We start from the raw sequence: 72,089 nt of genomic DNA, 5'->3' as shown, positions 1-72,089 counted from the left end.
ACGGCTTCAGGTTAGAATAATCCAGCCATTAGGTGTCAGTTCAGACTAGGATTATCTGACGCTATTAAGGATGCTTTTGTAAGTTATCCATCACCTGACTCATTAGAACAAGCCATGACATTAGCTTGACAGACATATGAAAGAAAGAAAGATCGAGAGCGGACTTTTAATTCTGTTCCTCACTCTCCTTCCTCCATGTTTCCATCTTTTCCTGTCCCTCATGTCTCTGCCGAGGAATCTATGCAGATAGGGAATTTTCCCCTCAGCAGAGAAAATCCATTCGGAAGAAAAGCACATGTACTTTTGTGGAGACGAAGGACATCGGTTCCAGAATTGCGTCAAACGCCAGCGCCTAAATGACAATCAGGGAGGTCATTTAGGCGCACAGGTACCTCCGAATTTATCTTCAAAAATTGTTACCAGTGCAAATATGTTTTCAAAAGAGAAAAATATTTGGTAAAGCTTTTGCTAATCTTGTGGATCTAAAATTTATTAAGTCTTTAAATTTACCTTTGAGACGGTTGGAGGACCCAATTCCCATTTCTGGAGTGGATTATACACCCTTGTCAGGGGGTTGTGTCAGTTTTTCTACTCCCGAAGTGGGATTATTGGTCGGTTCTATGCATTTTGAAAAATCCACCTTTTTTGTTCTTAAAAATTTGTCTGTAGATGTGATTCTGGGTTTACCCTGGTTAAGAAATCATAACCCTGTATTTGATTGGACCTCAGGGGAACTTATCAAGTGGGGATCTGAGTGTTCTAACAAATGCATTACCGTCTCTCTTGCTACTCTCGGTGTGGGTAAAAGTATTCAACCCAAATTTATTTCTGATTTCTGTGACGTTTTTTATGAGGAGGCCTCCTCTGCTTTGCCCCCACACCGAGATTATGTCTGTGCTATTGAACTTTTACCTGATGCCTTGTCTCGAAGTTTCAGCGCTTCTCAGCCTATAGACTCTAGTCCTGAGACTATTCTTCCAGAAGGTGTGGTTATCTCTGCAGTATCTGCCGATTTAACATCGGAAATTTTGAGTAATCAAGGTTTGGTTCCTCCAGAGATTCCTAGAGGCAAAATCTTTGTACCTAATCAGTTTCGCCTCCGTATAATCGAGGAATCTCATAGTTCGCCGTTAGCAGGTCATCCTGGTATCCATGGTACAAGGAGACTGCTTCAAAAGAGATTTTGGTGGTCAACCCTGAACAGGGATGTGAAAGCTTTTGTTGCTTCTTGTGATGTGTGTGCCCGAGCTAAGACTCCTCGGATTCGTCCTGCAGGGGAGCTGTGTCCATTATCTATTCCTAAAAGACCCTGTACCTATACTGATAGGGATAACCCTGAGGTCAACACCACTATGAGTAAACTGTGCAGTTTGGGCTCAGGTTCAGAAGAACCTGGAAAACGCCCAAGTACTACAAAAGAAATCATCCGACAAGAGACGTACTTGCGGCATAAAATTTAAAGTTGGTGATAGTGTGGTTATCTACGAAAAATCTTCGTCTCAAGCTTCCGTCTAAGAAACTGGCATCTAGGTTCATTGGACCTTATGAGGTAATTGAAGTTATTAATCCTGTGAGTTACTGATTAAAATTACCATCTTCTTTTAAGATTCATAATGTGTTCCATTGCTCCTTGTTAAAACGTTCTGTTCCTACTCAGTCTCCAGTCCCGAGTCTGCCTCCTCCGGCTGAGGTTGACGGAGAGCTTGAGTATGAGGTCGCTAGAATACTGGATAGCAGAAGGGTACAGAATTCTGTCCAGTACTTAGTTCATTGGAAAGGTTATGGTCCAGAGGAGAGATCGTGGGTTCCGGCCTCTTTTGTCCATGCAGCCACTTTAATTAAGAAATTCCACAATTCTCACCCAGACAAACCTGGACCCAGTTTTAAGGGTCCAGTGGCCCCTCTTAAAATGGGGGGTACTGTCAGCACCAGCAGGGTTAACAGGTGCTGACAAGGTGTTGTTACAAGGTTGCCGGGTTACGCCCTGCTGTCTGAGTGGCTAGCTACTGATTGACCAAATGAGCATCTTTCTATATTACCAGGCATCAGACACTGGGAAGATGCCTGTGAAACTGGTCATTACCTGAGTAGCTAGCATTTCCTTATTCCCTTGTATACCCGGCAACTTGACTTCTGGCTTCCTATCTGACTTCTCTTTTGTTATAGCGATTCGGCACCTCTTCCCACTCCTGGCTAGACTCAGTTTGACTGACATTGACTTTATGTGTGTATGTTTAGTTTGTCTTTGTTAGTTGCTTGTTTCCCTGTTGCTCCTGACAACTGACAGGATTGTATTTTATTGTGTTGACATTTGACTCCCCTCACTTATTTAGGAAGGGATTGTCGACCAGTTTCCGGCCTATCATTTAGGATAGGCGGACAAGTAGGCAGGGACAGGGGCGCGGGTGAGCTTAGCGAGCACTCCTTTCCTGCCCATATATGACAGGTATATGCAGAGCTACACCCCCCCTCTTTCCCATAGGTATATGCAGAGCTACACTCCACCCTCTTTCCCATAGGTATATGCAGAGCTACACACCACCCTTCCCCATAAATATATGCAGAGCTACATCCCCTCTCCCTCCCTTCCCTATAGGTATATGCAGAGCACACCCCCTCTCTTACCTATAGGTATATGCAGAGCACCCCCTCCTCTCCCCCCTTCCCTATAGATATATGCAGGTGGTTTCCCTCCACCTCTCATTGATGACCGTAGATCTCACATTACCCCAACCTTCCAATATACATTCACGGATATCCGAATCCTGAAGAACGGATTCCCATTTGGCAAATGGGGTATGTTTAGACACCTTTAGAAGGCGATCATTGAAGCATTTATATAGCGTGGAGATTGAAATGTTTCTGGGTTGCGGGCCTATCAGGTCCTCAAAGGAGGAGGGGGAAACCTCCGGGGCAGGATTGCGCAATCTTGAGGTACAATCTTGAATGACAAAAGTATGGAGACCTGAAGAAAGTGAGTGGGGGGCAGCGAGAAGGATGTAAGAAGTTCATCAGGAGAAAGCCACCTCTGTTCCTCCACCTGCATCAGTTGTTTTGCTACAGTAAGTCCTTTCTGATGCCGCAACCCAAATAAACTGCTTTCCCTGCCCGCAGGAAACTCCGGGTGACCCCAGAGGTTGAGACGTCCGGAGAGGAGAAAAGGAAGATTGTAGGCCTTACGAATAGCTTTCCACGTCAAAACAGTATCTCTGACTTCCGGTTCCGGCGCGGGCATGTAGGCAGCGAGGAGACGGAGCTCCTCACACCCCGGATCCCCTACCCGCACCGAACACCGACCCGGCCACAGTCACCAGCCTGACCCACTCTGAGGTGATCCCGGGAGGTCTTGCGGCAGCTCTGGAGCCCCGACAGATGCGTCGCAGACACGCGCAGCTCCGATACACAGCGCGGCTCCCGCGAGTGAGCACAGTGCGGCCGCCATCTTCGGCACTGCAGAGGGGACGGAGCACGGACCTGCTGGACACTCACGGCACGGTGAGCCACCAACAACTACTTCAGTAGGGGGCTGGAGTTGTCCCCCATTTAAGCAGCAGGTCTGAGGGGCGCAGGGCCCGGAGTTAAGGTCATACAGCGGGCAGCAGTGATCCCCAGACTTCACTAGTGACTGCCCCCATCTTCTATCATAAGGAGGATACGGCTGAGAGGGGAAAGGACAGGGGAGAAGACTGTTCATTTACTTACCAGCACCTTGTTAACTCCTGCAACACAGGGACAGGTTATTATACTTATCCCCCATCAGCTTCATTACCAACACCTGATCGGACGGTGTCTCTTGACCAGGATTGTGTCCATATTACATGTGGTCCCACCTAAACTGTATGGTGCAACCCCTGTGACCGTCTCTCTTCCTCATCCATTACAATGGACAAATTCCTCAATAAGAAAGCCACGAAGCAAAACCAGGCAGCAGGATCCCAGGTCTCTGCTGGGGATCAGACCCATCCTCCGACACAGCACCCACTGACTGATAACACTCTCATGGCAGACATGGAAATATCGGGGAGTCAACATCTGTTCACACAGGATGCTGTTCCTCCTCCTGTGCAGCCAGCGACAACTCCACAGGCGCAGAATCCGGTGGCTGATGTTTCCTTCTCCAATCCTACAGATTTACAGTCACTTACAACGGCCTTGGTTCAACTGATTACCCCTAAAATCCAACAGACTTTGGAAACCACTATACACTCCACGCTCACCCGTATGCAAATCGAACTCAGTTCACATGCTGTAAGGCTGGAGGAGGCTGAGAAACGGATACTAGCCTTAGAGGATGAAAACAGTGATCTGGCGACTAGATTGAGATGGTCGGAGACTGACGCGATCACCGTCAGCGACAAGCTGGATGATCTAGCAAACCGCTCGCGACGCAATAATCTTCGCCTGGTGGGCATCAGTGAACTGATTCCAGTGGCTGATCTACAGGCATTTTGCGAAAGCGACCTGTGGGTGGAAAGGGCACACAGGCTCGGCCGGGTACAAACTACTGATCCCCGCTCCAGTGCTACCTCTGCTAACAGACCGCGTCAAGTAATTTTTAAGCTACTCTACTACAATGACAAGATAGCCATCCTCAAAGCCTTTAGAAAACGCACAACGCCTCTCACATATCGCAATACGAAGATTTTGATATTTGAAGATTTTTCAGCTGAACTTTTGAAAAAAAGGCGAGCTTACGGAAAGATATGTACTGATCTGTTTAAAGAGAAGAGGAAATTTCAGCTGCAATATCCGGCTACCTTAAAGGTTTTTCGGGATGATGGGACTTTCATGACCTACCAGACTCCAGCTGCTGCGGAGGCTGCCCTCAGAGACGCCCTGAAAGAACGTGATTGTTCATCTAGAGTTTGCTCACCGGTGCACAGTGCAGCCTCTCCGCGATCAAGAGGAGAATTGCCCCCGAGACGCAGAGAGGATCTTCAGGATCTGGAATCTGATAAACGGCGTAGAAAGAAGTCGGCTGGAGGCCGCAGCAGAAGCAGGAGCAGCAGATCTTCTTCGCCAGATTGAGTATTATTCCTGACATGCTAATTTCTTTTTTCCTACAGGGGGGACCTGCTTGAGTCCTGCTAGAGACAGTGCTCTGCCTATTAGTAACAGACTTTTTGAGAAAGGAGACTAAAATGGAGCGGAGGTTGTTCAGTTGTTTTTCCTATAGTTAGTTGGGAAATGTTGTAGTTGACCACATGGCAGGGGGGCAGAGCAGAGAATTCTATGGTGGCCGAGGTCTCTCTGATATGGCCGCTATTCTGGGATCCGGGAGGGGGGACCCTGGTTCTGCTATGTGCCCGAAAAAAGAGAAGTCACCAACACAAAAGACGGTCTCCTATCTCCCATCATGGAGGCTGTTATGTTCTGATGTTTTTTTTTTCTTTTTAAATTTTTCTGTTATTGGTTTGGGGAATTTCCTCACATTGTTTTTGATGGCTATGTTTCGGAGAGGCCGTAATGTCACTATGCAATATGCAGGGCTGTTCCCGGAGTGGCATAGACCTCAATATTTGTACAATTTCGTGATTCTCTTAACGATATTGTTTTTACAGCTTACATTCTCCTTCTCCTCTTTCCTACACGCTCTTACCCCTCCCCCCCCCCCCCCAATGGCCCTCTCTATTTCCTAGTATCCTTTTCACTTCCACCCTCCCTTCTATGGGACATATCTACTAGTATGTGTAAAGTTATTACATGGAATGTGAAGGGGTTAAAATCACCACATAAAAGGATGAAAATTTTGCGTTTTTTTTGCAACGTTTGCGGCCTGATGTGATTCTTCTTCAAGAGACTCACCTTGAGGCAGCGGACTTTTCCAGAATGCAAAAGCTGTGGGTGGGGAAAGTATTGGGCTCACCTGCGGTGGACGGTAAAGCAGGAGTGATTACTTTGCTACATAAATCCTTTGCTTGCAAAATTCTTTCTCATGAAGCTGATACGAGTGGTAGGCTGTCTCAATTGCAACTGGAACACCATGGAGATGCTTTTAGTATATACAATGTTTATGCCCCGAATACAGATAATCGCCCTTTTTTTGCTTCCTTGACAGATATAGTACAACAGACGGCGGGATCCCTCACAATCCTGGGTGGTGACCTCAACTCCGTGGGTGACCCGTCAGTTGACCGTAAAGGTTACTCTCACAGGCTCTTATCCACAAGACATATTGACAAAGTGCTTCCATCTTTTCTTACCAATGCGGGACTGACAGATGCTTGGAGACATATGCACCCTGACGATCGGGACTTCACACATTTTTCTCACGTACATAACTCATGGTCCCGTATTGATTATTTCTTGACCAGCCCACTTGTATGTGCCAGACTGAAGTTGACTGATATACTGGACATGGTAATATCTGACCACTCCCCGGTGGTTCTAGAACTCCTGCCGTCATCCCCCAAGGGCACTGACTTTTTATGGCGTTTCCCGTCCTTTTTAACCACGGATGAATCTTTCCTGGGCCTGTTGAGGGGATGGTGGCTGGAGTTTGAGGTGGACAATGCCCAACACAAGGGCGACCCGAAGCTGTATTGGGGGACGGCGAAAGTTGTCTTGCGGGGTAAGATTCTGGCGTACACTAGTTCCTTAAAACGCAAGACTTTAGAGGGCCATGCCAGGGCTAGTGCTACCCTGTCAGAAGCTTATGCTGCTTTTCTTGCTTCTCCAACCCCCGCTCATAAACTAAAATGGCATGTTCCGCCTATGAGTTGTGGTTGGATAGGAGGGAACGCATGTATCGATCGCATTTTGAAGCAGACCTTTTTAGACATGGGAATAAATCGGGGAGACTACTTGCCAGACTAGCGAAGGGAGCGTACACCCCGATGCATGTACTGACTTTGAGGGATGACCAGGGACGCTCCTGTTCGGATCCTCATACTGTTAATGAGGTTCTTGGATCCTATTATACCAAGTTATACTCTGCTGATCCTGACGCGACGAGGGAAGGGACGGTCTTCTTAACGGGTTTGGAACTCCCTAGTCTGACGGACGAGCAACGTCAGGTGCTAAATGCTGATGTGACGGAGGAGGAGGTGCGGGCGACTATTTGCTCCTTAGCTAATGGGAAGGCCCCGGGCCCGGATGGATTTTCTAGTGAATTTTTAAACCCCTGGTTGAACAGAAAGTTCCCACGCTCACATGATACTTTAATGCCATCTTACAGTCAGGCACGCTTCCTTCGGCAGCGAAGATAGCGTACATAAAAGTTCTTCCTAAACCAGGGAAGGATCCAGTGGATCCTGGCTCCTATAGACCAATCTCCCTCATCGATCAAGACGTGAAACTGCTGTCGAAAATTCTGGCAGATAGGCTAGCCAAATTATTACTCATGCTAGTTGGAGATCATCAAGTAGGCTTTGTGAAGTCGCGCTCGGCGGTCACATATATCCGTAAAGTCCTTGTGGTGATGGATAGTGTTGGCTCCCGCCCTTGTTCTGCTTCCTGTCCTGCACTGCTGACACTTGACGCCGAAAAGGCTTTCGACAATGTGAGATGGGAATGGCTGGACCTGGTGCTAACTAAATTTGGAATTACTGGCTGTTTTGCAGCTTATATCAGAGGCATGTATCAGAACCTGATAGCGAGGGTTTACACGCCTGGCATTCTCCCCCGACAGATACCAGTCATGAAAGGTACGAGACAGGGGTGTCCGTTGTCACCCTTATTATTTGACCTTGCGATTGAGCCCTTGACGCGTTTTCTGATCTCATCTAATTTGTATAAAGGCATCATGGTGGGCGGTGAGGAACTTAAATTGTCGTTGTTTGCTGATGATGCCCTCCTTTACCTTAGTAATCCGAGGGAGGAGGTGCCAAGGGTTCTCGATAGCATATCTAGAATAGGCGACTTCACAGGCTACAGAATAAATGCCTCCAAGAGCGTTTTGTTGCCCCTAGGGCCATCACCTATTAGGGATCGGGAGACCCTAGGAGGCGGGAGGGTGACGGTATCTAGCACTCACATCACTTATTTGGGCATTAAAATAGGACGTACCCCTGACACACTTTATTCTCTCAATTACATGCCCCTGTTTCACAAAATTATAACTGAGCTGAAGCGTTGGGAAAATCTGCCCTTATCCTTTCTGGGGCGCTGCCACTTGATAAAAATGATAAGTTTCCCGCGCCTGTTGTACCCCTTGAAAACACTCCCTATCTTGCTCAGGCATGTGGATGTGAAAAGACTGTCTTCGGCCTTTACACGTTTCATATGGCAGGGTAAACGCCCTAGGATTGCTCTACAAAAACTGATGTTAGGTAAAACAGAGGGGGGGGGTGAATTTCCCTAATATTCGGGGATATAATTTGACATGTATTTTTCGGCATGTCATGGATTGGCTGCATGAAACCACTTATTATTCCAATCTTGTTGTTGAAAAGGCTTTAGCTGCAACTTGGTCTCTCCCAGCGCTCCTTCACACTGCTTATGCCAAATTACCTTCTGAAGTGAAAAGCTCGATTATTCTCAGGGATACCATTGTTGCCTGGAAAGAAATGCGGAAGCTGTTTGGTCTTCCCTTCTTACTCTTGAAGCGCATGCCGCTTCTTAATCACCCCGACTTCCCTCAGGGAAGACCTTCTAACTGGTTACGCCACTGGGGAGACAAAGGGATAAAGACGATAGCATCTTTACTAGACGCTGAGGGACGGAGGTGGTTGACGCCTGACGAAATACTTACCAGACATGGTCTCCCCCGCTCTCACGTGCTGTATGCTAACCAAACTTATACCTTTTGTATGTCGAGACTTAGAGATCCGTCCACGGAAGCGTCCTCTCACGCTTTTGACGACATAGTAGGTGCTGATCCGAGGAGGGCATCTATATCCTCCTTATATCTACCTTTTCGTTCCCCCTTCTCAAAAATTCATCCTAATGCAGTGTTCAGTACGTGGGAGCGATGGACTAATGACGCTGACATCGCTGCTAAGATCCTGTCGGGATGGGAGGCGGTGCGCAAAAATGTTATTAACGAACGATGGCGGGAGACCTATTTTAAAATGGCTCATGCGGCCATCTATGGATTTAACATACTCCCCTCGCTGACCTTTCCTGATAGGATCACTCAATGCCCGAAATGCCAGACATCACTTATGAACTTCTACCAAGGGGTATGGGACTGTGCATTTACTGCGACTTATTGACGCACTATTTGCTCCTATGTGCATGATCATTGGAAAGTACGACTTCAATTCACTCCACAAACGTTGCTCTTTCATCAACTACGCCCGCCGGAAGGGGGAGCTGAGGAGGGGGGGAGGGAGGGGAGAACACCCCAATTTATTCACGTTGTGCTTCTGGTTGCATTGAGATGCCTATCACTGACATGGCTCGTATCACATACTCTTGAATTGCCTTTACTCATGACACAGTTGAAACATTTTATGGGTATAGACAGGATTGATGCAGAAAATCATATGGACTCAGGGACCAAGAATTTTTTTTTAAAATGGCGAACTTTTATAATATCTCATCTTACTCCTTCAGAGATAATAGCTGTTGTACACCCATTTAGACACACTTCTTGGTATAACACTGAGATGTTGAAAGGCACGCTTGGAGCCCTGCGTTTGCCAGATCAGAATTGAGGTAATATGTTCTGATACTTACTGTTTATACATTTTCTTAAATACATTCTGTATCTAACTTGGATACGAGGTCTGGCCCAGGGCTAGTTATTCTATAGGTTGGATGAAGTATGTACCCTGTGATGTTACATTTACTGTATCGGAGGAATACGATGTTGCCTCTGTTCTGTTAACTGTATCACTTATGTTTTATATGTATAGTTTGAAATTCTTTAATAAAAACTAGATTTGAAAAAAAAAAAACAGTATCTCTGATCAGTAATGAGCTCTTTATGTGGGCGGGTAGCGCCGAAGTGCGGGTATGTAGACAGGAGTTCAAATTCCATGGAGCAGCAAAATCGGCCTCCAAGGAATAATTAGAATGGAAGCTTGATTCGTAAATCCAATCAAGAACATGTCTGAAAAGACAGAGATTATAACCATGTAGGTTAGGGCAACCCACTCCCCCATCAGCTCGAGACAGCATTAACTTTTGCAAGGCAATGCGCAGTCGCTTGCCCGCCCAGATAAAGCGTGTAAAAACAGAGTTAAGAGAGTTAATGTCTTTATGCTTTAACAATATAGGTAATGTCTGTAGGTGGTACAAAAGCCTTGGGAAACTGATCATTTTGACCAGGTGACACTTCCCCAGGAATGAGATTGGCAAATGTTTCCATCAGTCAAGTTCCTCCCTAATTAGTTTGAGGAGAGGGGGGGTAATTCAGCGTATACAGGGATGAGGGAAGTTTGCCTATTTTAATGCCCAGACAAGTGATGTGAGATTTGATTAGGTTCCTAGGTATCCCCAGGGTCTCCCAAAAGGAGTGTGAGTGCGGCAGTCCCAATGGGAGGATTTCGCTTTTAAGGGGGTTTTGTAACCCGAGAGTCCCAAAGTGGATCAAAGTATCCATCAGGGGTCTATAGTGAGACCCTGGTTCAGCAAGGAAAATGAGGACGTCGTCCGCGAAGTGGGTTAGCTTAATCGTCTTGCGGAGGATATTAATGCCCCTAAATATGTTGGAGTCCTCAAGAGTGCGGGCTAGAGGTTCAAGTGCTATGTTAAACAAAAGAGGGGAGAGGGAGTAGCCCTGCCGAGTACATTTTTAAATAGTGTGAAGGGGGAGGAGAGAATGCCCGAGGTGTGGATTCTAGCCTGGGGGGATGAATATAGGCCACTCAAATGTTCTGAAATATCCTGTAATGCCCATTCTGTCCAGCACCATCCCAAGCCAGTCCCATCTCACATTATCAAAGACCTTCAACGCTAACAATAACGGACGTTCACCAGGCTCGGGACAGTGCTGCACCCTGTCAAGGACAGCAAGAACCTTCCGAACCCACCTGAGAGGGACCAATAAGGGTGGGAAGAGATAAGTTAAGGCGGTCAGCCAAGATCTTAGAAGCTAGTTTAAGGTCCTGGTTGATTAGGGAGATTGGTCTGTATGATTGCGGTAAAAGAGGGTCTTTGCCTGGTTTCAGCAGCAATTTGATGGTGGCCACATTAGATTGTAACGACAGGGAACCCGAGTGGAGAAGATGATTGAAGTAAGATGTAAGAGGAGGCGGGACCTGGTCCACCATCAGGTCCCGGAGCTTTGGCATTGTGCAGGTTTTTAATAGTGCGACGGACTTCATCCTCCGTAAAGTCAGCGTTCAACACTTCCCTGTGATCAGGGGAGATGGTGGGTAACCCGATGGAATTTAGGAACGTCTTACCAGCAATCATGTCCGCTGGGGAGGAGGAGTACAGGGACATGTAATACTGGCGAAAAATATTGTTGATCGACCTGGGGTCAGTATGTACAGTTCCCACGTCATCCCTCAAAGAAGTGAAGTCTACATCCCTTGGCCAGGCGAGCAAGGAGGCGACCCGACTTGTTACCAAAATGGAATAGCTCCGCCCTGAATCTGGAATACGCAGCCAAACATTTACGCTTCGACCACAGGTCGAAGGTAGTCTTCGCCTCCTTCCACACCTGGCAAGCCGCCACAGAAGGACATGTCAGGTAAGTGGTGTATGCCGCGCACAAAGCCTTGCTAGCCTCCTGGAAATGGTGGAGGGATTTCTTCTTTACCGTGGACATATAAGCTAACAACCTTCCTCGCAAGACCGATTTCGCTGACTCCCAATAGAGAGAGGCGTCCGATACATTGGCACTGTTGCCCCAAGAGAAATCCATCCACCATGCCTTTAGAGATTCAGTGAAATTATCATCTTTTGCCATGTAGGCTGGAAAGCGCCATTGGAATTCCGCTCCCTTGGGAAAAGAATCAGTCAGGGAAAGAGATATTGGGGTGTGGTCAGAGATGAACATGTCTTGTATGTCTGTCTCTGCTACCGTGGGCATGAGATCGGAGGATATCAGTAAATAATCAATGCGAGACCAAGAAGAGTGACTATGTGAGTAATGTGTAAAATCTCTGCTGTCCGGATGCGACAAGCGCCAGGGGTCAATCAGGCCAGTGGTGTCAAGAAAAGAAGAAAATATTCTATCACTAGTGCGGGAGACCGTGCGGTCAGCCATTCCCCCCTTACGATCCTCCCCCGTAACTGCAACGGCATTCATGTCTCCACCCACTATTCTACACTGTAAGGGATCTGCCAGAAGCTTTGCCTCCAATGATTGGAAGAACAATTGATGGTCTCCATTAGGTGCATAACAATTGTATATGCTAAAATCACGGCCCTCATAGTGCAAATGAATCCACACCCAACGGCCCTCCTGGTCTACCTCACGGCCATGACCTGAACCGCCAGAGATTTGAAATCAAAAACAGGTGGTTGACCCATTAGGGGCTCAGGTGGGGAATGGGCTGCTGGGCATGAGTCCTGCTGGGACAGGGTCTTCAACAGTCCATCTGGGGAAAGGGCAGAAGAGTACCCCGTGGTGCTAGGCAGCTGAGAGGAGGCAGAGGCATGGGTGCTCCCCTCTGCCATTACAGGCAATGCAGGGCAGGCAGAGTCAGTGAGGAGGGGAGAGGAGGACGCCTCATGGGGCATGTTGCTGACCCTGGGAGCCGCTGCAGGAGAGGCAGAGAGCGGCAAGGAGGCAGATGGGTTCCATCCCTCCTTCTGTCCCGATGCCCGGTATTTGAAGGAGGAGAGCCGGCGCCTGTATGAAGCGGCCGCTCCTCCACGTGGCATTGCGGCGGTACTCCTGGGTGTCGCTGCGGGAGTGCTGGCGCGTGCCGGGGAACGCTGCTGACTGCGGAGCAGGTATCGCTCCATGCAGCGGGGCAGAGGCTGGTGACTGTTTGGCCCGATCACCGGCCGTCCAGGGGTAATGATACCGGCGGTATGTCAGCGGTCGGGGCCGGGAGATGCGGGAGCTCCTCTACTCGCGTCCTTCCATGGCAGCGCCGGAACCGGAAGTCTTTTATTTCTTTCTTGGCCAAAGTTCATTTGTGCAGCCCTCTCGCTCGAATACTGGAAAATTCCAGTTCTTTGCCCTTCTTATACAATCTGCATCTTCCTCAAATGTTTGGACTTGGGCCTTCTAGCATCATTCCAAGGTTTCTTAGTCATGAGCAGCTCTTAGTCAAGCTCAGGAACATGGTGCATAGTTTAAAAAGTAGGTAACAGATATCTTTTTTTTTTTCAGCATTAGAAATGACATACATATCTAAGTATTAATATATATATATATATATATAAATATATATATATATATATATATATATATATATATATATTGGCAGTCAGAATCATTTTAATCAACTTGACAACATCACTGTGTGCATCTCTGTACAGTGACATATTTATGTGTTATTCCTTTACTGTATACGTCACTATTACCCCATTTAGCAGTATATTCCATGGAGCACCAGGGTTTCGGTCACACCCCTGCCATAACTGTTATTACACTGCTTTGTGGGTAAAAGATCAAGAACTTATAATGTTTTTTTGTTTCATACAGATAAATTCTATGTGATTGTTAGAAAAGTAAAGCAAATTCTATTAATGTATATTCAACACTGTAAGTAGATCTAACATGTCTAAAGTTATAAATCCAATGTTGAGGAGTAGATTTCCTTTCATGTATAGTCTGTGAGCAGATCCACAGGAGAGACTGACGCCAGAACTACAGTGTGATATGGAAGCAGGATGGCGTTACACTAGGAAGCTCCTGTCTCAGCCACAATTGATGATAATAGAGGAGCGCACAATTGCATCATGATCTGTGTTAACCTAATTAGGCCTGAGGGGTGTTGTTAGGACCTAAAGTACCATGACGTGTTTACAGTACAATTTGTACTGTATAAATACAGGTGCACGACTAAACAGCGACAAGGTCCTAGACCGTTACATCCACAACTACTGGCTGAATACCACCAATTTTCTCACATAAAAGGATCTGGGCTACAAAATACCTAATTGGATCTTTATGAAAGGACAAAGCTTCCTAAGATAAATAACTAGAACAATGGTGAGGATACTTCAAGAAAATTAGGACATAGTCACTGATGAGAACGATTATTTTCATGTTCACGTTTTTTTTTTTTTTTTTAGAGCACACAAAAGGCAATTGCCTGGATATCTGCCATGTTCCTGATAGGCCTCGTAGCCGACTGTGCCGAAGGGACAAAGGTAAGTAGCTAAGTAGACCTAGACCATGTTGTCTGTGGAAGGTATCATTTCAGTGTATACTCATATCTATCTTCCTATAACCAGGTTTTAACTAGAAATTGGGGTCCCCAATCTACACTGTATCTCAAAGGAAAGCGTAAGTTACCCTTTTTATTTAGGTATAATACTTTAGAAGTTATAATACAATTTCTACAACCGCAAGGTGTAATATTCCTCCTTCAGGGATCAGCTGTTTCCTCAGAAGCAATGACTCAACCTCAACCCTAGTGACCATATAAATTCATATATATGCAGCTACATGTCCGCTCACATCCTAGGCGGTCTGATCTATTATTCAGGGATGTTACTTGATAAATGCCCCCCTTGTGTCTAGATAATATAAATATTCTAGAGAAAAACATATCTACAACACAAAAATCTGTGACAATAGGAAGTTGTTGTGCACTTTTTTTCTTACATGGGCAAATTACACTAATAACAATACGTAGAAGAAAGAAAAATCTTGAGTTGATCTTCAAAGCATATTTCACAGCACTTTACATAGATAAAATCTGACATTGCATGTTAATTAATAATACACACAAGAGGAGTGAGGGCCCTGCTTACAATATATGAGGAAATAGGGGGGCACAAAAGGAGAAAGGACCCTGCTCACAAGAGCTTACAATATATGAGTAAATGTGAGGGGGGGGGGCACAAGAGGAAGGAGGGTCCTGCTTACAGGAGCTCAAAATCTATGAGGAAATAGGGGGATACAAGAGGAGTGAGAACCCTGATCACGAGAGTTTACAATCTATGAGGAAATAGGGGGCCCTGTTCCCCTTGTACATGTTGTACGTGTTGTAGTCCTGCTCCTCTGTACATGTTGTAGGTAACATAGTTCATGAGGTTGAAAAAAGACCAGAGTCCATCGAGTTCAACCTATGACCCTAATGAGTCCCTACTGAGTTGATCCAGAGGAAGGCAAAAAACCATCATACTAGAGGTAAAAATTCCTTCCCAACTCCAAATATGGCATCAGAATAAATCCCTAGATCAATGTTCTGTCCCTATAAATCTAGTATCCTTAACCTGTAATGTTGTTATTCTCCAAAAATGCATCCAGACCCCTTTTGAACTCTTTTACCGAGTTCACCATGACCACCTCCTCTAAAATAGAGTTCCACAGTCTCACTGCTCTTACAGTAAAGAACACACGTCTGTGCTGGTGAAGAAACCTTCTTTCCTCTAAACAAAGAGGATTCCCCCTTGTTATAGATACAGTCCTGGGTATAAATTGATGATGAGAAAGATCTCTGTACTGTCCCCTGATATATTTATACATAGTTATTAGGTCTCCCCTAAGCCTTCTATTTTCTAAACTAAATAACCCTAATTCTGATAATCTTTCTGGGTACTGTAGTCCTCCCATTCCCAGTATTACCATGGTCTTTGAACCCTCTCCAGCTCCACTATATCTTTCTTGTACACTGGTGCCCAGTACTGTACACAGTATTCCATGTGTGGTCTGACTAGTGATTTGTATAGTGGTAGAATTATTTCCTTGTCTTGGGAATCTATGCCCCTATGGATGCCCCCTATGATTTTATTTGCCTTGGCAGCAGCTGCTCGACACTGGTCACTACAGCTAAATTTACTGTTAACTAAGACCCCTAAGTCCTTTTCCATGTCAGTCGTCCCAAGTGTTCTCCCATTTAATACATAATCCCAGCCTGGATTTTTCTTCCCCATGTGCATTACCTTACATTTATCAGTGTTGAACCTCATCTGCCACTTCCCAGCCCAAACCTCCAACCTATCCAGATCCATTTGTAACAGTGCACTGTCCTCTATAGTGTTTACCGCTTTACAGAGTTTAATATCATCTGCAAAGATTGCTACTTTACTATTCAACCCCTCTACAAGGTCATTAATGAATATATTAATTAGTACAGGACTCAAGATGGACCCCTGTGGTACCCCACTAGTAACAGTCACCCAATCAGAATAAGTACCATTAATAACCACCCTTTGTTTCCTATCACTGAGCCAGTTACTTACCCACTTACACACATTCTCCCCCAGCCCCATCCTTCTCATTTTATGCACTAACCTTTTATGTGGCACCGTATCAAATGCTTTGGAAAAATCAAGATATACAACATCCAGTGATTCCCCCTGGTCCAGTCTGGAGCTCACCTCCTCATAAAAGCTGATCAGGTTAGTTTGACAGGACCGATCCCTCATAAACCCATGCTGGTAGGGAGTCCTACATTTATTTTTATCAAGATACTCCAAAATAGCATCTCTTAGAAAACCTCAAACTATTTATATACAACAGAGGTTAAACTAACAGGCCTATAATTCCCAGGGTCGCTTTTTGACCCCTTTTTAAATATTGGCACCACATTTTCTACGCGCCAGTCCTGGGGAACAGACCCTGTCACTATAGAGTCCTTGAATATTAAAAATAGGGGTCTGTCTATTACATTATTTAATTTCTTTAGAACACGGGGATGAATGCCATCTGAACCTGGTGATTTGTCTATTTAGATTTTTTGTAGGCAGCACTGTACTTCTTCCAGGGTTAGACAGGTGACCTGTACTTCTTTCTGGGTTAGACAGGTGACCCGTACTGGGGAGTTTACCTTATCTCACTGTATTTCACCAGGCATTTCATTTTCCTCTGTGAATACAGTGGAGAAGAATGTGTTTAATATATTTGCTTTTTCCTTATCCCCATCTATAATTTCTTCCACATTTTTAAAGGGCCTACACTTTCATTTTAACTTTTTTGTTATTTATATAGTTCAATAACAGTTTGGGGTTAGTTTTACTCTCTTTGGAAATTAGCCTTTCTGTCTCTACTTTTGCGGCTTTTATCTGTTTTTTTTTTACATATTCTACATTTTTCTCTATAGCTTTTTAATGCTTCTTCGCTGCCATCCTGTTTTAATAGTTTAAGTAATTTATTTTTGTCATTAAAGGACAACTGTAGTGGAACACTTTTATATATTCCCGTGCCTGGGCCTCAAAAACAAACAAAATAAACGTATACATACCGCTCTGCGGCGTCCCCGTCCCAAGGAAGTGGAATGAGGTTAGCACCGCCGGACCGTGAGGCCTGTGTCGGACCAACGGGGGCTCGTAGGAAGGTATGTAGAAGTTTATTTTGTTTGTTTTTGAGGCCTGGGCACGGGAATATATACAAGTGATCCACTTCAGTTGTCCTTTAATTGCCCCTTAACATTTTTATTCATCCACATTGGTTTTCTTCTCCTGACCCTTTTATTCCCATAAGGTATATACATCTTACAGTGAGAATTTAATATATTTTTTAAGTCTCCCATTTAGTGTCAGTATTCTCGTTTTTCAGAACATTCTCCCAATTTATATTATTATGGACTTCTCTGAGTTGATCAAACTTTGCCTTCCTAAAGTTCATTGTTTTTGTGGCCCCTCGAGAGATTCCCTTTTTGCAGAACAAGTTATAATGTATTATATTATGATCACTATTTCCTAGGTGTCCTTCTACTTGCACATTAGTTACTCTATCAGGTCTGTTGGTTAATATTAAGTCTAGTAGGGCGCCCCCTCTGGTCGGGCCCTGCACCATTTGGGATAGATAATTAGCTATAGTCAGAAACCTGTTTCCTTTATGAGATTCACACGTCTCCGTCTCACAGTTTATATCAGGATAGTTAATGTCCCCCATTATTATTATTATTATTATTATTACTGCCTTGTTTATTTGCCTCAGTAATTGATCTTCTGCCTCATTTTATGCATCAACCTCTTTGGCTTTGGCTTTGATGGCTTATAGAAAACCCCTAGCAAAATTTTTTTTTTTAATCTCCTTATATTTCTACCCATAAGGACTCCACGTTATCGTTTCCCTCCCATATATGCTCCCACAGTGCGGCCTTCAGACTGGACTTTACATAAAGACAAACTCCTCCCCCTTTACATTTTGTCCGATCCTTCCTGAATAGACTATAACCCTGTATGTTGACCGCCCATTCACAGCTATCGTCCAACCAAGTCTCTGTTATACCCACTATGTCATAATTCTCCTCAGACATTGTCAACTCCAGTTTGTCAATTTTATTGGTCAGACTTCTGGCATTAGTCAATATGCAATTCAAAGGTTTATGTTTTTTGTTTCCTATGAAGCCTATCCTATTTAACTGTTCTAACTCCTCCCTCTGAACCACCCCCAGGTACATTAATAAGTCTCACCTCTCTATCTACACTATCTCCCCCCTCTATGTTGTAGGTTCCCTCCGCCCAGTCCCTAGTTTAACCCCTTAAGGACCCAGCCCATTTTCACCTTAAGGACCCGAGCATTTTTTGCACATCTGACTACTGTCACTTGTTTTTTTGTGACATATTCTACTTTATGTGAGTGGTAAATTTGTGTCGATCATTTCTTGGTGAAAAATTCCAAAATTTGATGAAAAATTTGAAAATGTTGCATTTTTTGAAACTCTCTGCTTATAAGGAAAATGGACATACCAAATAAATTATATAATGATTCACATATACAATATGTCTACTTTATGTTTGCATCATAAAGTTGAAATGTTTTTACTTTTGGAAGACATAAGAGGGCTTTAACGTTCAGCAGCAATTTTAAATTTTTTCACAAAATTTGCAAAATCTGAATTTTTCAGGGACCAGTTCAGTTTGAAGTGGATTTGAAGGGCCTTCATATTAGAAATACCCCACAAATGACCCCATTATAAAAACTGCACCCCTCAAAGTATTCAAAATGACATTCAGTAAATGTGTTAACCCTTTAGGTGTCTCACAGGAATAGCAGCAAAGTGAAGGAGAGAATTCAAAATCTTTATTTTTTACACTCTCATGTTCTTGTAGACCCAGTTTTTGAATTTTTACAAGGGGTAAAAGGAGAGAAATCACCCTACAATTTATAACCCAATTTCTCTCAAGTAAGGAAATACCTAATATGTGGATGTTAAGTGCTCTGTGGGTGCACTAGAGGGCTCAGAAGGGAAGAAGCGACAATGGGATTTTGGAGAGTGAGTTTTTCTTAAATGGTTTTTGGGGGGCATGTCACATTTAGGAAGCCCCTATGGTGCCTGAACAGCAAAAAAAATAAACACATGGCATACCATTTTGGAAACTACACCTTTCAAGGAATGTAACAAGGGGTACAGTGAACCTTTACACCCCACAGGTGTTTGACGACTTTTCATTAAAGTTGGATGTGTAAATGATTTTTTTCCCCAAAAATGCATTTTTTTCCCCCAAAGTTTGCATTTTTATAAGGGATATAGGAGAAACTGCCCCCCAAAATTTGTAACCCCATCTCTTCTGAGTATGGAAATACCCCATGTGTGGACATCAAGTGCACTACGGGCGCACTACAATGCTCAGAAGAGAAGGAGTCACATTTGACTTTTGGAAAGCAAATTTTGCTGAAATGGTTTTTGGGGGGCATGTGGCATTTAGGAAGCCCCTATGGGGCCAGAACAGCAAAAAAAAAAAAAAAAAACACATGGCATACTATTTTAGAAACTACACCCCTCAAGGCACGTAACAAGGGGTACAGTGAGCCTTTACACCCCACAGGTGTTTGACAAATTTCCGCTAAAGTTGGACGTGAAAATGAAAAATTCGATTTTTTTTTCACTAAAATGCTGGTGTTACCTCTAATTTTTCATTTTCACAATGAGTAATAGGAGAAAAAGCCTCCCACAATTTGTAACACCATTTATTCTGAGTAAGGAAATGCCCCATATGTGTATGTAAAGTGTTCTGCGGATGAACTACAATTCTCAGAAGAGAAGGAGCGCCATTGAAGTTTTGGAGAGAGAATTTGGTTGGAATAGAAGTCGGGGGCCATGTGTGTTTACAAAGCCCCCCATGGTGCCAGAAAAGTGGACACTATCCCCCCCCCCCCCCCCACATGTGACCCTATTTTTGAAATTAAACCCTCACAGAATTTAATAATAATTTTTCATTTTCACGGACCACTGTTCCAAAAATCTGTCAGACACCAGTGGGGTGTAAATGCTCACTGCACTTCTTATTAAATTCTATGAGGGGTGTAGCTTTCAAAATGGGGTCACATGTGGGGGGGTCCACTTTTATGGCACCATAGGGGCTTTGTAAACACACATGGCCTTCAATTTCGGACACATTCTCTCTCCAAAAGCCCAATGGAGGTCCTTCTCTTCTGAGCATTGCAGTTCGTCCGCAGAGCATTTTACATCCACATATGGGGTATTTCCATACTCAGAAGAAATGGGGCTACAATTTTTGAGGGACTTTTTTTCCTATTTTCACTTGTGAAAATGAAAAATGTAGGGTAACACTAGCATTTCAGTGAAAAAAAACAATTTTCTTTCATTTTCACATCCAAATTTAACGAAAATTTATCAAACACCTGTGGGGTGTTAAGGCTCACTATACCCCTTGTTACGTTCCGTGAGGGGTGTAGTTTCCAAAATGGGGTCACGTGGGTATTTATTGTTTTGCATTTATGTCAGAACTGCTGTAAAATCAGTAACCCCTGTGCAAATCACCAATTTAGACCTCAAAGGTACATGGTGTGCTCTCAATTCTGAGCCATGATGTGCACCCGCAGAGCACTTTGTGTCCACATATGGGGTATTTCCGTACTCGTTGGGTACGTTGGGGGTCTTTTTTTTTTTCATTTTACAGCTTGTGAAAATTAAAAGTATGGGGCAACACCAGCATGTTACTGTAAAAATTTTTACACTAACATGCTGGTGTAGACCCCAACTTTACCTTTTCATAAGGGCAAAAGGAGAAAATTGTAGTGAAATTTCTCCATTTGCCACCAAAATTTCCAGAATTTCCATCTGCCACCAAAATACCCTACGGCAGTGTTTCCCAAACAGGGTGTCTTCCAGCATGCCTTGACAGTCATTGGCTGTCCGGCTATACTGCGAGTTGTTGATTTTCAACAGCTGGAGTCTCCGTTTAGGAAACAGTGCCGCACGAGATGTTTTTTTTATTGGGGGGGAGGGGGGAGTAACTGTGTAGGGGTATGTGTATATTTAGTGTTTTACTTTTTATTTTGTGTAGGTGTAGTGTAGTGCAGTGGTTTTAGAGTACATTCACACGGGTGGGGGTTTACAGAGAGTTTCCTACTGGGAGTTTGATTTGCGGTGGAAAATTTGCCACAGCTCAAACTTGCAGCGGGAAGCTCACTGTAAACCCCCACCCATGTGAATGTACCCTGTACGTTCACATGGGGGAGGGGGGCAAACCTCCAGCTGTTACAAAAGTACAACTCTCAGCATGCCCTTTGGCAGTCTGTGCATGCATGCTGGGAGTTTCAGTTATGCAACAGCTGGAGGCACATTGGTTGCAAAACACAGTTTGTTACTTATCCCCTCCTTCCTACACCAGCTTCTGAGCCACTTGTTTGTCTCCCTAATCTCCAGCTGCCTCTCTGGTGTGGCTCGTGGTACAGGTAATATTTCAGAAAATATAACCTAGGAGGTCCATGCCTTAAGCTTGCGGCCTAAGTCCCTGAAATAATTTTTAAGCACACTCCACCAACCTCTTACTTTGTCATTGGTGCCGATATGTACCATGACTGCTGGGTCTTTGCCATCCCCACCCAGCAACCTGTCTACCCAATCCGCGATGTGTTGAACTCGAGCACCAGCTAGACAACACACTGTTCGGTGAACCCGGTCTTTGTGACAGATCACCCTGTCTGTCCCCCTAATAGTCCCCCACTACCAGTACCTGTCTGGCCTGCCCTGAACTCCTCCCTCCCCTCCTTACTGGAGCAGACACCCCCCTGGCAGTCACAGGCAGAGCCCTGCTGCAGTACTGCTAGCTCTGAAATGGCATCCCCCTAATCTGCCAACTGGGCAAACTTGTTGGGGTGTGTCAGATCAGGACTAGCCTCCCTGACACTTTTCCCTCTACCCTGTTTTCTAACTGTCACCCAGCTAACTGCCTGACTGTCCTGCACCTCCGTCCCACTGTCCTCCCCCACCTCTACCCCAGAGAGTACCTGCTCAGTGAGCAGGAGACTCCTCTCCGAGTTGTAAATGCTTCTCAGTGTTGCCAGTTGCTCCTCTAGATCCAGGATCTGGGCTTCCAAATGAACAACTCACACACATCTCGCACAAAAATCTGCCCCCTCAAACTGCTGTTCAAGGATTGCATACATTGTGCAAGATGTACACCGGACTACGTTTTCCAACATGGAGGACATTTTGGTTTTGGGGATTGTAAAAATAAATAGCAAAAAAACAGAAGCAAAAATTTCATTTAAACTTCCTGATTTTAAAGTCCCTTAATTTTAAGTCCCACTCACTTTTATACTTACACCCACTTGTATACTTTCACACGATCGCTTATTGTACTTGCTTTTATAGTTTCATCCTCTCTATTGCAATGCCTGGAAGTGAATGCAAAGAGCTAGCTGGCTGCAAACTGCTGCAATTTATCAGCTGCTAATTACTACTTCACCTGTATTCCTCCCAGACAGAAAAAGAGAAAAAAAATAAGGGGTTGGAGTCCTGCACCCTGCTACGTGTTGTTGGCATTGTAGTCTTGCTCCCCTGTACATGTTGTTGTCCTGCTCCCCTGTACATGAAAATATATGAAAAGATTATCTGTCTGGTAAAGCAGCCATATTAGAACCCTTCAGGATACTGGGAAAAAAAAAGCAGGGTGGCATGCATACTACATGCTACCCAGCTTTCCCAGTCTTCTGAAACGCCAGATGCTTGTCCTTCCAAACTCCTCACTGCAATAGCGCTGCCCTCTCTCAAACTGATGTCTTCTTTCCTCACTCTTCTTTCAGCCCGCAATAAATCTTCTCTTCCCCGTCTGCCAGGCGGTTAAAAATATTTTACCATGATGTTAGTCTGGGATGTTTAAAACTCCAGAGCAATTTCCACAGCTGGACAGTAAAGCGATCAGGAGGTGTACTGAAAGTCTATGGGACTTTCATTACATCTTCTAATCAAGTTACTTTCGGGCTGCAGAGATTGCCCAGGAGTTTTAAAAGTCCTGCTACTGGACTTATGTCATAGGAAAGTATGATTTTACTGTCTGGGCTCCGCTGTGTTACTTTTTGGCTGCAGCTATTGTTGGTATGGGGACATGCCTAAAGTCCAATATATTTTTATTTGACATGTAGGAAAGATGTTTTCTAAGTTTTATTGAAATATGAAATATCTCCAGCCATTCAGAAGTTATGCTGGAAATACATTGCTCAAAAAAGTAAAGGGAACACTTAAACAACACAATGTAACTCCAAGTCAATCACACTTCTGTGAGATCACATTGTCCACTCAGGAAGCAACACTGATTGACAATTAATTTCACATGCTGTTGTACAAATGGAACAGACAACAGGTGGAAATTACAGGCAATTAGCAAGACACCCCCTATAAAGGAGTGGTTCTGGAGGTATGACCACAGACCACATCTCAGTTCCTATGCTTCCTATGTTCTGGTCACTTTGGAATACTGGCAGTGCTTTCACTCTAGTGGTAGCATGAGATGGAGTCTACAACCCACACAAGTGGCTCAGGTAGTGCAGCTCATCCAGGATGGCACAACAATGCGAGCTGTGGCAAGAAGGTTTGCTGTGTCTGTCAGTGAAGTGTCCAGAGCATAGAGGCGCTACCAAGGGACAGGCCAGTACATCAGGAGAGGTGGAGGAGGCCGTAGGAGGGCAACAACCCAGCAGCAGGACCGCTACCTCCGCCTTTGTGCAAGGAGAAGCACTGCCAGAGCCCTTCAAAATGACCTCCAGCAGGCCACAAATGTGCATGTGTCCACTCAAATGGTCAGAAACAGACTCCATGAGGGTGGTATGAAGGCCTGATGTCCACAGGTGGGGGTTGTGCTTACAGCCCAACACTGTTCAGGACGTTTGCCATTTGCCAGAGAACACCAAGATTGGCAAATTCGCCACTGGCGCCCTGTGCTCTTAACAGATGAAAGCAGATTCACACTGAGCACATGTGACAGTCTGGAGACACCGTGAAGAATGTTCTGCTGCCTACAACATCCTCCAGCATGACCGGTTTGGCGGTGGGTCAGTAATGGTGTGGGGTGGCATTTCTTTGGGGGGCCGCACAGACCTCCATGTTTTTGCCAGAGGTAGCCTGACTACTGTTAGATACCGATATGAGATCCTCAAACCCCTTATGAGACCATATGCTGGTGCGGTTGGCCCTGGGTTCCTCCTAATGAAAACCAATGCTAGCCCTCATGGGGCTGGAGTGTGTCAGCAGTTCCTGCAAGAGGAAGGCATTGATGCTATGGACTGGCCGCCCGTTCCCCAGACCTGAATCCGATTGAGCATATCTGGGACATCATGTCTTGCTCCATCCACCAACGCCACGTTGCACCACAGACTGTCCAGGAGTTGGCAGATGTTTTAGTCCAGGTCTGGGAGGACATCCCTCAGGAGACCATCCGCCACCTCATCAGGAGCATGTCCAGGCGTTGTAGGGAGGTTATATGGGCACGTGGAGGCCACACACACTACTGAGCCTTATTTTGACTTGTTTTAAGGACATTACATAAAGTTGGATCAGCCTGTAGTGTGGTTTTCCATTTTGATTTTGAGTGTGACTCCATATCCAGACCTCCATGGTTGATAAATTTGATTTCCATTGATAATTTTTGTGTGATTTTGTTGTCAGCACATTCAACTATGTAAAGACAAAAGTATTTCATATTAGTTCATTCATTCAGATCTAGGATGTGTTATTTTAGTGTTCCCTTTTTTGAGCAGTGTATTTATATATTTGTGTGTGTGTGTGTGTGTATATGTATGTATGTGTGTGTATATATATATATATATATATATATATATATATATATATATATATATATATAGTGAGAGAGAGATAAGGTCATTATTATAATGTTACTACTGATTGATCTTTACACTTAGACAATGCTATAAGAATATCATACAGTTAACCCCTATTCTATATAAAATCGGTTACAATCCATTTTTCTCTGTAGATGGCAGAAGAGATGCACTAGAAATAGAAGAGGACATTCCTGTATTAGGGCCTGTCACCTGGAAAAATGAAATGTACAAAGGCTTGTTAGGTAAGGTGGAGGAACTAATATCCTTTATATTTTTGTCAGCGTCTCCCAACCCGTGTGCCTCCAACTGTTGCAAAACTACAACTACTAGCAGGCCCGGATAGCCAAAGGCTGGGAGTTGTAGTTTTTCAACAGCTGAAGGCACACTGGTTGGGAAACTATTGTATGGTAATAAAATAGTCTGACAGTTTTAATAAATTATCTGTTGTGAGTACTATTTGTTGTCAGTGGATGAAAACATTATCTAGAGGCTGAAAACCTGTCCCGATATAACACTTTGCACAGTTGAGAGGTTATCTTGTTTGGTCCAGTTCTCAGGGCATTGCCTAACTCGGATATAATACCATCCACTCCTTAAAGGGGAGCTCCAGTACTTAACTTATCCCCTTTCACGCAGTTGGACCCCCCGCAATCTCCCTCAGCACTCCAGTTTTCCCCATTCACAGAGCAGTCACCGCTCCGTACATGGAGCTGTGTCGACCACCACACGAAGCAGTGATCGGCACGCCCCCTCCATACATCTCTATGCACTGTATCTCCGGCCATCCCATAGAGATGCATGGAGGGGCGTGTCAGCCACTGATCCATGCGGTTGTTGACACAGCTCCGTGCAGGGAGTGCTGACCGCTCTGTGCATGGGATTAGCCAGGGCACCCGGCAGGAGATTGCAGAGGGCCCTAATGGTCGGACCCCCCCAAAATTACTCTTATCCTCTATTCCCCTTTTATTTGGGAGCCCAGTTTGGCATGTAAAGGGTTTCAGCTCAGAGCTCCTGGTTCCCAATGCACAAACTGTAATAAAGCCCCACTACCATGTGCCATTTATACTACTTTTCCTTATGTGGCAAAGGTGCTGTAAGGGCCATTTTAGGCACCAGGACACATGTTTGACAACTCCCTTTGCATTCCCTATAGCTGAACCTCTGTGTTCTGCTTCTATGAGCAACAAAGAATCTACTGACAGGAAAAAGAGGGCCCCAATAAGTAGGAGCTGCATATTTTTTCATCACATAATGGTTAGACTTCATCTGCATAAAATTACAAAACCCCCATCATAGAAGCCCATGTCAGTGCTATGAAGCCATAAAGAAAAGAGGGTATAGCCCGATCTAGCCATACCTCATGATCTTCCCACTGCTTTGTCAATTTTCCCCCTTTCCCCAAAGAAAATGTAACCAAATAGGTGAGGGTAAAAACAGCAGGGGGAAAAGCCTAAAAAGTAAGGGGGCAGGCTGGAGTATATGCAGGAAGCCCAATGGTTCCAGTATCATGTTGTATGATACAGAAAATCTTAGCTTTAATGGTGCATTCACACCACTTTTGGCAATACAGCAGCCGGATCCGGCGGGAGAATTTAAAAACCATCCGCTGCCGTAGTCTCACTGTACCCACTTCGTACCCCATTCACTTCAATGAGGTCGGCTCAGTTTTGGACCATATCTGATTTTGTTGCCAGACTGAAAACTGTGGTCTACCACGGTATTAAGTCTGGCAATGAAACGGATAAGGTTCAAATTATCCCGTTGGTTGCCATTTTACCAAAACATGGTGTGTATGCACCCTAAGTAGGGTATCACTTGGTGAGCATTTACTGACCATTCATGGTTGACCTCAGATTCATTCTTCTCACTGTTGCTATTTTTTTTCTTCTCAGGTTCGCAGGGGCCAAAGTCATCGCTGGAGCAGATATACAAAAAACTAAAGCTCTATCAATATTGATATAAAGTGCTTTGATTTATCATTCTTATAAAATACGGGTTGTTTTTCCTACCATGTTCTCCTTTTTCTGTCATTATCAGCAATACTAAAAATGATGCAAGTACACGGAGGGGGTGAATGATTAAACAGTGGTATCTTACTATCTGCCTTGGATCTTTTGCTTAGTGATATTTACCCCTTTCAACTTGTATCTCCATCTTGTATAGCCATCTGACAATTGGATCATGATGTACTATTGATGTAATATTTGCGTTCAATGTTATTAGAAAACCTATAATAATCTGCACAAAATGACCCTATCAAAACAAATCTCAGTTGTATCTGGCAGAATATCTGTGCCCCTGTCAGACGTTCCCAGCAACCACTAAACCAATTATCAAGACAATGGCCCCCAATGTCTGAGTAATATTCCAAGTAACTGTGCATCATCAACGTGTCTTGTGTTGTGATCTGGCGGCATCAGTTAGTGTCAGCCTACGTACAGTCTTAAAGTGGTTGTCCAGTGAAAAATGTTAATTTACTATTGTCCCTAGGCTTCCAACAAAAAGAATAAATACTTTAACGGGGCGACAAAGCTTTCCCCTGAGCTGCAGAACATGGCATTTACAGCCGGGGGAACTGACAGTGACGCTAGTCAGGGCCTAAGGCGGAACATCTCTCCGGTCAGTGATTGGTGGAGTTGCACTGTGACGTAATGTCTACAGCTCCAGCTGTAGCAGACTGTCATCGGAGACCAGCCAGAGATGGGGCCCCTGGATCCCGGAGCCACGAGGGAGTGGAGAAATGTAAATTAAAGTTTGTGGGTTTTTTAAACTCCCCATTTATTTATTTTAACAGACTCCAGAGGGGGGGTACACTAGGCAAAAAATGGCCTCCCACACAATTGGAGGAAATACATTTAGCAAACAACAAGAAAGCAAGAAGGCAAAGAACAACAAACACATATCCGCGATTACATCAAACCACCACTCTCTGCCACTTCCCCCCCCACCCCAATAGTCAATTTTATTTCTACAAGGGACCTGAGCCCAATCTTATCCAGAAACACAAACAAAAAACAAACCCCACAAACAAACCCCAAATGACACCCCTCCCCCCACAACCCGGAGAGCACCCTACAACCTTAGATGGAAGCACCTCTTATATTCTGAGGTCTCACAAAATTCCATCCAGGGGCACCATACTTGCTGAAACCGTTTAGCAGAATCATGAATAGAGGATGTCAAATCCTCCATATTCATTAAATCATTTACCTTAGATATCTAGAGAGCCAGTGATGGGGCAGTTGATTTTTTCCACAAAATAGGACACGCTCCAACGGACATAACAAAAACTGTAAGAGGGACTTCTTGTAGAGAAGAAAAAGGGCTGGTGTTAGGTCCATTGAAGAACCCGTAACTGACCTAATAATTTGTATTACCCCTTTCCAAAAAGGGGCAAGAGAAAGACATGACCAAAAAATATGGAGGAAAGAGCCCTCAACAGAACCACATCTCCAGCCGGTAGGTTTAACCTGTGGCCAGATGGCTTGTAATCGGGTCGGAACTCTATACCACCTGGACAGAATTTTATATCTTGCTTCCTGGAAGTGGGAACTAATAGTAGTTTGATGTACCAGTATGAAAAACCTGGTCCTCTGCTCAGGAGTGAGAGAAATTTGTAGATCCAATTCCCACTTAACAATGAATCCCAGAGGCTCCTGGTCCAGGGGAGACAACAAAGCATATATCCTGGATACTGCATGTCTCAATGGACCTACCTCTGAACACATAGTTTCCAACACTGTTGGCTGGGTATCAAAGAATAAAGGTGGAGGAAGAGTGGACAGAAAATTACTCAGTTGGATAGTCCTTCATTGTCCCTAGGGATGTGGGTCCTCCACCTCCAACAAAAAAGAATTAGACAATCAAGTCTGTTCATGCAAGAAATGTTTAGCTCAAAATTTAGCCCAGAAGACTAGACCATCCAGGTCCAGGGGTAATGAAAGGCCACTCAATATTGGCACCATGACAGAATTATGATAGGACCGCAGATCCCGCAGACCAATCCCACCCGCCGACAGAGTACTAACCTTTTCAATCTCCCTACTTTTCCTCCCCATATAAATTGATTTTGAGGAGAATCAAGGGCAGTAAAAAAGAAGGGGGAATTCATATTGGGAGGCATTGAGAGACATACAAAAAAATTGCTAGAATCATCATCTTAAAAACCTCACATCTACCAAACCAGGTGAATGTCCCACCCACCCATGCAGCACAGCGAGATTGTACTTTTCAAATTAATGGAGGAAAATTCCGCTGAAAGAACTTACCTAATTCACCCGTAAGATACACCCCCAGATATTTAAGGGTCTCCCGTGACCAGCGAAATCCAAAGGAATCTCTCAGCATGGTAGCCACTTCTTCACTACGGGATACATTCAATGCCTGCGATTTGGAGTAGTTCATCTTAAAATTTGAAAGCCTGGAAAAACATTCCAGTTCTTTTATGAGAACAGGAACAGAAATCTGCGGGTTAGTGAGGAAAAAGAGAAGGTTGCCAGCATAAGCTGCTACCTTATGATCCGTATCCTTTACCTGTATTCCAGCAATGTTCCCGATCTCCTAATTTGACACAGAAATTATTCCAGGGTAAGAATAAAAATCAACGGGGACAGGGCACAACCTTGTTTGGTACCCAGGGCTCAAGTCCTGCAGTCCTTTTCCACAGCAGGAACACTCAATGGCACTGTTAGCATAAGTCTTGCAGGACCAGTCTGAGTGGAAAGTTCCCAAGACAGTAACATAGTAGGTGTGGCCAAAGATTTTACTGCTTGGATCAAATTAATCGCCTTGATAATATTATCAGACACCTCTCTTCCTACCATGAACCCCACTTGGTCAGGGTGAACGACATCCCCAATGAGGACCGCCAACCTCTTTTCTAAGACCTTCGCAAAAAGCTTCAGATGCACATTGAAGAGGGATATAGGTCAAAACCCTGCGCACATAGAAGTAACCCTTTGAGCCTGTGTAGCATCGTCAGGTAGGGTGGTCCCCGTGTCAGTGCATTAAGTGCCCTCAACAAATGTGAAAGTAAATAAAAGAAAGATTTATAGTAACCCAATGTGACGCCCTCGGTTCCAGGGGCCTTCCCCCGCTGTGACTGTTTAACTGCCATCTGCAGCTCTTCTATGGAGATCGGGTTCTCCAGCCTAATAACATCCTCTCCTTGAAGAGGAGACATGCCCGAGGATGCAGTGTAATTCCGCACTCTGTCCCAAAAGTTAGGGCTCAAAGTGGCAGGATTCAAGCTGTCAATGGAATATAGCTCAGCGTAGAAGTCCCTGAACACCTCGGCAATATCTGTTGAAATATGCCCCGAGTGCGTAAAGGGATGTAACATCTAGCTTGTTGATTACGTAGTGCACACGCCAAAGTCCTCCCACATTTATTCCTAAACTCATAAAAATGCCGTCGGCACTATATGAGTGTAGCTTTGGCCTTGTCTAACATCAGGGAACACACCTCATACCTCCCAAAGTCAAGCACGGAGACATATCTTCAGATGCATTTTTCCTAAAAATAAAAATTAGCAGTGTGGTTTTGAGCTCTTCAACCACCGCCACATCATTCAAGAGTGACAGATTCCATTTACCGGTACATTGCCCTTGCAACAGATAAGGAGATGGAATCGAAATGGTAATGAACACCAATGCATGATCCAAAAAACTAATCGTATCAATCGTGGTGCGTTGCAAAAGCTGGATATCGCGATGTTTCATGAAAAAAATTATCTAATCTAGAGAACATATGGGCAGAAGAATAAAAAGAATAATCTTGATCTCCAGGATGGCAAATACGCCAGGCATCAATGAATTGGGGTTCATCAAGTAGGATGCCAACCCGCCGCAATACTAATCTTCTAATGTGTGAGGTTTCCCGCAAGGAATCTATGTCGGGTTCAAGTACTATGTTGAAGTCTCCCAAAATCAGGGTACCCTCCGCAAACTCATTCAGAGACTTCAAAGCAGAAGCCAGTGTGTGTTGTTTTTGTAGGTAGCCTGAGGACAACAGCAAATTCACATTTTTCACTAGACAACCCTTTTAACAAAGTTCATGACAACATTTTTGAGATCTTTTCTATGGCCTATTTATACCCAGGACTGCTTCTATAACAAGGCATCCTCTACGTCTAGATATAAGAAAGTTTCTACACCGGCACAGATGGTAGTGCTTTACTGTAAGACCAGTGAGACTATTGAACTCTATGTCAGATGAAGTAGTCATGGGATAGGGAATAAGTGTCTGCTCGCGGGGGCCTGACCGCTTCCACCCACCCATCATCTCCTGCAAGGCGTTCTGATCATTAGCAAGTGTGAGCATTTCTACAAAAAACTGAATTTTTGTCAGTTTGCTGGTCAGGAGCATTCAGGCAGGTGTTAACACAATGCCAAGAAAGAAGGTCATCAGTAATGATCTTATCGAACTGTTGCTGTCCATAAATCTGTAAAAAAGCATAAATTTCTGATCGTGTGTAAGCAGTCCAACCATTGAAAACCCAGTCAGCTCTGCCAATCACGGGTTGAGTTGGGACATCGGTGCAGCCGGTGATTGCCGGACTGGGGCATCACTCCAGAGACCAATTTATCTCAGAAGGTGGGGGCCTGAGCGCTCTAAGGTAATAGATGGGCCTCGTTCTGGAGATCAGGGGGGTTCCCAGCAGTTGAACCTTCTATGATCCGAAACTTATCCCCTATCTTGAGAATAGGGGTTAAAGGGGTACTCTGGTGGAAAATATTTAAATTATTATTTTTTTTAAATCAACTGGTGCCAGAAAGTTAGAAAACAGATTTGTAAATTACTTCTATTTAAAAATCTTAATCCTTCCAGTACTTATCAGCTGCTATATAATACAGAGGAAGTTCTTTTCTTTTTTAATTTCTTTTCTGTCTGACCACAGTGCTCTCTGCTGACACCTCTGTCCATGTGGTGGCCATCATGCCCCCTCCCATAGACTTGCATTGAGGGGGTATGGAGTAGGGAGACCACGTGTCCCGGATCGCCCGGGACAGTCCCGCATTTGGAGAGTTTGTCCGGGTCCCGGTCACCCTCATTCCGGGACAATGCAGTGTCCCGGAATGATCTGAGCCCGTGAGCCGCCGTCCGCCGACCGCTGCTGTGCTGTGAGTCACAGCACAGCAGCGGTCGGCGGACGGCGGCTCCGGGGGGGGGACAACGGGGCAATTGCCCCCCCCCCGAGATTGTTGCCCCTCCTCCTGTACTTAGTGTACTATAGCATGGTGGAGCGGGAGCTGTCGGCTGTCCAGCTCCACCACCCCTTTCTCACACCCGTCACCTTTCTATGACAAGCCGCAGCTGCTCTATTCCTACAGTCAGTGAGAGCCAATCACGGCAGGCCGGCGTGATGACATCACATCATCGCGCCGGCGCCCGGAGATCACGTCCCTGCGGCTCTCACTGACTGCAGGAATGAAGCAGTCGCAGCATGTGAGAAAGGTGACGGGCGTGAGAAAGGGGATGGGGGAGCAAATTATAAGCGAGAGGGGCAAATTATAAGTGAGGGGCACATGTCAGGGGGGCATTATATGTGGGGGCACATGACAGGACCCCCACTGTCATGTGCCCCTCATATATAATACCCCCTGTCCTGTTCCCCTCACATATAAAGCCCCCCTGACATGTGCCCCTCACATATAATGCCCCCTGTCCTGCCCCCTCAGGGGGCATTATATGTGAGGGGCACATGTCAGGGGGGCTTTATATGTGAGGAGCACAGGCCATGGGGCATTATATGTGAGGGGCACAGGACAGGGGGCATTATAAGTCAGGGTCACATGTCAGGGGGGCATTATATGTGAGGGGCACATGACAGGGGGGCATTAAATGTGAGGAGCACATGACAGGGGGCATTATATGTGAGGGGCACATGACAGGGGGGCATTATATGTGAGGGGCACAGGACACAGGGCATTATATGTGAGGGGCAAAGGACAGGGGGCATTATAAGTCAGGGACATATGTCAGGGGGGGCTGTCCTGTGCCTCCACATATAATGCCCAATGCCAGTCTCACGTATAAGTTTGACGAAATGCACTTGTGAAAGTAAGTGTCCCTGAATGGCAGTTAGGAAATGTGGTCACCCTAGTATGGAGTGATGTCATAAGAGGGCGTGACTGTGACATCACAACCTGGCCGCCCACTTTAAGCATTCAGTACAAAATGATTGATGCTTGAAGCTATGATTTGGGCTTGTTTTGCAGCCACAGGACCTGGCACCTTGCAGTCCTTGAGATAATTATGAACTCCTCTGTATACCATACTATTCTAAGTCAAAGATGAGCAAATCTACAAAAAATTTTCACTAAAATGCTGATGTTACCCCACATTTTTCATTTTCACAAGGGGTAACAGGAGAAAATGACCCCTAAAATTTGTAACCCCATGTCTTCTGAATATGGAAATACCCCATATGTGGATGTAAAGTGCTCTGCGGGCGCACTACAGGGCTCAGAAAAGAAGGAGCACCATTGGGCTTTTGGTGAGAGAATTTGTTTGGAATGGAAGTTGAGGGGCCATATGCGTTGGAGCCCCCCCCCCCCCCATATGTGACTATTTTGGAAACTACACCCCTCAAGGAATGTAATAAGGGGCGCAGTGAGCATTTACACCCCACTGGTGCTTGACAGATCTTTGAACAGTGGGCTCTGCAAATGAAAAATTAAATTAAATGCCAGGGTACATCAGTCTCCCCTGTGCAGATCACCAATTTATGCCTCAAATGTACATGGTGCACTCTGATTCCAGAGCCCTGTTGTGTGCCCGCAGATCGCTTTACGTCCGCATTCCGTACTCAGTAGAAATTGTGTTACAAATTCTGTGTACATGGATTTCTCTGAGATTACCGGTCAGAACAATGTGAAAATTAGCACACGTGTTTGTGATCACATTTTGTACCACAGTTGATCACATGGTTTGGCCGCCATATTGGATTGCGCAACATATTGCACACATGGTTTTCTCTGAAATCATTGTTCAGAATAAAGTGAAAATTAGCACACATGTTCGTGATCACTTCCTCTACCACAATTCACCAGATTTGGATTGTGCAATATTTTGCAGGTGTGAACAATAATTAGCAGACATGTCCATTAGAGATGAGCGAACTTACAGTAAATTTGATTCGTCACGAACTTCTCGGCTCGGCAGTTGATGTGTTTTCCTGCATAAATTAGTTCAGCTTTCAGGTGCTCCGGTGGGCTGGAAAAGGTGGATACAGTCCTAGGAAAGAGTCTCCTAGGACTGTATCCACCTTTTCCAGCCCACGGGAGCACCTGAAGGCTGAACTAATTTACGCAGGATAAGTCATCAACTGCCGAGCCGAGAAGTTCGTGACAAATCGAATTTACTGTAAGTTCGCTCATCTCTAATGTCCATGATCACCTTCTTCACCATCAGGGGTCACAGAAATTGTGCGCTATAACCTGGCTGTGCAGCTCGGCCGCCTGTATTGCTGCTGGCAGCTATATTTACATAATGTCTTTTATGAATGGACCTGTTCTTGGTTGATGTACGAGGCTCTGTACATCAGTCACGGAGGGTTTGGTAGATGAAGGCAAGCAAGGGGTTGGCCAGGCTGTAGCAATTAAGCAGCTTGGCTCCACCTTTTGATACTTGGCTGAGAAATATAAAAACAGTGTTATAAGTCTGGGAACCACCATCAGCTCCAGAAAAGGTACAGCTTGCTATTATACCCTATCAGTTATCCAGTGGTATATGCTCTTAGCAGCAAATAGAGCTGACAGATTCCCTTTAAGTCTGTCTAGTTGTTGGTATCTATCTGATTCTGTATTCTTATCCAAGTAAGGGTGGGTTCACACTACGTTTTCTCCCATACGGGAGCGCATACGGCAGGGGGGAGCTAAAACCTCGCGCTCCCGTATGCCTTTGTATGCGCTCCCATATGTCATTCATTTCAATGAGCCGGCCGGAGTGAAACGTTCTGTCCGGTCGGCTCATTTTTGCGCCGTATGCGCTTTTACAACCGGACCTAAAACTGTGGTCAACCACGGTTTTATGTTCGGTTGTAAAAGCGCATACGGCGCAAAAATGAGCCGACCGGACCGAACGTTTCACTCCGGCCGGCTCATTGAAATGAATGACATACGGGAGCGCATACGAAGGCATACGGGAGCGCGAGGTTTTAGCTCCCCCCTGCCGTATGCGCTCCCGTATGGGAGAAAACGTAGTGTGAACCCACCCTTACTTGATTTCTGTTTTTGTTATCCTGACATTATTATATGGAATCAATAGAGTATGGTTTGTTCCCCTTATAAGTTTCAGGATTTTTATTTAGTAGTATTTTTCTTGGTTAAAGTGCTTTCTTGTTTATTTTGGCATTACCGTATTTTTTGCCGTATAAGACGCACTTTTTCTTCCCCAAAACTGGGGGGGGGAAAGTCGGTGCGTCTTATACGGCGAATACACCCCTATCGCAGCAGTCCCTGCGGCCATCAACGGCCGGGACCCGCGGCTAATACAGGACATCACCGATCGCGGTGATGCCCTGTATTAACCCTTCAGACGCGGCGATCAAAGCTGACCGCCACGTCTGGAGGGAAAGTGACACCGCTGGTTAGTGCCGGGTTAGTGCTTACAGGACACCGGGAGGGACCTTACCTGCCTCCTCGGTGTCTTCTCCGTTCAGGGATCCCCTGTATGGCCGGCGCTCTCCTTCCTCATCATCACGTACGTGCGTCGGTGTGCGTAACGACATGATGGCGGCGACGGAGAGCGAGGATACCCGGCCGGCAGCAGAGACGTTCCGGAGCGACGGGGACACGGCGACAGCGATGGAGCGACATCCAGGGCAGCGGTGACGGGTCCGGAGCAGCAGGGACACGTGAGTATTACCTCCTATGCAGTGGTCTTCAATCTGCGGACCTCCAGATATTGCAAAACTACAACTCCCAGCATGCCGGGAGTTATAGTTTTGCAACATATGGAGGTCCGCAGGTTTAAGACCACTATTGGGTTCAAGATCTTAAATTTTTTAGATTTTGCACCTAAAAATAGGGTGCGTCTTATACGCCGATGCGTCCTATAGGGCAAAAAATACGGTAATTATTCTAGGGCTATTGCAGCAATATTACATGGGCAGTGGGGTTTAGTTTTCAGTAGTTCAGTTTAAATAGTAACATAGTTTGTAAGGATGAAAAAAAAAAGTTCATCAAGTTTAACCTAAAACCCTACAGTGTTGATCCAGAGGAAGGCAAAAAAAAAAAAACATGAGGCCAATGATAAGTTTAGGGGACGATCTAGGTAAATATAAGAAAGAGTTAGCTGTGGCCTTTTCCTGGGCTTGTCTTTGTGTTGTCATCTTCTGTTTTATCTCTAGTTTGGGTCATTAAATGGTTAGTTGTCATTTTGTTCTTGTTACCTTCCAACAATGAGGTTGTAGGTTGTTTTCTTGGCTATTGCTTGCTGGCCGATGCTCTACTATAAGTCCTGGTGACATCTAAGTACTGGGAGCCACAGTTAAAGGGGTACTCTGGTGTAAAATTTTTAGGTCTTTATAAGTCAACTGGTGCCAGAAAGTTAAACAGAGTTGTAAATTACTTCTATTAAAAAATCTTTACCCTTCCTGTACTTTTTAGAAGCTGTATGCTACAGAGGAGATGTTGTTCTTTTTCAATTTCTTTTTTGTCTTTGTCCACAGTGCTCTCTGCTGACACCTGATGCCTGTATCAGGAACTGTCCAGAGCAGCATAGGTTTGCTATGGGGATTTTCTCCTGCTCTGGACAGTTCCTGATACAGACATCAGGTGTCAGCAGAGAGCACTGTGGACAAAGACAAAAAAAGAAATTGAAAAAGAACAACATTTCCTCTGTAGCATACAGCTGCTAAAAAGTACAGGAAGGGTAAAGATTTTTTAATAGAAGTAATTTACAAATCCGTTTAACTTTCTAGCACCGGTTGATAAAAAAAAAAAGAATAATTTCCACCGGAGTACCCCTTTAATACCCAGAAATGGTGAATGCTAAAGGTGAATTCTGGTTCTGCAGTCTAGGAACCAGCCAGTGTCATTGTAGCATAATGTATAGAAAAAAGATAAGTTACCTAGAGTTCAGAAAAAATAAAAATTGAGTGTAAATAGGAATGAGGAAATAGGAATGAGACCATTGACTTATCTGAGCAACATAGCCAAGCCATGGTCAGTATTTCAAAAAGTACCAACCTTGGAAGGTTTTTTCATGCAATGGTGTCAAGAGTAATCCAAAATGGTGTGGCCAACTTAAAACATCCAGCAAATGGAAATCATGTGTACGTTAACAACTCTTTAAAGGGGTTATCCAGGAATAGAAAAACAGAACCAATATCTTTAAAAAACAGCTCCACTTCTGTCCCCAGGTTGTGTGTGGTATGACAACTTGGCTCCATTCACTTCAATGGAATTGAGCTGCAGAACCACACCCAACCTGGAGACAGACGGGGAGCAATTTTTTAAAGAAATTAGATCTGTTTTTCTATTCCTGGATAACCTCTTTAACTAAATGGGTCAGTGGAGGATTCCAAGAGTCAAGAATCCTTCTGACAAACAAACTGCAGACAAATATGAGACCCTGAAATCCAATTAACTTGTCTGAATGCACAACCCATCTTTCCTTAGCATGGATTGGTCAGAACAGCCATTCAAGTGACATTGCTAAGAAAACCGAAAAGGCAAGATTCCGGTGGGCAAAAAATTTGATCACCAAATAGTTTTTTTTGTTGTTGTTGTTGTTTTTATTAATTTTTTTATTTATTTTTTTTTGCACCATCTGATGGTAAGATTTGAATTTGGTGTAAGCAGTATGAATCCATGTGTTGTCTTATCAGGCTGGCAGAGGTGGTAAGGGGAATGTTCTCTTGGATTAGCCTCAGTCTAATGGCCTTCAAAGTCCCTAGATCTTAGTCCTATAGAGTAGATAGAGAGAATTACCTACTCTGAACAGCTTGTTTTACCTTAAATGGGCGCTGTCAGATTCAAAAACGTTTTATATGTTGTACATTATACTTCATAAGAAAATTGTATTTCCTTTTTATAGAAATCATGGCTTTGTCCAAGCTGAAACACAGGCATGGACAAAGCTCTCTCCTGTCTGATAGTACTCCTCTGTGCTCTCTCCTGTCTGATAGCACTCCTCTGTGCTCTCTCCTGTCTGATAGGATTACTCTGTGCTCTCTCCTGTCTGATAGTACTCCTCTGTGCTCTCTCCTGTCTGATAGTACTCCTCTGTGCTCTCTCCTGTCTGATAGCACTCCTCTGTGCTCTCTCCTGTCTGATAGCACTCCTCTGTGCTCTCTCCTGTCTGATAGCACTCCTCTGTGCTCTCTCCTGTCTGATAGCACTCCTCTGTGCTCTCTCCTGTCTGATAGCACTCCTCTGTGCTCTCTCCTGTCTGATAGCACTCCTCTGTGCTCTCTCCTGTCTGATAGCACTCCTCTGTGCTCTCTCCTGCCTGACAGAACTCCTCTGTGCTCTCTTCTATCTGATAGCACTCCTCTGTGCTCTCTCCTGTCTGATAGCACTCCTCTGTGCTCTCTTCTGTCTGACAGCACTCCTCTGTGCTCTCTCCTGTCTGATAGCACTCCTCTGTGCTCTCTCCTGTCTGATAGCACTCCTCTGTGCTCTCTCCTGTCTGATAGCACTCCTCTGTGCTCTCTTCTGTCTTACAGCACTCCTCTGTGCTCTCTCCTGTCTGATAGCACTCCTCTGTGCTCTCTTCTGTCTGATATCACTCCTCTGTACTCTCTCCTGTCTGATAGGAATCCTCTGTGCTCTCTCCTGTATGATAATCCTCCTCTGTGCTCTCTCCTGTCTGATAGCACTCCTCTGTGCTCTCTCCTGTCTGATAGCACTCCTCTGTGGTCTCTCCTGTCTGATAGCATTCATCTGTGCTCTCTCCTGTCTGATAGCACTCCTCTGTGCTCTCTCCTGTCTGATAGCACTCCTCTGTGCTCTCTCCTGTCTGATAGGATTACTCTGTGCTCTCTCCGGTCTGATAGTACTCCTCTGTGCTCTCTCCTGTCTGATAGTACTTCTCTGTGCTCTCTCCTGTCTGATAGTACTCCTCTGTGCTCTCTCCTGTCTGATAGTACTACTCTGTGCTCTCTCCTGTATGATAGTACTCCTCTGTACTCTCTCCTGTCTGATAGTACTACTCAGTGCTCTCTCCTGTTTGATAGGACTCCTCTGTGCTCTCTCCTGTATAATAATACTCCTATGTGCTCTATCCTTTCTGATAGCACTCCTCTGTGCTCTCTCCTGCCTGATAGCACTCCTCTGTGCTCTCTTCTATCTGATAGCACTCCTCTGTGCTCTCTCCTGTCTGATAGCACTCCTCTGTGCTCTCTTCTGTCTGATAGCACTCCTCTGTGCTCTCTCCTGTCTGATAGCACTCCTCTGTGCTCTCTTCTGTCTGATATCACTCCTCTGTGCTCTCTCCTGTCTGATAGGAATCCTCTGTGCCCTCTCCTGTCTGATAGGACTCCTCTGTGCTCTCGACTGTATGATAATACTCCTCTGTGCTCTCTCCTGTCTGATAGGACTCCTCTGTGCTCTCTCCTATCTGATAGTACTCCTCTGTGCTCTCTCCTGTCTGATAGTACTCCTCTGTGCTCTCTCCTGTCTGATAGCACTCCTCTGTGCTCTCTCCTGTCTGATAGTACCCCTCTGTGCTCTCTCCTGTCTGATAGTACCACTCTGTGCTCTCTCCTGTCTTATAATACTCCTCTGTGCTCTCTCCTGTCTGATAGTACTCCTCTGTGCTCTCTCCTGTCTGATAGTACTACTCTGTGCTCTCTCCTGTCTGATAATACTCCTCTGTGCTCTCTCCTGTCTGATAGGAATCCTCTGTGCTCTCTCCTGTCTGATAGCACTCCTCTGTGCTCTCTCCTGTCTGATAGTACTCCTCTGTGCTCTCTCCTGTCTGATAGTACTACTCTGTGCTCTCTCCTGTCTTATAATACTCCTCTGTGCTCTCTCCTGTCTGATAGTACTCCTCTGTGCTCTCTCCTGTCTGATAGCACTACTCTGTGCTCTCTCCTGTCTGATAATACTCCTCTGTGCTCTCTCCTGTCTGATAGGAATCCTCTGTGCCCTCTCCTGTCTGATAGGACTCCTCTGTGCTCTCTCCTATCTGATAGCACTCCTCTGTGGTCTCTCCTGTCTGATAGCACTCCTCTGTTTTTTTCTGAAGTACATTAGAAAGGTTATGTTTTTTCAAGATGTTAAAAATATAAAATATTTCTGAATCTCACAGTGCTCATTTAAGCCAGAGATGCTCTAGAACAGTGATCCCTAACCCAGTCTTCCTGGCCTTTGAACAATTTCTACCTATTCTATGGAGTAACCGAAAAACACCCCTAAAGACTGTGTTTGGGACCACTGTTATAGAGCATCGTTGGCTAAAGGTAGAACAAGATGTTCATAGCAGGTCAGTATCTGTATCTAATTTGTGGCAACTATGAAAAGTGGTTCTGTCTTGGGAATGGGACAATGAATAACTGTGGTTCTGAAGGCCAAAAGAGGTCCAGAATCCTACTAGATGGTAAGATAATACAACATTGATAGATTCAAGCGTTTGCCTACATGTATATAACATTGTAGCTTGGCCCAACAATGTGAGTAATCTTCCTATATACCAGAATAAGTGATACAGGATACCTTATTTCCCAGGAATTGAGACCAAGTCGCAGTAGCAGTATCATGTTATCGTATACCATCTGCTGTTACTATGGCTTTTTGGGGGTGCGTGTCTCTTCACAGGACATCACAGTTATTAAATATACTGGAATAAAAGAGGCTGACACAGTTCTGCTGCTTTGATCATTACCGGGAGATAAGTGCATCTAATTCTCTCATACTATGCAGTGTTGTCATTCAACAAATAGGTGAATGAAAAGTACATGACAAGAAGACGCTCCTCATAGCCTATCAAGGGTCTGCATGACTTATACTCATTAACAAGATATCCAGGCGTCTGTCTTGATTCTGATGAAGAAACAGCTGTCACATAGGCTTAGCCCACAGCAACATCATCTATCATGGTAAGGAAACTCTCTTATATCTATACACGCTTAGAAAACATTTGCTATTTTTCACAGTCTTTTCTTTTTTTTTTCTTAGGCAAGGAAAGCTGTGCTGTTCACCTGTGCAGTCTTCCTCTTTATTTTGTCTGAATCAATGTCCGCTCCTAAGGTAACATTAACCCTAGATAATGGTAGTTTTAGACCTTCGTCAATGTAGTTTTACTTAATGTCCGATTACATTTTTTAGAATTTTTCCGCTCTTTATTTTTGTCGAGTAATTTATATTGGAATTTTATTATCAACAGAATAAGTTGATGGCAAGAAATTGGGGGCCCCAGTCAATGTTGTATCTCAAAGGCAGACGTAAGTTTTATGTTATTCTAACTCAAACATGTAAGTGTTAACTTTTTATGAAGAAAAAAAAATAGTTTCAATATAATGAGAAATTGTTCACTAAACTGTATAGAAAGTTAAATGATGCAAAAAACTGAGATAAGGAGATAGATGTAAGGACGGATGGCTAGATAGATAGAATAAAATGTTTAGAAATATTTTTTGTTAACAAGAAAATCTGCTACATTAATATATAAAGACAGATGGATAGAGACACAAGATAGATATTAAATAAATAGATAGATATGAGATAAAAAGATAGATATGAGATAGATAGATATGAGATAGATAGATAGACAGACAGACAGATAGATTTTAGGTAGGTAGATAGATAGTTATGAGATATATATGAGATGGATAGATATGAGATAGAAAGATATGAGATAGATAGATATGAGATAGATAGATATGAGATAGATAGATATGAGATAGATAGATATGAGATAGATAGATAGATAGATAGATATGAGATAGATAGATATGAGATAGATAGATAGATATGAGATAGATAGATATGAGATAGAAAGATATGAGATAGATAGATAGATAGATAGATAGATAGATAGATATGAATGAGATAGATAGATATGAATGAGATAGATAGATATTAGACAGATAATATAGAATAGATAGATTGATAGATAGATATTACATAGAGAATAGATTAACAAATAGATAGATATGAGATAGATGATAGATAGATAAATTGACTTGTCGATAGAAGACATATTTAAGATAGAAAGGTAAAAACTAGACAAAGAGAAAGAGAGAGAGAGAAGAAAAGGAGGGGAGGAAAGAAAGAAGAAAGGAAGAAACAGATAGGCCTACCAATAAGAGAGATCTAAGATAGATAGATAATAGATAATAGATAGATAGATAAATGGATTAGATAGATATGAGATAGATAGATAAATGGATTAGATAGATATGAGATAGATAGATATGAGATAGATAGATAGATAGATAGATATTAAATAGATAGATATGAGATAGATAGATAGATATGAGATAGATAGATAGAAAATAGACAGACAGATAGATGGATACAAATTGAAATGGTAATGTTATTAGCACATTATACTGTTATATGCCTGGGATTTAATGTAATCTTGTATATATGTATATAAGAAGAATATTGGGAGAGAACTGTCCATAGGCTACATCCTAGATTCTCAGCCTTTGGTTAATGTTCCTCAAGGAGTACTGTACATGTCCTGTCTATAAGGAGTACTCCCTCTGTCTTGGTGTTCTGCATTTCCTATGCTCTCTGTGTTAGCCTTGATAATACAGTCATGTTGGCTCTTTGGGATAGTGGCCGGCTGGTTATTATACCATCACACTTAGACCAAAAGCTATTAGATATGTATTGTGTAAGGTTTTTATTCTATACTGTGACCTTCTATACATTGTGATCCTCCTTCATCTTTGTCTTACTTATTGAATAGTCCTCAGTGGCCATGATCCTTCCAGCCTATGCTGCCATCTGACTGTATTGTTATGTGACTACTTTCCCTGCTGATTAACAATGAATGTGGTTGATCCAAGCCCTCACTAAGTGAATCATTGAGATATACCCCATAGACTTTAACTCGCTTATAAAATGTTTCAATTGAACAATAAAAAGACAGATTTAATTTACGTAAAGAATATATTGCAAGCTAATGAGGATTATACCAAAACCTAAGGCTAGGTTCACACAGTGTATTTTCAGGTCTAGCTCATTACAAAAATGCGTCCGTAAAATTGTGAACACGTTGCCTCCATATTTTTTACTATTAATGTGCTCTATGTAGGTCTATGGTAAAGTGGTCTGTAGACATATTTTTTACATCGAAAGTAAAAAACTGACATGTCACTTATTTACGTGGCAGTAAATAAATACGTCCTTTTTTCATATTGTGTGCACAGTCAATCACTTTCCCATAGACTAACATGGAGCACATTAATGTTAAAGGGGTTATCCAGCAGGAGGGGGGGGAAGGGCGAAAGGGGCTTCAGAACTTTGGTCCTCGGCTGTGATCCTCTTCCTTCCCGAAACTGTAACTCTTGTGCCGTTGTGACGTTGGGGCCCAGAGTGTCACGCTGCCCTTCATCCAGTCGCTGACCGCAGTGATGTCCCGTCTCAGCCAATGATTGAATGAGGGGCCGTGTGACACTCTGGGCCCTGACGCAGACCTTTGAAGAAAATATTTTTTTCCTTACATAATAAGAACAGAGCAAGGGTTAAAAAATGCACTAGAAGGTGTTCAAAGCCTTTGAGATGGGATTACCCCTTTCACACTTACATGTACACTGTGCTCGCAGTCAGGGTGTATAAAGCGTGCTCACAAGCTGTGCACGTTACTTACTCATTAAGTCACCAAATTCGACGATGCTTGGCATAAAAGGGGTTATCCAGATTTTATTAACTTTTCACTATCGTGCCAGTGATGCCAAGTTATGTCTTAAGTGTTCTACTTGTCTTATATGTGTGGGGTGGACTGGCCCCTTTTGTATGATTTCATGGTTACCCCAGGTTCTCCATTCCTCTGGTCTCTGTATGACTGTTGTCTTAACCCCTTAAGGACCCAGCCATTTTACACCTCAGGACCCGGCCTTTTTTTGCACATCTGACTACTGTCACTTTAAACATTAATAACTCTGGAATGCTTTTAGTTATCATTCTGATTCCGAGAATGTGTTTTCATGACATATTCTACTTTAACATAGTGGTAAAATTTTGTGGTAACTTGCATCCTTTCTTGGTGAAAAATCCCCAAATTTTATGAAAAATTAGAAAATTTTGCATTTTTCTAACTTTGAAGCTCTCTGCTTGTAAGGAAAATGGATATTTCAAATCATTTTTTTTTTTATTCACATATACAATATGTCTACTTTATGTTTGCATCATAAAATTGACGTGTTTTTACTTTTGGAAGACACCAGAGGGCTTCAAAGTTCAGCAGCAATTTTCCAATTTTTCACAAAATTTCCAAACTCACAATTTTTCATGGACCAGTTCAGGTTTGAAGGGGATTTGAAGGGTCTTCATTTTAGAAATACCCCACAAATGACCCCATTATAAAAACTGCACCCCCCAAAGTATTCAAAATGACATTCAGTCCGCGTTTTAACCCTTTAGGTGTTTCACAGGAATAACAGCAAAGTGAAGGAGAAAATTCACAATCTCCATTTTTTACACTCGCATGTTCATGTAGACCCAATTTTTGAATTTTTACAAGGGGAAAAAGGAGAAAATGTATACTTATATTTGTAGCCCAATTTCTCTCGAGTAAGCACATACCTCATATGTCTATGTAAAGTGTTCGGCGGGCGCAGTATAGGGCTCAGAAGCAAAGGAGCGACAAGGGGATTTTGGAGAGTACGTTTTTTTTAAATGGTTTTTGGGGGGCATGTTGCATTTAGGAAGCCCCTATGGTGCCAGAACAGCAAAAATCCCCCACATGGCATTCCATTTTGGAAACTAGACCCCTTGAGGTACGTAACAAGGAATAAAGTGAGCCTTAATACCCCACAGGTGTTTCACGACTTTTGCATATGTAAAAAAATAAAAATAAAATTTCACTAATATGTGTGATTCCCCCCAAATTTCACATTTTTGCAAGGGTTAATAGCAGAAAATACCCCCCAAACATTGTAACCCCATCTCTTCTGAGTATGAAGGTACCCCATAAGTTGACCTGAGGTGTACTATGGGTGAACTACAATGCTCAGAAGAGAAGGAGTCATATTTGGCTTTTTGAGAGCAAATTTTGCTCGGGGGCATGTCGCATTTAGGAAGCCCCTATGGTGCCAGGACAGCAAAAAAAAAAACACATGGCATACCATTTTGGAAACTAGACCCCTCGGGGAACGTAACAAGAAATAAAGTGAGCCTTAATACCCCACAGGGGTTTCACGACTTTTGCATACGTAAAAAAAAAATAAAAAAAAATCACTAAAAGGTGTGTTTCCCCCCCAAATTTCACATTTTTGCAAGGGTTAATAGCAGAAAATACCCCCCAAAATTTGTAACCACATCTCTTCTGAGTATGGAGGTACCCCAAAAGTTGACCTGAAGTGCATTACGGGCGAACTACAATGCTCAGAAGAGAAGGAGTCATATTTGGCTTTTTGAGAGCAAATTTTGCTCGGGGGGCATGTCGCATTTAGGAAGCCCCTATGGTGCCAGGACAGCAAAATAACCCCCACATGGCATACCATTTTGGAAACTAGACCCCTTGAGGAACGTAAAAAGGCGTAAAGTGAGCATTTACCCCCCACTGGTGTCTGTCAGATCTTTGGAACAGTGGGCTGTACAACATTTTTAATTTGCACAGCCCACTCTTCCAAATATCTGTCAGACACCAGTGGGGTGTAAATTCTCACTGCACCCCTCATTACATTCCGTGAGGGGTGTAGTTTCCGAAATGGGGTCACATGTGGGATTTTTTTTTTTTTGCATTTGTCAAAACCGCTGTAACAATCAGCCACCCCTGTGCAAATCACCTCAAATGTACATGGTGCACTCTCCCTTCTGGGCCTTGTTGTGCGCCCCCAGAGAAGTTTGCCCCCACATATGGGGTATGTCCGTACTCGGGAGAAATTGCGTTACAAATTTTGGGGGGCTTTTTTCCCCTTTACCTCTTGTCAAAATGAAAAGTATAGGGCAACACCAGCATGTTAGTGTAAAAAGTTTATTTTTTTTACACTAACATGCTGGTGTAGACCCCAACTTCACCTTTTCATAAGGGGTGAAAGGAGAAAAAGACCCCCAAGATTTGTTAGTCAATTTCTCCCGAGTACGGCGATACCCCATATGTGTCCCTAAACTGTTGCCTTGAAATACGACAGGGCTCCAAAGTGAGAGCGCCATGCGCATTTGAGGCCTGAATTAGGGATTTGCATAGGGGTGGACATAGGGGTATTCTACGCCAGTGATTCCCAAACAGGGTGTCTCCAGCTGTTGCAAAACTCCCAGCATGCCTGGACAGTCAACGGCTGTCCGGCAATACTGGGAGTTGTTGTTTTGCAACAGCTGGAGGCTCCATTTTGGAAAGAGTGGCGTACCAGGCGTTTTTCATTTTTATTGGGGAGGGAGGGGGGCTGTGTAGGGGTATGTGTATATGTAGTGTTTTTTACTTTTTATTTTATTTTGTGGTAGTGTAGTGTTTTTAGGGTACAGTCGCACGGGCGGGGGGGGTTACAGCGAGTTTGAGCTGCCGCACAAAATTTGCTGCATTGCAAACTTGCAGCCCGATACTCACTGTAAGCCGCCTGCCCATGTGAGTGTACCCTGTACATTCACAGGGGGGACCTTCAGCTGTTGCAAAACTACAACTCCCAGCATGCCTGAGAATGTTTGGGAGTTGTGGTTTTGCAACAGCTGGAGGCACACGGGTTGGGAAACACTGAGTTAGGAAACAATGTTTCCCAACCAGTGTGCCTCCAGCTGTTGCAAAACCACAACTCCCAAACATTCTCAGGCATGCTGGGAGTAGTAGTTCGGCAACATCTTTAGAGCCAGATGTTGCCGAACTACAACTCCCAGCATGCGTGGAGTTGTAGTTTTGCAACATCTGGAGGACTAGTTTGCAGACCACTAATACAGTGGTTCCCAATCTGTGCCCTTCCAGATGTTGCAAAACTACAACCCCCAGTATGCCAAAACTGTCCAGGCATGCTGGGAGTTGTAGTTCTGCAACATCTGAAGGGCCAGATGTTACAGCACTACAACATGCCTGGACAGTAAGGGCATGCTGAGGATGTGTAGTTTTGCAACATCTGGAAGGGCACAGTGGTCCAAAAACTGTGGACCTCCAGATGTTGCAAAACTGCAACTCCCAGCATGCCCAGACGCCAAGGGCTGTCTGGGCATGCTGGGAGTTGTAGTTTACAGGGTCCTATTACAGCAATGCATGTCGCTTTACGGCGACGTGCATTGCTGTAAAGGGCCCGACCACGGCTGAAGATCTACTCACCTGTCGCCGCCGACGCCATCTTCATCGTCTGGATCCGGGTCTTCAGGGACGAGGTAAGTACCGGGGCCAGTCCCCAGCACTCCCCCGTCCCCCGCCGCGTCCTCCGGTCTTCCTCCCGTCCTGTCCCGACTTTCAGGGGCCGGGCAGGACGGGAGGAAGTAACCGCCCCCCCCCCCCTCCTGCGATTGGTTGGTTAACTAACCGACAGATCGCAGGGTATAGGAGGAGGTGGCAGGCTTGCCACCTCGCTCCTATACGTTAGCATGGTCCTGGCTGTCTGTGACAGCCGGGATCATGCGAAATTACCGGGCGGTCGGGTCCCAGAGACCCGATCAGCCCGGTATCGCCGCAGATCGCAAGGGCGATTTCCCTTGCGATTTGCGGCGATCGCCGACATGGGGGGCCTACATGGCCCCCCTCGGTGTTTGCCCTGGATGCCTGCTGAAGGATTTCAGCAGGCATCCAGTTCCGATCTCTGCCCGGCGAGCGGCAGAGACCGGAAAACGCCAGGACGTACGGGGATGTCCTGGGTCCTTAAGGCCCAGGGTGCGGGGACGTCGCCGTACGTCCTGGGTCCTTAAGAGGTTAAAGGGGTACTCTGGTGGAAAACTATTTTTTTTTTATATCAACTGGTGCCAGAAAGTTAAACTGATTTGTAAATTACTTCTATTTAAAAATCTTAATCCTTCCAGTACTCATCAGTTGCTGTATACTACAGAGGAAGTTCTTTTCTTTTTGAATTTCTTTTCTGCCTGACACCACTGTCCATGTCAGGAACTGTCTAGAGCAGGAGAGGTTTTCTATAGGGATTTGCTCCTGCGCTGAACAGTTCCTGACACGGACAGAGGTGTCAGCGGAGAGCACTGTGGTAACTTAAAAAAAACGATTTGTTTTTCACCGGAGTACCCCTTTAAGCATTTGCCAGGATCCTGTTCGGCCCGAGACAACAGTGCATCACAAGGGGCTTGGGTTCTTTTTGTCTTCCCTGACAAGCCAGGCCCCTGATGATGTGTGCGGTCCAGCTGTACGTGCCGCTAAGCCAACATTAAACGTGTCCCCCGCTGTCTGCAGACTAGTACAGCTTTGTTCAGTGTGTGCAACTGAAAGAACACAGAAAATAGTCTCCTATAGAGACTAAAATCTAATAAATTAAATGTTATTTTTTTTTTATTTTAACAAATGTGTTTAAATCACCCCTCCCCTTTGCCATTATTCAAATAAAGTAATGTTAACATACACATATTTGGTATCACCGCACAAGAAAATGTCTGCACTATTAAAATATAATGTATAATATAATGTACAGAGAGAGAGTGTAGGTCAGCTCCCCCGGGACAGACCAACAGGTGCGGACCTCACCACAGCAAGATGAATGTCAGGATTCGGCTGGCTGGAGGTGGATCCTCTGTGTCAGAGAGGGATTGGCGTGGACCGTACCGGTGGGCCGGTTCTAAGTTGCTACTGGTATTCACCAGAGCCCGCCGCAAAGCAGGATGGTCTTGCAACGGCGGTAGAAACCAGGTCGTATCCACCGGTAACGGCTCAACCTCTCTGACTGCTGAGATAGGCGCGGTACAAGGGATTAGGCAAGAGCAAGGTTGGACGTAGCAGAAGGTCAGGGCAGGCAGCAAGGATCGTAGTCAGGGGCAACGGCAAGAGGTCTGGAACACTGGCTTGGGACATACAAGGAACGCTTTCACTGGCACAATGGCAACAAGATCCGGCAAGGAAGGGAAGGGGAAGTGAGGTTATATAGACAGGTGCACAGGTGAAAGCTACTCAGACTGATTGGGCCAGGCACCAATCATTGGTGCACTGGCCCTTCAAATCTTAGAGAGCTGGCGCGCGCGCGCCCTAAGGAGCGGAGCCGCGCGCGCCAGGACGTGAAAGCCGGGGACCGGGACAGGTGAGTGACTTGGGATGCGATTCGCGAGTGGGCGCGTCCCGCTATGCGAATCGCATCCCTGCCGGCAGTGTCAGTGCAGTGCTCTGCGGCGCTGCAGAGAGAGGAACGCCGCGAGCGCTCCAGGGAGGAGCAGGGACCCGGAGCGCTCGGCGTAACAGTACCCCCCCCCCCCCCAGGTCTCCCCTCTTTTTGTCCGGTTGTCGCTTCACACCTAGAGCTGTCTCACCTTTGTGCGGAATCGGAGTGCGTCTTTCCTGACGTGGAGGTCGGATAGGACAATCCTTCAGGAAGTGTTCGGTACTGGCACAGTACAGGCATAGGTTCTCATTGTGGCGGCGTGTCCTCTCTTGTGGTGTCAGGCGAGACCAGTTTACTTGCATAGCCTCCATAGCCAACATTGCTCCCATAGTATAGCATATCCCTCATTGTGTCCCCATATAATATTTTGCCCCCTCACCTTGCCCACTATAGTATATTGTGCCAGTCACATTGCCCTATAGTCTATTATACCCGTCACATTGCCCCATAGTATATTATGCCCCAAACATTGCCCCCATAGAATATAATGCCCCTTAAATTGTCCCAATAGTATATTATTTCCCCCATTGTATATTATGCCCCTAACTTTGCCCCCATAGTATGTTATGCCCCTCACATTGCCCCCGCAATTGTACGTTATTCCCCTTATTTTGGCCCCCATTACAGATTATTCTCCTCATATTGGTGCCCATTGTAGATTATTCCCCTCATATTGGCCCCCATTGTAAATTTTTCCCCTCATATTGACCCCCCCCATTGTACATTATTTCCCCTTATATTGGCCCCATTGTACATTATTTCCCTTCATATTGGCCCCCATTGTACATTATTTTCCTTCATATTGGCCCCCATTGTACATTATTTTCCCTCATATTGGCCCCATTGTACATGATTCCCCTCATATTGCCCCCCCCCATCCCATTGTATATTACTCCTCACACCATAGAAAAAAAAAAAAACTCACCTCTCCTTCCTTCCCCAGCAGCCCCTGTCGCTCGTCTTGTCTTTTTTTTCTTCTGTCTCTTCCTGCGCAGACAGCCTCAAGCAGAGCTGCTGCTGCGCAGGAAGCCCGGGCTGGAGTGACAGGACGGAGCCACTTTCTCCTTCCTGTGACGTCGGCCGCCGCAGCTGAGTGCATGCTCAACGCTGTGTGCGCACACTGTTGAAAGTTATGGTTGCAGGGGCATTCAGGACAGGTGTCCTGGATCTCCTGGTGGCACTCCCCCTTCACCTGCGGGCCCGTTCGCAGATGGTGCGATGGGGCCTGCTGGTAAAGGATCCGGTTATTCCACTGCAGGGACTGTGTCGGTCCCATCATGGCAATTACCGGTGAATGGCAGCCTTAGGGTCCCGGGCCCCCCTTGGGGTACCTTCTATACCCCCTGATGGCGGCTGCAAGTGCTGACTAAATCAGTGGGCGCTAGGATTTCTGTCTAAAAATCCTTGAAAACCCATTCACCTGCATGTTACCTTCACGCAGCGGAATTTCTGACCGAACTTCCTAAGCGGCCTTCCGGTTGTAAATTCCATAGTGTGAACCTAGCTTTAGGGTTAAGACAGCTAAATACAAATAAAATAATTTACTATGTTCTATTACAGATGGGAGAAGATTTGTGTCAGACTACGAAGAGCAATATCAGAAGATGAACCTGGATACTTGGAATGCAATCCTTAAAAGTATGTAAACGGTGATGCCATCTGAAATACATTGTAATTTACTGCTGCAAGACAGTGTCTTTTTATTTGTTTACACATTTCTGCTGTTTTTGAGTAACAATCCACTGATTTGAGTCTATGCATGATATTGATGGGTTTATCAACTGCGCCTTTTGTACAAAGCCACCGAAAAGTCTATAAACTACACCAGCCCAGACTTGGCTTAGCTTTTTGGTGTATGTAAAGAGTATTGTTGAGCAGCATAGGCCATATTGGAATTTGCAATATTTTGCAAATATATGGACGAATATTCGTCATATATTCGCTAAATTCGCATATTCGTAATATTCACGTTTTTTTTCGCATATGCGAAAATTCGCATATGTGAAAATTTGTGAACTTTATAGCAAGAATACCAGTGTAACTTGATAGAAGCAGCAGAAGGGAGGGATCAATATTCGCGAATATTTGCATATGCGAATTTTCGCATATGTGAATATTCACCCGCGGGCTCACACAGTAGTATTAGAGCCTTCTTTAGACCACACAAGCTGGAAGCAGAGAGGGATGATCACTGTGATGTGTACTGTGAAAAAAAGCGAATATTCGTAATTTCGAATATAAAGTGCTATAATCGCGAATATTGGCGAATATGCGATATTCACGAGTAAAATTCGAATTGCGAATATTCGCGAGCAACATTAGTAAAGAGTGAAATTTCTGAAAATGTGACCTGCACAAAATTTATCAAATGCCCTGCGACCATTTAACCCCTTAAGGACTCAGGGTTTTTCCGTTTTTGCACTTTCGTTTTTTCCTCCTTACCTTTTAAAAATCCTAACCCTTTCAATTTTCCACCTAAAAATCCATATTATGGCTTATTTTTTGCGTCGCCAATTCTAATTTGCAGTGACATTAGTCATTTTACCCAAAAATGCACGGAGAAACGGAAAAAAAATTCATTGTGGGACAAAATCGAAGAAAAAACGCCATTTTGTAACTTTTGGGGGCTTCTGTTTCTACGCAGTGCATATTTCGGTAAAAATTACACCTTATCATTATTCTGTAGGTCCATACGGTTAAAATGATACCCTACTTATATAGGTTTGATTTTGTCGCACTTCTGGAAAAAATCATAACTACATGCAGGAAAATTTATACGTTTAAAAATGTCATCTTCTGACCCCTATAACTTTTTTTTTCCACGTACAGGGCGGTATGAGGACTCATTTTTTGCGCCGTGATCTGAAGTTTTTATCGGTATGATTTTTGTTTTGATCTGACTTTTTGATCACTTTTTATTCATTTTTTAATGGTATAAAAAGTGACCAAAAATGCGCTCTTTTGGACTTTGGAATTTTTTTGCACGTACGCCATTGACCGTGCAGTTTAATTAATGATATATTTTTATAGTTCGGACATTTACGCATGCGGCGATACCACATATGTTTATTATTTTTATTTTTTTTACACTGTTTTATTTTTTTTTATGGGAAAAGGGGGGGGATTCAAACTTTTATTAGGGAAGGGGTTAAATGACCTTTATTAACACTTTTTTTTAACTTTTTTTTGCAGTGTTATAGGTCCCATAGGGAGCTATAACACTGCACACACTGATCTTCTACACAGATCACAGGCGTGTATTAACACGCCTGTGATCAGTGTTATCGGCGCTTGACTGCTCCTGCCTGGATCTCAGGCACGGAGCAGTCATTCGCCGATCGGACACCGAGGAGGCAGGTAAGGGCCCTCCCGGTGTCCTGCAAGCTGTTCGGGACGCCGCGATTTCACCGCGGCGGTCCCGAACAGCCCGACTGAGCAGCCGGGTCACTTTCACTTTAGAAGCGGCGGTAAGCTTTGACCGCCGCTTCTAAAGGGTTAATACCGCACATCGCCGCGATCGGCGATGTGTGGTATTAGCCGCGGGTCCCGGCCGTTGATGAGCGCCGGGACCGGCGTGATATGATGCGGGATCGCGGCGCGATCCCGCTTCATATTGCGGGAGCCGGCGCAGGACGTAAATATACGTCCTGCGTCGTTAAGGGGTTAATAAATTTGGCGCTCCTACACATTACCAGCACACAAAAAAAAGGTGTAGAAAAATGCTTCACTTACACCTACAATGATAAATGCCGGCCTATGGCCGGCATTTATCATTGTAGGTGTAAGTGAAGCATTTTCTACACGTTTTTTTGTGTGCATAGTCCAAAATTGGATCACTCACATCCCATGGCATTATATGGATTAGACACACAAAGAAGATGTGAGGCGGCACTGCTATATAAAAGTCCACCATCTGTTACCTGCTAACTGTAGAGGTGCCGGCTTGTTGGAGCTGTCACAATCACAAAGCCAGTCTTTCGGTGCTCAGTGACTTTAGCAATAGATCCACGTATCAAACAATAGAAAGAAGAAATGTTCACGGCATTCGATGCCCTGGCATAAAAATTGCTTCTTTATTTCAAACCAAAGGATTCACAGACATCGGGAGTGGAGACAAAGGGACAGGTCAACGACCGTTTCCTGCAGCTTCTACTGGACCATTATATGGATTAGTATGATGAGAATGTCCTCCTCATTGGTCCTCTGGCCGGTGATTTTAGACTTCCATGTGGCTCATCCCCGAAAACACAATTAATAAAGTTTGGAGTGAACAGTGTGTGCTAGATTGGGACCTTGTGGCTTTTACTGTGTTGAAGTGCAATGGCTTTGGTATTACTATGCCATGTGAATTATTAATAACAGGGCCAGCATCCTCCAACTTTCTATGAATTGCCCTTATAATATAAGAGTAATAATATTAGGTGTTATTGAATAACATGGATTCATGTATTTTTTTTTTTTTTTTTAATAGGGTGTCTTTTTGTTTTTGGAACTGAAAACAAGTATACAAACCTTCTATGGGACTTAGGTTTCAAGAGAAAGAAAACTCGGTGGGCTTCATAGATAAGGTATAACACCTGAGGGATTATAAATACATACAGTAGTGTGTCTAGAAAGCATATTAAAGGGGTGGTCCTATGTCACGGTAAAAAAAGGAAAAAAAATCTGCAGAAGCATTCTTTGTATTCTATATTTCATAGTAGTTAGTATTGTTTACCTGCCTGCCTTATATCTGCTAGTTCCTCTCCCAGAGCTGCCTCAGAACATGGCTGTACACAGCAGACTCTTTCCACACATCAAGTCTGCAAAAGCTGCTGCATTCATTTCCTGTCTGCTTCTCTCCCTATGGCATTGCTATGCACAAGGAAACATGCTGTAAACACACATCATTCTTCCCTAAATGTCCTAATATATATATATATATATATATATATATATATATATATATATATATATATATAATCCCAAAATAAAGCAGCACTACTTATCCAGTCCAACCAAAAAATTGGTGCCAGCGTCCCAAAGGACTTGATCAGAGTCCATCCAAGATAAAAACCAGATACAGGCGCAGCACTCCAACAAAATAAGTGATTTAATATCTCATGTCAGCATTACCATCTGCGAAGTAATGCTGACATGAGATATTAAATCACTTATTTTGTTGGAGTGCTGCGCCTGTATCTGGTTTTTATATATATATATATATATACACACACACATATGCATGCATGGGTGTATATGACAGAGAGATGGTGATGTAGCTCTAGAGGCTGGTCAGAGGTGGTGATATTACTCACAGGATGGGCTGGAGCTCAAAGACAAGATCCAGCCACCGCTTATAAAACAGCAGTGGATGATGTCTTGTCTCGAGTGAAAGGAAGAAGCAGAAAGGAACACTACAATGAATATTAGAGAACTACACAACTTCCTGTCAGGGGTAAATCATGCTGAAGCCAGTACAATTCGTGATATACCAATCTATGCTTTGTGAGAAGAATGGGTCCTCCTGTATTATAAGGGGTCCATTCTTTTTACCAAATACATTGTAGTGTTTGGAATACTGGAGGTGGGTCACAGAGTCTGCAGCTTTGGGCCCCTTTCTGTGTGTGCCCTGATGGCAGCCCTGAATAACACTAAACAATGTTTGCTTAATAGCTCAACTTTCGAGGGTTCGAGAAACATACCTCAAGAAATAGCTGATGTTTTTCCAGATCAAACAGAGGAACGAATTTTGGGATCACCCAATGCTGAAGAAAAACTATGGAATTGTTGAAAATAAATGCACCAGATCGCGTCTTGTTGTTCCTCCTTAGGCTTTATAATGCCCTGAATTCCCTGCGGCATGGACCTCACCAATGATAACTAACAAGCTCCAACAGCGACTGACATGACATCCAACCCCATAGCATAAATGAGTGGGGACTATTTACTGTATGACATGGCAAACACTTGAACAATCTCTTTGTTGACTGCAAATTGGTCATTCATTACTGAATATCACTTCATCATCTTATCTGTTGTAGATTTCAGTTTTTGCCCAATTAACTGGTTTTTACTTGATACATGCAACAACCATTACCTTTAAAGCATACCTTTAATAATGGTCCTGGTGGCAGGATATCTGTTTAAATTTTAAGCCAACTTTGTAGCCCAAGACTTACAGGATCAGGAGACTGATTTGCCAAAAGTCCCATTTGAATGGGACTTTCAACAAATAATGATTGCATTAGTGATGGGGCTACAAAGTTGCCCCGAAATATAAGCACATATCCTGCCACCGGGACTATCTTCAGAGGTACGCTTTAACTTCAATGTAGAGGATCCAGGAAAAACAGACACTTAGCAACCACAGAAAACCTACATACTAGAGGAACTACATATTAACAAGCACAAAAAGTACGGCAAATTCTGTTCTCATGGTAACATAACACCTCCTGCAAAAACTGCAGCTGTTGCTATACTCCATCATCATTCACGCTCCATGGTTGCTCCTTTTAGGGCTTGTTCACATGGGCGGATCCAAAGCGTATTTTACGCTGCGGATCCGTCAACAATGGACCCCTAAGGTGTGCCTCCAGATGTGCTTGCTCGGAGCGGCAATCCACCGCTAGGAGCAGACACACTGCTGTGATGTGCGAGTCGCCGCGCGCATGCGCGATGTACTCTCACACCTTCCAGCCGCTCCCCCTGCTCCCTGAGCTAGGCCGAGAGTAGCCACGATGTGTGCAGGTATACTGCTCATGCGTGCGACGACTTGCACATCGCAGTGTGTCTGCTCATAGCGGCGTATTGCAGGCACATCTGAGTCACACTGTTTGGGTCCATCATCGGTGAATCCGCAGCATAAAATACGCTATGGATCCGCCCGGGTGAACGAGCCCTTAAGTCCATTTAAGCATTGTAACCTTGTATTCTGCTGTTAGGTGCAAGTCATATTGTTTGTGTCTCTTTGTGTAGATACCATTTCATTCAGCGGATATTTTTACAGCTCTGTTACAAACACTGACTTCAATTTCCACCCATGTGTTTTCCATGTGTTTTGTTGTGCACTATTTTCAAGGGATATTGCTTTGAGTTTTCTATCCTGATGGTTTTCTTGGTCTCTCTGTATGTTTTTGTGGTGAGCCACAGGGTGTGAAGGTGAGGTGTATAGGGCAAATGTTATAGCCCAGGGGCAGTTGGTATTAACCCCTAAGTGTTCAAGACGCCAGGGCGTGGTTTTCCCGATAACCACCCAAACGGTAGCACCGCTAGTCCTAGTTAGGCAGGGCAAAGAAGAGTCCAAGGCCAGGGTTAACGGTAGCTTTACTGAGGTAGACAGATGGTAACACGGTAGCTTTACTGAGGTAGATAGATGGTAACAGTCTTTACAGCTAGGCCAGGATCCCAGAGAAGTGACCAATAACACGGAGGGAACGTTGCAGCTTGCTGGGACTTGCAGTGACTTGACAGACTTTAGGCAAGCCACACTGACTATAATAGACTGGACTTGACTGAAGATAGTGACAGCAGACAAAGATGACTTGACTTACTGACATGTGGCAGTAAGTTAGGCTTGAGGCCTCCAGGTGTGCTGGACACTGGCTCTAAGACATCTGGACTGAACTTGACCTCAGCAGAAAGTGAGAGCAAAAGAGAGAAATTGCAGCTCCTCCCTTCCTTTATAAAGGGGAGCTGAGCAAGGAGCCCATAGGTCAAGCTGCAGGTCACCTGGTTAGCTGGTGCTCTCTGGGTAACATAACATATGAATAGAATATGTGACCACATTATCATGTGACTAACTCAAAGGTCCTCAAAGGTCCTTCATACCTAATACATATAACACTATGGGGGAGACGCTGCAGGAGAGCAACAAGGACACAGACCTGACAGGACTCAACCTGACAGGGCCTAGGTACTGTACGGGACCATATCCGGTACTGGGACATCACATTTTCCTTTATTAAAGGAGTATTGTACTGACAAGTAACTTGAGTCCGTTGTGCCTGGGCTGCAAAAAAACGAAAAAAAAAAAACTTTATCTCACCTTCCTGCATTACCTCGTAGTACCTCTACAGCTGTTCGGTCCTCCGGTCCGGTCTTCTTCCTTCTTTCATGTGCACTGATCACACTGTCACACTGCGCTCAGCCTATCATCGGCTGCAGCTATGTCCCACCTCAGCCGGTGATAGCCTGAGCGCCGTGTGACAATCAGTGCACATGGAAGAAGACTGGACCGGAGGACTGAACAGCTGTAGCGGTGCTACAGGGGAACGGAGGTAGGTGAGTTAAAGTTTCTTTTCTTTTTTTTTGCAGCCTGGGCACAACAAACTCAAGTTACTTGTCAGTACACTACTCCTTTAACATTCTTATTTTGTTTATTAGACATGTGCAATTCGGTTCGGCACGAATGTCTAAATTAACGAATTTTACCGTTTTCGTGCATTCGGACCGATCCGAATGCACGAAAACACATTTTGAACATTCCCGAATAGCCACGATAATACGAATAGCAAAGTAACGAATACATTCGTTATATCCCGACCATAATGCTGTAAATAACGAATGCATTCGTTATCTGTAAACGAACGTGAAGAATTCATTCTGATAACACATATAATAAAAAGGATGTAGATGGTTTGATTTTTCGGATACATTCGGTATTCGGGTACATTCGGTAAATCTTTTTATTCTTTTTTTGGACTTTAGCGATCCTAAAAAATTATGGAGATACCTTTTTTATAAAAATTTCGTAGGGTATCATAAAAAAATCATAATAAAAAAGATACAGTGGTGATGGAAAAAATTGTATCTAATGAAATGTATCATTTTTATTATGAAATGTTTATTCATTTTTAAACAGGGATCAGTTTATGTGAGCGGGTAAATCACTAAAAATGTAGCCGACAATAGTAAAAATGTAGTGTGTGCGTGTTTTTCACTTTTTTTTAAAACATTTTTTAGGTAGTACTACTACTCCCAGCATGGAACACACTCTTCCATGATGGGAGTAGTAGTTACCTGTACTAATTGACAGATTGCAGGGGTCCCTTGCGATCCTCTTGTATAATGTATAGATGCGGCGGCTGCTCTTCTATGGTCCCCTGCACTCACGTATATGTACACATATTCATATTTCCCGCAGAGCTGTGATTGGCCAGATGGTTCCAGCCAATCACAGCTCTCTTTGAGAAATAGGAATATGTGTATATATACGGCTGTGCAGGGGTCCATAGGAGAGCGGCCGCCGCATTCATACATTATACAGGAGGATCGCAGCGGGCGTCAGGAGTGATACCCGCAGTGATCTTCCCTTTACTACAAGTACTACCACTCCCAACATGGAGTACACTCTGCTCCATGCTGGGAGCTGTAGTACCTGCATTAATAGACAGATCGCAGCGGGTGTCAGAAGTTACACTCGCTGCCATATGTCTATTAATGCAGGTACTACAGCTCCCAGCATGGAGCAGAGTGTGCTCCATGTTGGGAGTATTAGTCCCTGCAGTAAGGGACAGATCCCAGGGATGTCACTCCTCCTGACACCCGCTGCGATCGTCCTGATGTGAATGTCGGGATCAGCTGTTCTCAGGGCTACAGAGCCGGGAGAACAGCTGACGCTGAGCCGTAGGTATACATCGTATATCTACTGCCCAGCAATAACTTACAGTGAGCCTGCAATGTGTATACAGTATACACATTGCTGGCTCACTTAACCCCTTGCTGAGCTGTGCGCTATGCGCAAGCCCAGCAAGGGAAGAGTTAACTTACACTGCTGGACAGTGTAGGTTAACCCTTTGGGCGGTATACACTTTATACAGCTATCTATAGATAGCTGTATACAGTGTATACAGAAGACGAAGTCCAGCTTACTTCCCTCGAGTCCCGGGCGGGGTTCGTGTAGCTCCGCCCCCTAGTGATGACATCATTAGGGGGCGGAGCTACAGAAGGGAACAAGGCTAATTAATCTGAAGCTCTGTTCACATTGTACGTTTTGTATAATGTGAACAGACCCTTCTGGCAGTGTCTACCCAGACACGGAGACTCCAGCTGTTGCTAAACTACAACTCCCAGCATGCCCAGACAGCCAAAGGCTGTCTGGGCATGCTGGGAGTTATAGTTTTGCACCAATTGGTGGCTCCCTGTTTGGGTAGACATTGCATCATGGGTGCTCTCCCCAGCGGACAGCGCCAAAAATGTCATAACCAATTTTTTGTGTTTTTTTCTTCTCGTTTCAGATCCGTGTATGCAGAGGATTACTGCGGATTCGATGGATTACGGCGGATTATTTATTTTTTCCTTTAATAAAATGGTTAACGAGGGCTGTGGGGGAGTGTTTTTTTAAATAAAATAATTTTTCCAATGTGTTGTGTTTTTTTATTTTTATTGAATTTTCAAGGTTAGTAGTGGACGCTGTCTTATTGACGGAATCCATTACTAGGCCAGGGCTTAGTGCTAGCCCCAAAAACAGCTAGCGCTAACCCCCAATTATTACCCCGGTACCCACCGCCACAGGGGTGCCGGGAAGAGCCGGTACCAACAGGCCCGGAGCGTCAAAATGGCGCTCCTGGGCCTAGGCGGTAACAGGCTGGCGTTATTTAGGCTGGGGAGGGCCAGTAACAATGGTCCTCGCCCACCCTGGTAACGTCAGTCTGTTGCTGTTTGGTTGGTATCTGGCTGAGAATGAAAATACGGGGAACCCTATGCGTTTTTTTTTTAATTTTTTTATTTAAATTTAAAAAAAAAACGCATAGGGTTCCCTGTATTTTCATTCTCAGCACAATACCAACCAAACAGCAACAGCCTGACGTTACCAGGGTGGGCGAGGACCATTGTTACTGGCCCTCCCCAGCCTAAATAACGCCAGCCTGTTACCGCCTAGGTCCAGGAGCGCCATTTTTGACGCTCCGGGCCTGTTGGTACCGGCTCTTCCCGGCACCCCTGTGGCGGTGGGTACCGGGGTAATAATTGGGGGTTAGCGCTAGCTGTTTTTGGGGCTAGCACTAAGCCCTGGCCTAGTAATGGATTCCGTCAATAAGACAGCTTCCGCTACTAACCCTGAAAATTCAATAAAAAAAAAAAAAAAAACACAACACATTGGAAAAATTATTTTATTTAAAAAAACACTCCCCCACAGCCCTCGTTAACCATTTTATTAAAGGGAAAAAAAATAATCCGCCGTAATCCATCGAATCCGCAGTAATCCTCTGCATACACGGATCTGAAACGAGAAGAAAAAAACACAAAAAATTGGTTATGACATTTTTGGCGCTGTCCGCTGGGGAGAGCACCCATGATGCAATGTCTACCCAAACAGGGAGCCACCAATTGGTGCAAAACTACAACTCCCAGCATGCCCAGACAGCCTTTGGCTGTCTGGGCATGCTGGGAGTTGTAGTTTAGCAACAGCTGGAGTCTCCCTGTCTGGGTAGACACTGCCAGAAGGGTCTGTTGACATTATACAAAACGTACAATGTGAACAGAGCTTCAGATAAACTAGCCTTGTTCCCTTCTGTAGCTCCGCCCCCTAATGACGTCACCACTAGGGGGCGGAGCTACACGAACCCGGCCCGGGACTCGAGGGAAGTAAGCTGGACTTCGTCTTCTGTATACACTGTATACAGCTATCTATAGATAGCTGTATAAAGTGTATACCGCCCAAAGGGTTAACCTACACTGTCCAGCAGTGTAAGTTAACTCTTCCCTTGCTGGGCTTGCGCATAGCGCACAGCTCAGCAAGGGGTTAAGTGAGCCAGCAATGTGTATACTGTATACACATTGCAAGCTCACTGTAAGTTCTTGCTGGGCAGTAGATATACGATGTATACCTACGGCTCAGCGTCAGCTGTTCTCCCGGCTCTGTAGCCCTGAGAACAGCTGATCCCGACATTCACATAAGGAGGATCGCAGCGGGTGTCAGGAGGAGTGACATCCCTGGGATCTGTCCCTTACTGCAGGTACTAATACTCCCAACATGGAGCACACTCTGCTCCATGCTGGGAGCTGTAGTACCTGCATTAATAGACATATGGCAGCGAGTGTAACTTCTGACACCCGCTGCGATCTGTCTATTAATGCAGGTACTACAGCTCCCAGCATGCAGCAGAGTGTGCTCCATGTTGGGAGTATTAGTACTTGTAGTAAAGGAAAGATCACTGCGGGTATCACTCCTGACACCCGCTGCGATCCTCCTGTATAATGTATGGATGCGGCGGCCGCTCTCCTATGGTCCCCTGCACGGCCGTATATATACACATATTCCTATTTCTCACAGAGAGCTGTGATTGGCTGGAACCATCTGGCCAATCACAGCTCTGCGGGAAATATGAATATGTGTATATATACGTGAGTGCAGGGGACCATAGAAGAGCAGCCGGCGCATCCATACATTATACAAGAGGATCGCAAGGGACCCCTGCAATCTGTCAATTAGTACAGGTAACTACTACTCCCATCATGGAAGAGTGTGTTCCATGCTGGGAGTAGTAGTACTACCTAAAAAATGTTTTAAAAAAAAGTGAAAAACACGCACACACTACATTTTCATTATTGTCGGCTCCATTTTTAGTGCTTTACCCGCTCACATAAACTGATCCCTGTTTAAAAATGAATAAACATTTCATAATAAAAAAGATACATTTCATTAGATACAATTTTTTTCATCACCACTGTATCTTTTTTATTATGATTTTTTTATGATACCCTGCGAAATTTTAATAAAAAAGGTATCTCCATTATTTATTAGGATCGCTAAAGTCCAAAAAAAGACTAAAAAGATTTACCGAATGTACCCGAATACCGAATGTATCCGAAAAAACAACACGAATACCCGAATACCGAATGTATCCGAAAAAATATTGCCGAACCGAAATTTTTTTCCAAAACGAAAAAACGAAACGAAATTAAACGAAAATTTTTCTAGTGCACAAGTCTATTGTTTATACTTCATATGTCACGCACAGCTGACTGGGAATAACCAACATCTTTTTCCATATTTATTGGCCCAGATTCATCAATCTGCCTAAAAACATAACTGACTGGTTTTGCTCATAGCAACCAGTTGCAGCTCAGCTTTCACTTTACCAGAGCTTGTTAAATTGAAATGTAATGTTAATTTACCTTTCCCTCACTTGAAATTAAATATAGAAATCTAATCTTTGCCCCATGACCAATGTATTCCAAACCCCAGATCAGCCCTTTTTTTTTTAGAAGAACTTCCTGCAGATCCACTAAAGGGTCTCCCTCCTTTCCACAAAATTTTGTATAAATCAAAATCAACACAAGAAATGTTGTAATATATCCTATTAGAGAAAAATGCATCTTTCTCTACTTATTAGGCTCCTTTCCTTCTTGCCCTCCATTTATTGTGGGAAACTGTTAAAAATGAATTCTGAGAGATGGGATGGGTTATCAGCTCACTGAGGGATCAGAATACATGCTGCCCATAGAAGTCTATAGACAGGTGAGGGGAGATTGAGTTAGCCACAGAGAAAGACAGAAAGAGAAAGGTAGACTGTTGTCAAACATGCTGAAAGACTATGTTCAGTACATTTTGTTTTTTGTTAAAAAGGAGAAACAAGAAAAACATGTAGGGCGCTCCCTTGTGTAGTATTTAAAACAATAATGTTCAGCTAAAATATCCACCACCAACACCTAAGGTATCGTACTGACCTCTTGTGACTGTACAATAGGGCAGGTACAACTGTTTCCGTAAGGTTGGGGGTATGTTAGGGTAGTGGAAAACAGTTTGCTGCTTGAACCCCTATTGTCCGTAAGCCCAAAAGGTACGGAAATAGAATAGTGGAAGAAAGTGAACAAAAAAAGGGGGGGTTTGAGCGCTACTGTATGCAGCAAATAAAAAGACTTCAACATACACCAACAGTTACACAGGACTTGCTTTTATTCGAAAGTAAAAGCAATACAGGACAACGCGTTTTGGCACACACTCATGCCTTCCTCAGGTCCACAACAATTACTGGAAAACACATATACAAATAGAGTAATTTGTAAACCTTTAAAAATGCGCATATATAAATACTTTAAAAATAATAGGGTGTTATGCAACTTCAACGATAAAAGACCTTAAAATATAACAGAAAATATCTAGCGGGAAAACACTAGCATAATGTCAGGTGGCAAGTAAAAAATAATAATTGGAAAGAAATATCTAGCTGAAAAAACACTCACAAAAAGTGATAAACTTATATGCAATGTTTCTGGTTAGTGGTAGAGAGGGTGGTCCAGACTATTATATGGTTCAATATTAGTATTACTAGTGTCAGAAGGTATTTAGGCCCATAGTTAATGGAGCCTATAATTCACTGGAGGTTAATGGGTAACCCAGCCCAGGGGATATTCAGAAACACCTGTGGCCCAAATCTCAGACTTGCTTTGGGTTAACTGGGAGCCTGTGTATCTATGACATGAAAGGAATTGTGGCATGAAAAGAACAAAAAGATTTACTCACTGCCCCCTGGCAGGGGCTTCCAGTGTTGTGGCAGGAGGAATCAAGTCTTGGCGTGCCGCTTTATGTGTGGGCGCACCGCCAATCCCTGTGTGCGGCACAGCGCTGATGGTATGAGCCCTCAGAACAGCGGGGGAAAAGTGGCGGGCTCGTCCTGGGCGCAGTTAGTGATTGTAAAGGACTTGTGATAGATGTAATAATAATAACAAGAAGTATTGTATCAAGCAGTAAGGGCTTGGGATTGTGGGGAAATATATAGGGATGGATGGCTGAGTGATGGAGATGATAATTAGGAAGGATTTATACAGTAATTATGGAGGATGGTAATTATGAAGGATATATATATATATATATATATATAAATATATATATATATATATATATATATATATATATATATATCATTATTTTGAAGAGGGAAAAGATGTGTGATGTCTGAGGGTAGGGAGCTGATGAGTCCCGTACCAAACAGGTGGATGGGGGGTGGGCCCCAAGGGAAGATGGGGGTAGTGGAAAGGTTCAAAGGTGGATGTGGGGAGAGGGGGCAAAATGGGGAGTGTGATTGGAAAGTTATTACAATTCTATACATTCGTTTAAACCATCGGGGACAAGGCATTTCAGTTTATAGCTCCAATGGGCTTCTCGTTAGTTTAGAGCCGCTTGTCTGTTGTCCAAATCTTCTGAAATATGTTCAATTGGAGTAATCTTCAGGCATGAGAAGTCTCTGTTGTGGTCTTCTGTTTAGTGCCATGATAAACTCTGTTTCAGGTAACCTATATTGCAGTTATGTCTGTGGCCTTTGAGCTGTTTCCTTAAAGGGGTACTCCGGGGGAAAACTTTTTTTTTTTTAAATGAACTGGTGTAATTTGTAAATTACTTCTATTAAAAAATCTTAATCCTTTCAGTACTTTTTAGCAGCTGTTTGCTACAGAGGAAAATCTTTACTAATCTCTCTACTGACAGCTGATGCCCGTATCAGTAACTGTCCAGAGCAGGAGAAAATCCCTATAGCAAACCTATGCTACTTTGGACAGTTCCTGACATGGACAGAGGTGTCAGCAGAGAGCACTGTGGACAACACAAAAAATTAATTCAAAAAGTAAAGAATTTCCTCTGTAGCATATAGCTGCTAAAAAGTACTAAAAGGATTAAGATTTTTTTTAATAGAAGTATTTTACAAATCTGTTTAACTTTCTGGCACCAGTTCATTTAAAAAAAAAAGTTTTCCACCAGAGTACCCCGATAAGGTTTGGGTGGCTCTCCCGATGTAGTAGGTGCCACAGGAGCAGTCGATCAGATAAATAATAAAAGAGGACCCACAGTCCATACCTTTTTTTATATCAAAGGAGGTGGAGATATTTCTTGATGTAAAGGATTTCCTTCCGTGTTGTATAGTCTGACAACACAAACAGCCTCTACTTCCACATCTATATGATCCTGGGGTTGATGTGGAGGATTTTGTTGTTTTATCTTTTCTTAACCAACTGGGGGCAAGAATGTTCTTAACGGTCTGTCCTGTGCGGTATGTCAGCCCAGGTTTTTTCGGGATGAGGTTTTTCAAAGATGGATCTGTAAGGAGGATACCCCAATGTCCGTCTAGGACCTTTTTTTATCTGTTGGTGTTCCTGGTTATAGGTTGTGATGAAGTTGTAACTGTGTATTAGTGGGATTTGTTTCTTTTTTAGGTTGATCGGATGGTAGAAGTGTTGTTTGTTCTACGGCAAGGTTTGATAGAAAGACGTTCTTGAGGAGGGTTGAGGTTTTTTTTTTTTTTGTAGGAATCTGTTTTTGAAGGGTCTTGGATTGTATTTTATAGTCAGATGCATTTGTTCAATTTCTACGTATTCGTCTGTATTGGCTGAAGGGTATATTTAAAAGCCATTTTTTGTGATGAGCACTGTGGAAGTCCAAAAAACTGTTATTATCAACTTTTTTAAAATGAGTGGTGGTGATGATTCTTCCTTGCTGGTGACTTACATTAAGGTCCAGAAACACTGTGGATTTTGAGTCACGGTGTGCCTTCACGGTGAAGACTGCAAATAAGGTACTGCTCTTAATGTCCAAATATTGTATTCATTTACACTCCTACTAACCAGCTCTCTGTGAAGTGAAGTGGAAGTTTTAACTGTATCTCTCATCTGATCTGCAACATTTAACAGACACTTTGTATCTACTTTGCTACCAATACAGTACATTGGCTTTATTTGATGAACAATTCTAACCAATGTGGCTGCTAAACTAGATTTGAATCATTATATTGACTTTGGACATTGGCTGCTATCAGATACAAAATATTTTATGAACATCTATATACCTATTTTTATAAGAAGGTTGGCAATCCACAGTTTTTAATTTATTTTTAATAAGCATATTTTTGCTAATACCTGGGCAAGGGCCCTGCCCAGGTTTTTTAATACCACTTTATTCAATAAATGCACATTATTGTTCAAATTTTATTTTGCAGGTATTTTTTTTATTACTATAATAATCAAGATAGGATTATTTTAGCAATTTTAGCTACTATTAGTTTCATCTCCATTTATCTCATACCTTCATTTGTGACCTACCATCTGTCAATTTTTCCATATCTTTAATCTTCATCTTTTTGCCTTTTTCTTTCTGCTTTTTCCTTCCTTCTATTTTTTTCTGTATTTTACTATCCTTGAGGACTGGACATATAATTTCTTTATTATATATATATTTTTATATGAATTTTTGGTCTTGGGGTAATTAGACCATACCAGTTAACATCAGGCTAGTTTTGATTGAGCTGCACTGCCCTTGATTTTATTTCACAGTCTAGAAGATATCTATTAAACTTGATGAGTCTCTCAAGTTGGAGTGTAGTGTTTTAACAATTTCTTGCAAAAAAAGGTCAATATAGTGAGACAACTGGCTTGTAAGGGAGCCAAGGGAGTTGTCTTACTATATTGACCTTTTTTTTTCAAGAAATTGTTACAAAACTACCCTCCTGAGAGACTTGTCAAGTTTAATTAAAGATCTTCTAGACTTCCCTTGGGAAAATGATTACATGTTTCTAACTCTCAATGTCACTTAACTTTACTCTAACATTTTGCATGATCTGGATCTAAAAAACCACAGCACATTTTTTACAGCAAACCAAAAAATTCAAAGAGGAACAAATCAGTTTTCTTCTGGATGGTCTGAAATTCATTCTGACCCACAATGTTTTTCTTTATAATAATTCCTGTATAAAAAAAACGGAACAGCCATGGGGACCCGTGTGGCCCCCAGTTATGCAAACTGAATTTGAATATATCTTTGACTCCATTACCTATAGACCCCACATCATTTATTATAAATGCTACATTGACGATTTGTTTGTCATTTGGAAAGAAAACACCGATCAAGCAAATCATATCATTCAACATCACCAATAGGGCTCGAAATCACCCCGACTCTTGACTCAAAAATCCAGTGTTTCTGGACCTTAATGTAAGTCACCAGCAAGGAAGAATCATCACCACCACTCATTTTAAAAAAGTTGATACTAACAGTTTTTTGGACTTCCACAGTGCTCATCACAAAAAATGGCTTTCAAATATACCCTTGGGCCAATACAGACGAATACGTAGAAATTGAACAAATGCATCTGACTATAAAATACAATCCAAGACCCTTCAAAACCGATTCCTACAATAAAGTTATACCTCAACCCTCCTCAAGAACGTCTTTCTATCAAACCTTGCCGTAGGACAAACAACACTTCTACCATCCGATCAACCTAAAAAAGAAACAAATCCCACTAATACACAGTTACAACTTCATCACAACCTATAACCAGGAACACCAACAGATAAAAAAGGTCCTAGACGGACATTGGGGTATCCTCCTTACAGATCCATTTTTGAAAAACCTCATCTCGAAAAAACCTGGGCTGACATACCGCACAGGACAGACCGTTAAGAACATTCTTGCCCCCAGTCGGTTAAGAAAAGATAAAACAACAAAATCCTCCACATCAACCCCAGGATTATATAGATATGGAAGTAGAGGCTGTTTGTGTTGTCAGACTATACAACACGGAAGGAAATCCTTTACATCAAGAAATATCTCCATCTCCTTCGATATAAAAACACGTATGGACTGTGGATCCTTATTATTTATCTGATCGACTGCTCCTGTGGCACCTACTACATCGGGAGAACCACCCAAACCTTGATGAAACGGCTCAACGGCCACAGACATAAGTGCAATATAGGTTACCTGAAACAGAGTTTATCTAGGTATTTAACAGAAGACCACAACAGAGACTTCTCATGCCTGAAGATTACTCCAATTGACAATATTTTAGAAGATTTGGACAACAGACAAGCGGCTCTAAACTAACGAGAAGCCCATTGGATCTATAAACTGAAATGTCTTGTCCCCGATGGTTTAAGCGCACGTATAGAATTGTCATTACTAACTTTCCAATCACACTCCTCAATTTGCCCCCTCTTCCCTATCCTCTCCCCACATCCCCCTTTGAACCTTTCCCACTACCCCCATCTTCCCTCTGGGCCCACCCCCCTTCCATCCACCCATTTGGAACGGGACTCATCAGCACACAATGCCAACCCCTTGTACATACACACAAACATTCATATCAGTATTGTTATATATTTCAATCAGGTCTTCCGCTCATTACCAAGTTCCGCCCTCACATTTCACACTCTATGTATTACTATTACATCTATCACAAGTCCTTTACAATCACTAACTGCGGCCAGCACAAGCCTGCCGCTCAATCCCCTGTTCTGACGGCTCATACCATCAGTGCGCATGACCGGAAAAGTCATCAGCGCTGTGTGGCACACGGGGATTGGTGGCGCCCGCGCATAAAGCGGCGCGCTAAGACTCGATTCCTCCAGCCACTACACAGGAAACCCCTGCCAGGACTACATACCCGTGAGTAAATCTTTTTGTTCTTTTCATGCCACAATTCCGTTGATGTCATAGATACACAGGCTCCCAGTTAACCCAAAGCAAGTCTGAGATTCGGGCCACAGGTGTTTCTGAATATCCCCTGGGCTGGTTTACCCATTAACCTCCAATGAATTATAGGCTCCATTTACTATGGGCCTAAATACCTTCTGACACTAGTAATACTAATATTGAACCATATAATAGTCTGGACCACCCACTCTACCACTAACCAGAAAGATTGAATATAGGTTTATGTCTGCTATCTTATATATTTTTACCTGCAACCCAACTTCTTGTGAGTGTTTTTCAGCTAGATATTTCTTTCCTATTATTTTTTACTTGCAACCTGACTTTATGCTAGTGTTTTCCCGCTAGATATTGTTTTCTTTTATATTTTAAGGCCTTTTATTGTTGCTGCTATACATAAGTTGCATTCTATACGGTTATCCCTGTGATTTTGATTATATGCATACATCCCTTTTACACTGCTCAAAAAAATAAAGGGAACACTTAAACAACACAATGTAACTACAAGTCAATCACACTTCTGTGAAATCACACTGTCCACTCAGGAAGCAACACTGATTGACAATCAATTCACATGCTGTTGTGCAAATGGAACAGACAACAGGTGGAAATTATAGGCAATTAGCAAGACACCCCCCAATAAAGAAGTGGTGCTCCAGGTGGTGACCAAGGACCACTTCTCAGTTCCTATGCTTCCTGGCTGATGTTTTGGTCACTTTTGAATGCTGGCGGTGCTTTTACTCTAGTGGTAGCATGAGACGAAGTCTACATCCCACACAAGTGGTTCAGGTAGTGCAGCTCATCCAGGATGGCACATCAATGTGAGCTGTGGCAAAAAGGTTTGCTGTGTCTGTCAGCGCAGTGTCCAGAGCATGGAGGCGCTACCAGGAGACAGGCCAGTACATCAGGAGACGTGGAGGAGGCCGTAGAAGGGCAACAACCCAGCAGTAGGACCGCTACCTCCGCTTTTTGTGCAAGGAGGAACAGGAGGAGCACTGCCAGAGCCCTGAAAAATGTCCTCCAGCAGGCCACAAATGGGGATGTGTCCATTCAAACGGTCGGAAACTGACTCCATGAGGGTGGTATGAGGGCCCGACATCCACAGGTGGGGGTTGTGCTTACAGCCTAACACCGTGCAGGACGTTTGGCATTTGCCAGAGAACACCAAGACTGGCAAATTCACCACTGGTGCCCTGTGCTCTTCTCAGATGAAACATGTTCACACTGAGTACATGTGACAGACGTAACAGAGTCTGGAGACGCCATGGAGAACGTTCTGCTGCCGGCAAGATCCTCCAGCATGACCGATTTGGTGGTGGGTCTGTAATGGTGTGGGTTGGCATTTCTTTGGGGGGCTGCACAGCCCTCCATGTGTTTTCCAGAGGTAGCCTGACTGCCATTAGGTACCGAGATGAGATCCTCAGACCCCTTGTGAGACCATATGCTGGTGCAGTTGGCCCTGGGGTCCTCCTAATGAAAGACAATGCTAGACCTCATGTGGCTGGAGTGTGTCAGTAGTTCCTGCAAGAGGAAGGCATTGGTGCTATGGACTGGCCCGCCTGTTCCCCAGACCTGAATCTGATTGAGCACGTCTGGGACATCATGTCTCACTCCATCCACCAGCGCCACGTTGCACCACAGACTGTCCAGGAGTTGGCGGATGCTTTAGTCCAGGTTTAGGAGGACATCCCTCAGGAGACCATCCGACATGTCATCAGGAGCATGCCCAGGCGTTGTAGGGAGGCCATACGGGCACGTGGAGGCCACACACACTACTGAACCTCATTTTGACTTGTTTTAAGGACATTTCATCAAAGTTGGATCAGCCTGTAGTGTGGTTTTCCACTTTGATTTTGAGTGTGACTCCATATCCAGACCTCCATGAGTTGATAAATTTGATTTCCATTGATAATTTTTGTGTGATTTTGTTGTTAGCACATTCAACTATGTAAAGACAAAAGTATTTCATACGATTAGTTAACACATCCTAGATCTGAATGAGTGATCTTAGTGTTCCCTTTATTTTTTTGAGCAGTGTATTAACACCCTATTATTTTTAAAGTATTTATATGTGCGCATTTTTAGAGGCTTATTACTCTATTTGTATAAGTTTTCCAGTAATTGTTATGGACCTGAGGAAGGCGCAAGTGTGCGCCGAAACGCGTTGTCCTGTATTGCTTTTACTTTAGAATAAAAGCAAGTCCTGTGTAACTGTTGGCGTACATTTAAGTCTTTTCATTTGCTGCATAGTGCTCAAAAGAACCCCCCTTTTTTGTTCACTTTCTTCCACTTTGTAGAACTTTACATGCTCAAAAATGTACTGAATGTGGAATCACTAAGCAATAACCTTTTGCTTGCAACATATTTGCTCATAATGAATATGATGAATAATATATATTTTATTTTTTATAGGTTACAGAATATATTTTCTGCGAAAATAAAGAATATTCGAAGATATTCATCCATTTGGGCTCACCAAACTGAATAATATAGTCATTAAAGGAAATCTGTCATCAGTATCAACCGCACTAACCTGTCATACAGTCTTGTAGTTCCGGTGATACTGATCAAATTGATACTTACGACGTCCCGAACCGTCCGTCCGTTCTACCTTAATTAAACTGTTTCAGTATATGCAAATTAGTTGCTTGGGGCATGGGCGGAGCTACAAACCCTGCTCCGGGCACTGTGACACCGTCTTCGCCGGATGGGCTGCGCCCGGCTCCTCCATTTTTCCTAATCCCCCTCCCTGCTCACTCGGCCTGTACTGCGCACACACCGCTTTCTGGGTTCACTCGGAAGCAGCATTCAGCTGAGATCAGCTCCCGGCTAAGATGATGTCGCAGTGTCGGGAGCAGGGTTTGCAGCTCCGCCCCACCCCCAAACAACTAATTTTCATATACTAAAAAAGATGAATTATGGTGGAACAGAGTGACGGTTCGGGACGCTGTAAGTATTAATTTGATCAGTATCACCAGCACCACAAGCCTGTAGGTTAGTGCAGGTGATAATGATGACAGATTTCCTTTAAATAAAGATTAATGTCATTCTGTTTCTCATAGATGGTACATAGCATTCCCAAATATTTCTATAGAATAACCAAAAATGATTGCAAAAATTTCTGCTGAGTCACTTAAAAAAAGGGGAAATCCACCAGTATTGGGACCTACAGTATTTACCTGAAATAGTTGGTACAACCACATGTGTGTATACCCTCCAGTTCATATTAGTTCAAATTATCAGATATCTTTATATCCTTTGTTAAATGGTAACTTTCATTAAAACTACTTTTTGCTATTGCACTCCTTATGGTAAATAAAAAA

General features: G+C 43.9%; 2 protein-coding genes across 2 annotated transcripts in view; both read left to right on the top strand.

Moving 5' to 3' along the window:
- LOC130277778 (spexin prohormone 2-like) overlaps positions 1-27,065 on the top strand; it is a 34,623-nt gene extending 7,558 nt beyond the window's left edge. The window contains exons 2-5 of the mRNA XM_056528528.1: positions 14,089-14,166; positions 14,251-14,302; positions 25,153-25,242; positions 26,893-27,065. Of these exons, the coding sequence (XP_056384503.1) occupies positions 14,122-14,166; positions 14,251-14,302; positions 25,153-25,242; positions 26,893-26,957 (252 nt within the window). The 5' untranslated portion in view covers positions 14,089-14,121 and the 3' untranslated portion in view covers positions 26,958-27,065. The remainder of the gene's footprint in view (positions 1-14,088; positions 14,167-14,250; positions 14,303-25,152; positions 25,243-26,892) is intronic.
- Positions 27,066-31,544: 4,479 nt separating this feature from the next.
- LOC130277777 (spexin prohormone 2-like) lies at positions 31,545-71,349 on the top strand. Its single transcript, XM_056528527.1, has 7 exons — positions 31,545-31,616; positions 40,893-41,048; positions 41,128-41,199; positions 41,336-41,393; positions 50,928-51,005; positions 53,839-53,935; positions 71,179-71,349. The coding sequence occupies exons 2-6, from the start codon at positions 41,046-41,048 to the stop codon at positions 53,928-53,930; spliced, it is 303 nt and encodes a 100-aa protein (XP_056384502.1). The 5' UTR covers positions 31,545-31,616; positions 40,893-41,045; the 3' UTR covers positions 53,931-53,935; positions 71,179-71,349.
- Positions 71,350-72,089: the final 740 nt, after the last annotated feature.

Source organism: Hyla sarda, chromosome 6 (assembly GCF_029499605.1).
Source record: "Hyla sarda isolate aHylSar1 chromosome 6, aHylSar1.hap1, whole genome shotgun sequence".
NCBI lineage: Eukaryota > Metazoa > Chordata > Amphibia > Anura > Hylidae > Hyla > Hyla sarda.
Note: the sequence above shows the minus strand (reverse complement) of the source record. Positions and strands in the feature narration are given on the sequence as shown.

Coding starts and splice junctions, on each gene's coding strand:
- LOC130277777 (XM_056528527.1), top strand. Junction 41,200..41,335: donor AATCAATGTCCGCTCCTAAG/GTAACATTAACC, acceptor TATTATCAACAG/AATAAGTTGATGGCAAGAAA. Junction 51,006..53,838: donor TTGGAATGCAATCCTTAAAA/GTATGTAAACGG, acceptor TTTTTTTAATAG/GGTGTCTTTTTGTTTTTGGA.